Raw genomic sequence first — 72,089 nt, 5'->3', positions numbered from 1 at the left:
GGTATGTGCCTTTCCTTTGCCACGACGTAACTCTGTAGGGTCCTTCCCAATTGGGGCCGAGTTTCCCTTGGGTAGGGTCCCTAGCGGCGCCCATGACCTTTCTAAGAACAAGGTCTCCAACCTGGAAGTCCCTGTGTCGAACCCGAGAGTTGTAGTGTTTAGCCATACGGTCCTGGTACCGAGTGAGCCTTTGTTCTGCTATTGCCCTGATTTCGTCTATTAGGTCCAACTGTAGCTGCATAGCCTCGTCATTTTTGTTTTCATCGTGGTTGTGCACCCTGTAGCTTGTGAGCCCAACTTCTGCTGGAATGACCGCTTCGCCTCCATACGTTAGTCGGAATGGTGTTTCTCCTGTGGGTGTCCTTGCTGTCGTCCTGTAAGCCCATAATATGCTTGGCAATTCATCGGGCCATATACCTTTTGCCCCCTCGAGCCGAGTCTTGATAATCTTGAGCAAGGATTGGTTCGTTACTTCAACTTGGCCATTAGCTTGAGGGTGGGCGGGGGAGGAATAGTGGTTCTTTATTCCTAGTTGCGAGCAGAAATCTCTAAAGGGGTCGTTGTCGAATTGCCGTCCGTTGTCCGAGACGAAGACTCTAGGAATTCCAAATCTGCATATGATGCATCTCCAAACAAAGCTTCGTACGTTTTTCTCCGTGATTGTGGCCAAAGCTTCAGCTTCTACCCATTTTGTGAAATAGTCGATGCCTACCACCAGGAACTTTAGCTGTCGTGCTGCTGTAGGGAAGGGTCCCATAATATCTAAGCCCCATTGTGCGAACGGCCATGGGGCCGTCATTGGGGTCAGCTCTTCGGTTGGTTGCCTAATAATGTTGCTGAACCTTTGGCACTTGTCGCAGGCCCTGACGTAGGCTTCGGCGTCCTTCTGCATGGTGGGCCAATAGTACCCTGCCCGCACAAGCTTGTGTATCAATGATCTGGACCCTGAGTGATTTCCGCAGATTCCTTCATGTACCTCTCTCATGACGTAGTCAGCTTCTTCCATATCCAAGCATCTTAAATATGGTCGGGAGAAACCTCTTTTGTAAAGGACGTCTTTTATCAGGACGAACCTTGCTGCCTGGACCTTGAGTCTCCTTGCGGCTTCTTTCCCGTCTGGTAAGACCTCGTTTTTCAAGTATGAAATTAACGGCGTCGCCCAGCTTCTGTCGGAGCATATTTCCTGCATGTTGCTGAGGTTTATTAGCGGAGAAAGCTGTATGAAGGAGAGTACATTACCAGGGATGACCATTTGTTCTGCTGAGGCGGCTTTCGCGAGGCGGTCGGCTCGCTCGTTTTCTTCTCTTGGAATTTGGACAACTTTAGCTTCTAGGTCATCCACTCTCGCCTTTACTTCACCAAGGTACTTCTTCATCTTTTCGCCCTTGCACTCATAGTCTCCATTTATTTGGTTAGTGATGACCTGTGAATCACAATAGATGACTACCCTCGCGGCTCCTGCCGCTTTGGCAAGGTCGAGCCCTGCTATCAGAGCCTCATACTCTGATTCATTGTTAGTGGCAGGGAAATCAAGACGGACCATACATTCAATGGTGTCTCCTTCGGGTGATAATAGCACAATGCCGGCCCCTGCGGCTTGTCTGTTAGATGACCCGTCCGTATATATGCTCCATTGAGGGGACTCTGCTGCCCTCTTGTCTTCATCATGAGTGAACTCAGCTATAAAGTCGGCGACGACCTGTCCTTTGATGGCGGTCCGTGGGCGGTATTGAATATCAAATTCGCTCAGTTCTATGGCCCATAATGCCAATCGTCCCGCGGCCTCGGGACTGCTCATTGCTCGCCTTAAAGGCTTGTCAGTCAGAACGTTCACCGTATGGGCCTGGAAGTACGGCTTGAGTTTGCGGGCTGCCGTAACCAATGCAAAGGCAAGTTTTTCCATGGGCGGGTATCTTTCTTCGGCCCCATGAAGCGCTCGGCTTGCGTAGTACACGGGCTTTTGCACTTTCTCTTCTTCTCTGATCAAGGCTGCGCTAACCGCCGCGGGGGAGACGGCTAGATAGAGAAAAAGCTCCTCTCCTGGCTGCGACGGGCTTAGTAATGGTGGGGAGGAAAGGTAAGCCTTCAGTTCTTCGAACGCTTGCTGGCATTCGTCAGTCCACTCGAAGGATTTCTTCAATGTTCGGAAGAAGGGTAAACACTTGTCCGTAGCCCTTGACACGAACCTGTTTAGTGCCGCTATCTTTCCGTTGAGGCTTTGTACCTCCTTCACGTTTCTTGGTGGTGCCATATCCAGGATGGCCTGGATCTTGTCCGGATTTGCTTCAATGCCCCTCTGAGACACCATGAATCCTAAGAATTTTCCTGCCGTTACTCCAAAGGCACACTTTCCTGGATTGAGCTTCATATTGTAGGAGCGAAGTGTGTCGAACGTTTCTTTGAGATCTCCTAGATGATCTTCCTCCCTTCGGCTTTTCACCAACATGTCGTCCACATAGACTTGGACATTCCTCCCAATCTGCTGCGCGAACATTTTGTTCATGAGTCTCTGGTACGTTGCGCCTGCGTTTTTTAGGCCGAAGGGCATCACCTTGTAACAGAAGAGGCCTTGGCTGGTTACGAACGACGTTTTCTCTTGGTCGGCTTCATGCATTCGGATTTGGTTGTACCCCGAGAAGGCGTCCATAAAGCTCAGCAGCTGGTGTTGAGCCGTGGAGTCTACTAGGATATCGACCCTCGGGAGGGGGTAGCTATCCTTGGGGCAGGCCTTATTGAGATCGGTGAAGTCCACGCACATCCGCCATTTCCCGCTTGCCTTCTTGACCATCACCACATTTGCTAACCAGTCGGGATAGTATACTTCTCTAATAAAACTTGCTTCCCGTAACTTTCTGACTTCTTCTGCTATGGCTCGGTCTCGCTCGGGGGCAAACACTCTCTTCTTCTGTCTGATAGGTGGAAAGGCGGGCGATACGTTCAACCTATGCACCATGACTGAAGGATCTATTCCCGGCATATCTTCATGATCCCACGCGAATACGTCCTGATTGCGTCTGAGGAAGGTTATGAGCTCCTGACGGATCGTGGTGTTAGCGAGCGTTCCAATTTTGGTCGTTCGACTAGGATCGGAATTGTCAAGGGGTATCTCTTCCAACTTCTCGACCGGCTCTGTTACCGTCCGGCGCTCTTCTATGCTTAAAGCCTGAACCTGATCCTCCATTTCCATCATGGCTATGTAGCATTCGCGTGCGGCCATCTGACTCCCGCGCAGCTCGCCTACTCCGTAATCAGTCGGGAACTTGATCATTAGGTGATAGGTGGAAGTTACTGCCTTCCATGAGTTGAGCGTGGGTCGCCCGAGGATAGCGTTGTAGGCTGATGAGCAATCGACCACCAAGAATGTCACGTCCCTGGCTATTTGCTGAGGGTAATCGCCTACAATGACGGATAATGTGACTGCGCCTAATGGGAATACCCGGCTCCCGCCGAAGCCAACAAGCGGGGCGTTGGTTGGGATCAACCGCTCTCTGTCGATCCTCATCTGCTGGAACGCTGTATAGTATAGAATATCCGCTGAACTGCCATTGTCGACCAGCACCCGGTGCATGTTGTAGTCCCCCACACGCAGGCTGACGACGAGCGCATCGTCATGTGGATGGTGAAGGCGTCGCGCGTCTTCCTCTGAGAATCCGATTATGGGACCTTCTCTCCGTGCTATCTTCGGCACGACTCCCGTCAGCTGAACATTTTGTACCATCCGAAGATAGGTCTTGCGGGCTTTCTTGGATGACCCGGCGGCAGCCGTTCCTCCTACGATCATCCTGATATCCCCGATCGGAGGCCTCGGTCGCTCATTGTCCCGTCGGGGGTGCTGGTCTTGTGCGGGGGGATCCGCTCTCTCCTTGCTAACGAATCTCTGTGCTTTCCTTGTCTGATGAGGGCCTCAATCTGCTGCTTGAGGTCATAGCAATCAGCCGTGTCGTGGCCGTGGTCGCGGTGGAAACGGCAATACTTATCCCTGGAACGTTTGTTGGGGTCGCTCTTCAGTTTTCCTGGGAACGTCAGAGCCTCTTCGTCCTTGATTTGCATAAGGACTTGATCCACCGGGGCTGTTAGCGGAGTGAAGCTCGTGAATCTTCCCCCCATTGGTCTAGGGCGTCTTTCTTCCCTCCGGTCTCCTGTTCTTGTCTTCTTGCGGCCTTGGTCCTGCCGATTGTCTTCCTGTCGTTCTCTTTTCCTGGGCTTCTCTTCCCGAGCTAGTAGGGCATCTTCAGCGTTCATATACTTCGTGGCGCGGTAAAGAACTTCCGACATGGTCTTAGGGTCGTTTTTGTATAGGGAAAACAAAAACTTTCCCTTCTTCAAGCCATTCGTGAATGCCGCAACAAGGATCTTATCGTCGGCTTCGTCGACTGAGAGTGCCTCTTTGTTGAAGCGGGAGATGTAAGCCCTTAAAGTTTCATCTTCTCGCTGTTTCATGCTCATCAAGCACGCTGTAGACTTCTTGTATCGATGGCCTCCAATGAAGTGTGCGGTAAACTGAGCGCTGAGCTCTTTGAAGGTGCCGATGGAGTTTGGTGCCAGTCGGCTGAACCAAATTCTCGCTGCGCCCTTCAATGTTGTGGGGAAGGCCCTACACATGATGGCGTCCGCTACTCCTTGAAGGTGCATTAGGGTCTTGAAGGTCTCCAGGTGGTCCAGCGGGTCCTTGACCCCGTCATAACTGTCTATTTGTGGCATGCGGAATTTGCTTGGTAAAGGGTAGGAGTTGACGGTGGCGGTGAACGGCGAGTCAGTTCGGTTGACAAGGTCGTCCAGGTCGCTTGATACTTGTCCCTTGAGAGCATTCATCATAACCTCCATTTGTTCCTTCATGGCCTGCATCTCCGCGATAACAAGTGGCGGAGCAATCTCTGCGAGGGAGGGGATGCTCGTGTTCTGCCGTTCTGGTTTGCTCGGGGCGTTGCTGGCCTGGGGGCCTTCCTGATTTCTCCTGTCGGCGCTAGTTCCCTCTTGCTCTGCTCCTTGGTTGTTGGGGGCTGCATTCTTCTGTCTCAGTTGCTCTTCTAGGTCGTGATTTTGTTTGGTGAGGCGCTCTACGGCAGCGGCGAGTGTCCTCACCTGTCTTTCAAGAGCAGTCGTAGGGGCTTCTTCTTCTGGAGCGTCGTTGGTTGTCACCATTGAGCGAGTGAGTACCATGTAACTCTTTTGTCTAGGAAGCGAGAACGTGCTACGTTTCCCACAGACGGCGCCAACTGATGAAGCCGAAAATAGTATCACCAGTGAGTCACACGTTCCTCGTACGATCAAAATGCACCTGCACAACGAAAAGGAAGAACCTAGCAGAGAGTACCGGTGTGGTACCGGCCAAACACCCTCCGAAGGTCAAGTTAGAACTATTCTCACTGCTCTAGAGTGCTAGAGAGGGTAAATTATGCGTCCCTCAGTTTGTGAGGATGCTTGGGCTTTTATACTAGTAGAAGGTTGACCTCTTTACCTTGGAGCAGAAGTCCTTTCCTTATAGGAGTCATTTTGAGCGTATTTTACGGGATCTTTTCCTTATGGGGATCCTTTAAATATTATCTAGCGTGGGAAGCAAGTAAACTCGTGCCCGGTCCGTCAGCCTCAATTTTCCTCCGTCACCTTTGCTATACCGTCAGAATTTGAGCTGTCAACCACGGAGTCAGCTGATCCTATGACCTTCAGCATAAGCACTGTCTACTACGCCTAAAGAAAAAGTATTAATCCGTCGGCTTTTATGTCCGTGTGGCTTAAGCTCTCCTTTTATCCTCATCAGATTACTTGAATCAGGCGTAGAAACAAGATCTATTGCCATTGTGAATTGTCTTTTTAATCTGCACATCAAACAGAACAATATCATACACAGGGGCAACTCTACCTTTTGTTCAGGGGTTCAAATGAACCCCCTGACTTCCCAAAAAAATTTATATATATACATATATATATATATATTTATAATTTTTTTTTGTAAGTTTAATATTTTAATTTATTCTTAAAAATATTTTTGCACATCCTAACTTAAATTTTATACACCCTTACTACTAGTATTTCTAACTTTAAGAGTACGTGTAAGTGTTTGTGAACTGTAAGTGTCACTCTTTATTATAAATTTATATTATATATGTGTGAGTGTATCTAATATTAATTGTGTGCATTACTTTTTATTATAATGTTATTTATGTGAATAATGATGTGTGTGGATATTTGTGTGTATAGTATAAATATAATATAACTCTATGTAATTTAATAATTAGGAAATATAGAGGGTTTATTACATGTGTGTGCATTGTTATCATGTTATAATAACTTTTTGTTATAAAGTTAGAAATATTCAAGAAGAAAAATTGTAAAGTTAGTGATTGTTCAAACATTTAATTGGTTAAGTAGACGCATAGTATGAATGAGTGTGGTTGTGTGCGTCAATAATTAATACAGAGCCAATGAGTTAAGTTTATTCATTTAGTTTAAAATATTTTTATAAAAACAATGACAAGTTAGTAGATAATAACAACTGCATAAAAATTAAAAATGTTAGACAGATTTAACAAAATAAAATGGTCATAACTATCCACATTGGCAATTGTGGGGGTCGGCTAATCAATAAATTATTAAAGTCGTGTAAATTGGGCCTATGGCCCATTCGAGGACGTAAAACTGTCCGAGGAGACCCAAATCAGGTTGTAAGGGTAACCAAACGAAAGGAAGAGTAGATATCACGTAAAGTGAGTTCAGTATTCGTCCGAGGAAAAAATCCTTCTCTGCAATATGAGTCCGAGGACGACCTGAACGCCACCTTTTTATAAACATACTTCGGAGTTACGTTACCACTAAAAGTGGGATATGGGACCAAGAGTAAGAAAGAAAAGGGAACAAATATCTATGACAGCAGCTGCCTCCGCATTAATTACCTCTCAACCAACTCTCTGGCCTTACAGATGCTGGTTGGAGGTTCCAGAAGATGTTAGATGGGACAGAAAAAAATCCCCCGAACCTAACCTACACGTGTGTAGTGAAGATGATATCAAAAGGGCAGTATATAACATGAAAGAAAGTATTGAGTAAAGGGAGATCGGAACATCAAAAAAAGCAAAGGGTACTCAGAAGAAAACCTTAGAAACCAAAGAACTGAACTTGTTTCAAAGAAAAATTGATCGTTATATCAGTGCTAATCTATCTATAAACGTGAGGTTTAATTGTTTTTCTTTTAAAGTTAACTTAGTTCTTGGACACCCACTCTTTACAAATTTTATTATTTGAGCCTTTAACGTTCGAACCCAACATACCAATTTGAGATTGTTATAAATTAAGTCCTTACAGCAATAAATACTTATAATAAACTATCATATAACAATTCAAAATTTGAAAATTTGTAAAAGGAAATTGTAAAATTTCATTTTTTTTTTTGTCGATAATTTGATATATTCAAGTTCTCTTTTTATTAAATTTTTTTTAATTTAAGTTTCTTAATGATCCCCCTAAACAAAATTCTTAGAGCCGTCACTGATTATAAAAAAAAAAAAAATGAAACAACAAAAAAATACCCAACAAGAAGAAGATAAAAGAATATCCCCAAAATTAGAAAACTTGACAACTAAATTATTAGCAGTAAATGGTAATGGCCTGTGGTATAAAAGTTTTGTCCGCCATTATAGGCTAGCTATGCCCCAATCATCAAAATGGACTAGCGATACAACTACTCTAAACTCTACTATTACATTCCAAATCGCTTTCTTTGAAGTAATTGGACTTAGTGTCACCTAAAAAAAACAGAATATATGGATGCATTACATTATATACAATTTAGTACTGACAAATGCCATTAGCCTAGCTGAAAAATTAGCCTTCAACAGGAAATATAAAATTAAATAATGAGAAACAAATAAACAAAGAAAAGAAATAAGGAGGAGAAGTATGTGTGAATTTGTATTTATGGAAGCGTACACTTGGATGGTGACATAACCGACTCAACACATTTTGTTCTCTAAGACAACAATTTTAAGTGAGATGAAGAGTTATTAGTTTTTTCCAATATCTCAATATTGGTATTTGTTGAACACTCGGTGGCAAAAAAAAAAAAGAAAAAAAAAAGAAAAAGAAAAGAAAAGCATCAATTTGATATATATGTTTATATATATTTTTAAAACAACTTTAGCCTCAATTGAATTGGTTTCTTTGTGCTAATACAACTAAAATCATGCCAAAATAAAAAAATAATAACTATGTTATTGGCATGATAAATGTCTTCATGCAAATTATAACAACATTTCTATGAAGATTTTTCATATGCGTAGAGTATTTTAAATATAATTTTTTTAAAAAGAAAACTTATAAATTCAAAACGGTGTTGTTTCTATTGAATATCTCAACTTAGTTTCAAATCTCGCCCAGATTCATAGTCCACAAAATTAAGGCCCAGTCTAGGGCTGACTCAACACATTTTTGGACCAAAAGCAAATGTAAAATGCATTATTACTTAATATTTTATAAGCGATATATAAATTAGAAAAAAAAATCTAACATTCTCATATAAATACATTAATTGGACTATTTTCAAAAATTTATTAAACGTACTATAAAGCTTTTGATTCTAAAAATATCGAAACAATCAGTACTAGAATAAGTACTATATTTTAGATGGCCATTGTTTCTCTTGGCAATGTTAAGCTTCAATTATTGAATAATGGATTTCAGTAATGAATTTGTCTAAAAAACTAATAATTATACTTTTAACTCCTTGTTTTTTACATTGAATTAACTCACTTGACTCAAAAATTAAAAAAACTTACATTAAGGCTGCGTTTGAATCGGGTGAAAACCAATTTCAGAAATCAATTTCCGAAAAATGCATGCGTTTGGCTGTCACGGAAAACATTATTTTCCGGAAAATGATTTCCGGTTGACCACAAATTTCCCCTTTGACCCGGAAATGAATTTCTCCCTTCATTTTCACTTCAAAGGATTCCGGAAAAAGAGAGAGAGAGAGAGAGAGTGCGCACGCGCGAGAGGAGAAGACCAGTCCGACGACCGCGATCGACGCTTCACGAGATTGCGCCGTCGATCGCGATCTCACGAAGCGTCGATCGCAATCTCGCCTTCGCGAGATCGCGCCGGATCGAGATCACGATCGACGGCGCGATCTCGCGAAGCGTCGATCGCGATCTTGCGAAGCGTCGATCGCGATCTTGCGAACGCGAGATCGCAACGTTGATCGCGATCGTGTTTTCTGGATTCATGTTTTCTGGGTTGTGGCTTGTGTTTTTCTGGATTTGTGTTTTCGTTCTTCTTTTCCGAACACCAGAAAATATTTTCCGGAAAATTTTTTGAAATGCAACCAAACACAGAAATATTTTCCTTTTCCGGAAATTAGCATTTCCGGAAAATATGTATTTTCCGGAAAATGTTTTACGGCAACCAAACACAGCCTAAATGAAACATGTGGCACAAAATTAAACTCTAATTGAATTCCAATTTATACACTAAATTAAGTAACTTGGCACAGAAATTTACAAACTTAAATTAAGTGGGACACATGGCACAAAATTAGACTTTAATTGAATTCTAATTTAAAATCTAATTGAATTTTCTCACTATTTTACCTATTAATATATATATATATATATATATTAGTTTGATTATTTGGCAAATGAAATCGTTTGCTTAGTGGTGATGAAAGCATTAGTAACAAGTCTATTTAAACTATGAAGAAATAATTATAAAAAAATATTAAAAATGATTCAAATATAGAAGATTAAGCACCGCGCACTTTTGGTGTAGTACTCATTCTACAAGTATAAGTATTTGTGCGGTGTGGGAGGTAAGGGTCAAGATTCAAATCTCTAGGAGGGAGTTCTACACACATATACATTTATATTAGGTTAGAGTAGAATTTATATCTTATATAAAAAAAATATATAGAGAAGAATAATTAAATGATGATAAATTAGGATTACGCGCATGGATAACTTATAAAAAAAAAAACCTGAGGAACAAGAAGTATTTGGGTTACTTGTAGAGAAGTGACCAAAGGGCCCAATTGGCCATAAACTGAGCAATTAAGTCCAAACTAAAAGCAATTAAAGAAAGAGGCCAACCCGTTGATAAACACAGTAAATGTAGCTGTTAAATTGGAATTAAATGACAGGCCATAGTCCATAACCCTCTTCGGCTCTTCTCTCCCTTTTCCTTTTCTTGGTTAGTTTCTCTCTTTCTTCTTTCTTTCTTTCTTTCTTTTTTTCTTCTTCTTCTTTTTGGTTAGAATTGGTTAGTTTCTCTTATAAACACTTTATGTAGTTGGTTCAACTTGTAAAACTTCTTATTGTCTCCCAAATAATCCTAGATTGATTTCTGCCTACACATATCTCTTTTGTTGATGAGAATTTTAAATTACAAAAATTATAATTCTTGAGAGTTGACATTTATGTTATTTAGATATATTTAAGATTTGAATTTTATATAAATTCAATCGGTATTTTGGAGTTTGTGATAGCTTTTAGGAGTTTTAATGGAAAAACTTCTTTTGTGTAGCTTGATTCAATTCAAAGATTAAGACCAAAATTTGATGAGAAATATACACACATATTTGGAGCTTTAGTTTACTCCCACTCTATTTTTGTATGCCACAGCTAGACAACTAAGCAAAGAGAAATTCCTTTACCTTGTTGTGTGCTAGTATTAATTGTGAGAGATTTTTTTTTTTTTTTTTTTTTAGAGATAAGAGATAATTACAATATGCTGTTAACCCCACAGGTCGAACCCTTTCCCCCCTAGACCCCCAAACACTTTGTACATGGGGAGGTGCCAATTCAGCTACAAGGCCTTTGGCAATTGTGAGAGAATTTTTTGAGTGTATTTACTTTTAGCTTTCTTAAGTGAGTTATTGTGTCATTATTGTAATCTGCTAATTTTCTTTGTAAAATTTTCTTTTCATTCTTGTCCGTGGATGTAGGTAATTTTTAAAATCATGTACATTCTTTTATCTTCTCTTACATTTATATATATGGTTTAGGTTCACGTTACATATGGCGTAACTTTAAGTAATGTTACACTACCTAATAATTTTTTATTAGATTAATATTTCAAAAATCATACTGTTGAATTATACGTTCTTTATGTTTTTAATAGCAAAAGTGATAAGGTGGGTAATCAGTTGCATAACAAAGTCAACTTCAAATAGGTAAACTAACACTTTTCCAACCACAAATCGAGCATAATTATAGGTAGAAAAACTATAATTAACCCTTTCTTTCTTTTTTATTTATTTATTTATTATTTTTGTTGGCAAAGCAACTCTGAAGTAGGCTAAACTCAGAATTAATGAAAGTGCTTGCTGACGACCTATATATACACACTTAAAAATTAAATTACAAGTTTCTCAAAAAAAAAAAAAAAAAAAAAAAATACAAGCCTAAGCATTTTATTTAAGCCCAAATCTTTACCTCTTATGATAGGCAATGATGGATATGTACCCTTCATGATATACTTTGATGGCTAGTAGGCCGGTAGGCCCAACAAGTTCAAAAAAGGCCCTAACTGTATAATTTACTTGCCGCCACGTCTAGTTTAGTTGCTAAATTGTTTGTATTTAGATTATCGGGTTAATCTTTGTGTTTAGTTTGACAGGAAATATTTTCCATAAAATATTTTCAGGTGAAGAATATTTTTTGGAAAATAAATTATTTTCAAATATTTGAATGTGTTCTTGAAAATATTTTGGAAAATATTTTTTACTGTTTGGTTGTATTTTTGAAAATGCTATGGAAAACATATTTTCTATTATTTTATCATATTTTCTTATCTCCCAAGCATGCACATACATAAGTAAAAAAAAAAAGGAGAAAATTTTATATAAACAAATCGTAATCGGAGATTGGCGGTGGGTGGCAGTAGTTTGCCACCAAAGACGGAAGACATTAGTAGAGGGTGATGCATGGTTGGGTGGCAGGTAGTGGCGAAATGAGGGTGGAGGTTCATTTGATAAGTTTTGGGTGAGGCCGAAAATGGTTTGTTTCGAAATAAAATATTTTACTAAAAATGTTTTCATTTTATAGTGTTTGGTTGCATACATGAAAATACTCAAGAACTCATTTTTAAGTTTTTGGAACAATGTAAAATGAAACAAACAAAGTGGTACATGTATAAAATATTTCATTTCAAAACAAACGGAGTAATGTTAAGCCAACAATCAAGTCATTGGTTTTGAATTTTTTTTCCCTGTATTCTTGAGAAATGCCTAATCCAACACATACTGCACTACTAAGTTTGCAACAAGAGCTATAATAAATTTCATATTGCACGGCAACTCATGAAGCAGAACATAACTGAAATGGCTTTCACCGACAACATCTCTGCAAGCAAAATTGAACCATATAAGATAATAACAAACAAATCCAATTTTTCATGACAAAAACAAATTATGACTAAAACAAATTATACCTGTAAAATATAATCCTGTTGGGTAAACCCCTGTTTAATTCAGAGAAGGTTCGAAGTAATTTCCAAAGAAAGAGTGATATAAAATTAAATGAGAGAAAAAAAAATGATATAATATAAATTTTCTTTCACTAAGGTAACAAAGCATCATGCATGACTTTACAAGAATGATCATGCCTCCAGTTGCAACTTGCGACAGTGCCACCCTCTCTCTCTCTCTCTCTCTCTCTCATTTTGGGGTTTGGTTGTTTAAGTGGATTTGGGTTTAGATTTGGTTGCTTGTGGGCCGTAGGGGATCAATGATGGCTATGATCATTATGGAATCCGAATCTGTGGTGTTGGGTGGTTGTGATTCTGATTTAGGATTTGAGAAAATCAACAGTTTTTTTTTTTAAACAATGTTTGTTCTTGATTTTTACAAAATCCTAACGTTTTGATCTTTATTTATTTATTTTAAATGTTTTATTTATTTATTTATTTTTTATGTTTTGAAACAAGAGAGACATAAAAGTACAGCAAAAAGACATATTTTCCCCAATTTTTTAACGGTGAGAAGTGAAGTAGGTTACAGAAACTTGATGGAAAGTACCTCAAAAAACTAGATAAGTTATTCTCAAAATCACCCAAGAAATAAACCTAAGTTATAAATTTTCTTCGGCCAAACTTAATATAACAAAATTCTTAAGCTAAAAGAAAAATTCCATGACCATTTTTTCCCCATAAATTAACTTTTATAATGCTAAGAAATTACTATTTATTTTTTTAGGGTCATATCTTTGATTCTTTACAAGATTTATTGTTTAAACTTTAAAGTTTCAAAATTTGAAACAGAGAGTGTTTCCCATAATATACTGACACATTTTAAAACTTTAATACGGAATTTATAAATTAGTTATACAATCTTTTGCCAAAAGACTAATGTGGTTGACTATGAATAATTGAGATAAAGTTATGATCCATGTGAAAATGATTGTCGATTAGCCAGAATCAATTACTTCAACAAATTATAGTAAAAAATTGTAGGAGTAGAATATGTGCATATAAGTATCAAATAAAGAAAACAAGAAACATAACTTTTGATAATTATATCCATTAATTATCAAAACTAATTAATGGATATAAAATAAAATAAGAAACATTAAATTATAAAGATGTAAGTTGGCAAACCTCATATCATATACAAAAGTGAATAGAAAACAGTAACACACCCCATCAAAAAAGAAAAAGAAAAAAAATAAGAAGACAGTAACACACTAGTTAAAACTTTAAAAATGCAAGTTGTTCGGCACCATATATATATATATATATATATATATATATAGTACATGTTTAGCAAAACACTATACTTATGACACGCGTTTTACATGTGCAATAATGCTATTTTTTATTTATTTGATTTATAATTTTTAAAAGTGACATATACATAACTATTTGTAATAATTTTATTTTTTATTTTTTTTAAGAAAAAGGTAAGATAATGTGGAATAATGTTTAAAAATGAGATAGAGATAAAGTCGTAAGTTTTAGGTTAAATGGAGAAAATAAAGGAAAAAGCCTAAAACTTAGGAATAATAAATTACTCTTTTAACCGGTTTGTATTTTAATTTGTGTGAGGGTATTTTAGTACACAAAATATTAAAACCCAAATGAAAATTCCTGTTATTAATAATATAGATAGATTACATAGTTTTACTCCTTTACTCTCTTTTTTAGTTTGAGTTTCGCATATAAATATAAGTCAGCTTTATTTTTTTTATTTTATAATAAATAGAAACTTCAATAATTGGAAAAAGTCATAGATACATCATGGAGAAGAGTTTGTTCAATAAAACAAGAATTTTCTTCAATTCAAGTACAGTAATCAACAATGCCTAAAACAAGTTTAGTTAACAAATGAGCAGGAATATTTCCATTGCGACAGACATGGGAGAAATTCACAAATAAGTCAGCTTTAGTTATTCAAAAAAAGAAGTGTTATGTCTATAATATTTTCACAATATTTTTATAACAAATTATAGGTGATTAGTTATTATTCGTTCTAATTTAAACCTACTACTAAAATTACTTTTCTATCCTACAAATAACAACCTATAACAATTTGTCATATAGAATTTATTATAAAAATATTATAAAAATATTGTGAATAAATTATTTTTCAAAAAAGAAACTTGCACTCAGAATACATTAAAGTGATTTTGTTTTTCTAATGAGATTTGGGTTTATTTTACTAAAAGGCCGGATCTGTTATTTTTATTTCGAGGGGTTATGAGCTAGCGAATGGGCTATAGATGTTTTGTTTTGTATGGGCTATATATTACTAAAAGGCCAGATCTTTTTTTGTCTTATATGGTCTATAGCGAATGGGCTATAGGAAAAAGGCGAGTATATATTATGTCTTTTCCGAACGACAACAAAGGTAATTCCTGGCCAATATTCTGGCTGTATTTCTTCACTGACCTAAAAGAAACAGTATAGCAAATTAGATAATTGCACCAAACTGATCTGTGTCAACATAAAGAAACAACAACAAATTAATATTCACCACCATAAAAAAAAAAACATGACCGGTTGCTTTTATATTTGCAAAGTTTACATGTAATGTTAAGCCATGGCCAACAATCAAGTCATTGGTTTGAATCTTTTTTTCCCAGTATTCCTGACAAATGCATAATCTAACACATAAGGGCACTGCTGAGTTTGCAACCAGAGCCATAATACCTTTCTTATTGCATGCACAGAACTTGACCGAACTGGGTTTCACTGACACCAGGGATGGAGTCAAGCAGGGGCGGAGCCAGAGGGGGGCGAGGGGGGGGGGGGGCACCTGCCCCCTCTGACTCCTAAAACATCCTTGCATATGTAGTCTACTCTAGTTAGTCCCTGAGACATTGAGAAAAAAAAAGAAAAAGAAAAAAAAGGACACCCACTTGAAAGTGACCCAGGAAAAAGAAAAGAAGGAAAAGTTATTCTCAAAGACCAAACCATGTAACCTTTTCACCATTTCACTATTCTCATAAGCAGTTTTTGTCTGTCTTGCACCTATTTCACTACTTTTTCTTTTTTATTTAATATCTTTATTTTCACCATTTTCACTGTGATACATTTCACAGCATTTTATTATTAAGTGATACTAGAGATATTACAAATTTTACTACTTATGTCTTACAAATTAGCATCTCACCAATCACAAAAAATAATTTCAAACATATATTCATTATATTGTTTAAGTAACACTACTCACATTTTTACCACATCAATTTGTAAAATTTGTTGTAGCTATGACTATGAATTGGTTATTTTTGTTTATTTATTTTAATACTATGAAATATATTCATATTTTCTTACCATTGTTTTGTTATTATTATTGATTAATATTTTTTAGATTAATTTTACTTTTAATATTGTTTTTTTAATTTTGCCCCCTCTAGACTAAAATCCTAGCTCCGCTACTGGAGTCAAGACTTAGAGTTAGGGGGCGATTATGTTGCTCGTTGTGAGGCGGCTCCGGCCTTTAACTCTAATGCTTCACAATTGAGGGATTTTTATTTTTATTTTTTTATTTATGCATTTATTTTTTTTTGTCTTTGTTGCGTGCTTATTGGATAAGGAAAAAATTATTTTTTTTAAAACTTTTTAAAGGGGTAGATTGTTTGTTTTGGGTAAAATAGGTTGATTAAGCCTAATTCTTTTTAGTTTTATTATTGGTAATTTTTTTTTTTGTTGGGCTTCTATATTTTGTTTTAGATTTAAATCTATTAATTTTTTTTATGGCCTTTAAAATGAGGAAAATGCTAAAACTACAAAAATTAACAAGAATTTGTTATCTGAACAGTTTGTAAAAATATTGTAAAAAAGTTTTTGGCTATTACATTACTCTTAAAAAAATCGATGAAATTATTAAGGGGGACAAAGTGTAATTTTATTGAACAAATTTGCTACCTATTAATATACTAATATTTAAAAAAAAAAATTTGGGGGGGGGGGGTGGGGGGCGTTGCTCTCAGGTCCACATCTATATCTGTCCCTGATTGACACTATCTCTACGAGCAAAATTGAACCATATAAGATAATAACAAACAAATCAAATTTTGCATGACAAATTAAAAACAAATTATACTTGTAGAATATAATCCTTTTGGGTAAATCCTCGGTGGTGTTTTTTTTTTTTTTTTTTTTTTTTTTTTTTTTTTTTTTTTTTCCAGAAGGCTTGGAGTAGTTCCATGAAAAAAGAGTGCATACAATGAAAGGAAAAACAATAGAAAAAACAATATCATATAATAGTTTATAGAGATCTTGGATAATTTCTTTACGTTGCTCTTGTGTAGAGACTGTGCATGCGTACTTAGTTACCTTTGGACAATCCATGAAAGTTACTGTGTCAATCATACAAGTATGTGTGATATACAAGTAAACAAGCCTATTACATGTGGCAATGATGACAACTAGGGCTGAGATGGAAATTACATTAGCAAGGATGATGTCACAAATGACATCAGTAAGCAGAACATGGTGCATGGACGACAAGCCAAAAACTTCTAGTGGCGCTTGAGGTTGTGTGGAAGCTCTGATGACATCAATTCTTCTTCCAAGATGTAGATCGGAGGAAGACGAATCTAATGGTACTAGAGGTGACAAGATCATAGAAGAATTGATGGCGGCAACAGAAGGCAATGGTTGATGATGACGGCGGAGGCAATGGAAGACACCAAGGAAGACAAGACTACAAAGAGCACACCAAAAAGTTAGAGCAGTGGCTAAAGCCCACAAGTAAAGTAAAGTAAAGTAAAGTATAGGAGGCAAAATGTGTATAGTACAAGTATATGTGATGTACAAGTAAAGTAAAGTAAGGTGGGCCTAAAGCCCACAAGCCTACTACATGATAACAAACATGATTAACTCATAAAGGTTAAAAAACTAGATAACATACCGCAACTATTGAAAGGCTTGGGTCATCTCCCGGCGGTGGATGACTCACATCTGTACCAAATACAATTGTACGATTATTAGATAAAAGAGGAAGAGTTTTTTTAATAGCATCATTTAACACAGTGTTACGTTCCCCAACCTATAAAAGTGTTCAATCATCAGATTAAAAATTCAAATCCATCAATGACTTCAACATGAATAGTCAATCTGAAATCAAATAGAACAAATTTTCACATTGATCTTGAGAACGAAATTTTCAAGATACACCACATTAAACCCCACTGCACTCTTAGGCTTACTGCGCGGAGAAACACTTTCTATTACTTTTTTGGGCTAATAGCATTGAGAAACAATTACCAGCTCTGTGTAACACATTCGTTTAATCTTCCTTGAAAGCAGCAAAAATTCTTTTAAACAAAAAAAATCCAACTCTAAAAGGACAAAATGGGCTTTTGCCCTTTTTGGGCAAATTAATTAGCTTTTTACCCTTCTTCCCAAAATCGAGTTTCTCAAAATCGAGTTAAAAAAAAAAAAAATTCTGGAGCTCTATAGTGACGTTTTTAAGGACCTATAGTGGCATTTTAAAAACCTATAGTGACGTTTTATAACTTGATATCCATAAAATCGAGTTATAGGCAATAAAATTGCCTATAACTCGATTTTATGGATATCAAGTTATAAAACGTCACTATAGGTCTTTATAAACATCACTATAGGTCATTGAAAACGTCACTATAGGACTTAAATTGATTTTGAAAAACTCGATTTTCAAAAGAGGGGTATTTCCCTATTTAGTTTGGGAAGAAGAGCAAAAGGCTAATTAATTTGCCCGAAAAGGGCAAAAGCCCATTTTGTCCTAAAATTTGAAAATCGATAGAATTGCTCACCATATGACCTAGTGACATCAGGCAAAATAATTATCAACAATTGAAGCTGCTTTCCTAAAAACTTATCGTGAATATCCTTGAGAGCTCAATCAAATTGATTAGGCTCAGTCGAATGTATTGGTATCAAAGTGTCTCTAGCAACACTCTGGTGAGAAATGCAAATAAGTCCACATAATCAATTATCCAAATTTAATACACAGTCTCTACATTGCATAATAGATAGTGATCGAACACCAAGTCATACCACCCCTTTGTTGGTCATTCTACCATTGTTGACCATTTTCTACAAAATTAATATTAAAAATAAGGATAATAAACTAAAAATAACTTTACGAATAATACAAACACTATTCGCAATATACAGGGACACAACCTTTAATACTTGGAAAACACCCATTTTAACCATCAATACTTAAACCCCAAAATTTATGGACTTGTCAAGCAAACTAATGTCAGCCCTATTATCAATGCACATGCAAACAATCCCAGCAATAACCCCACCTCCCTTTTAATTTTCTTTTTCCCTCACACTGCAATATTTTGCATGAACTTTCTGTACATTTGTTAGTTATTAAAGTAGCTCAAATGATGTAGCAAGTACTATTCTTGTAACATTCATAATGCTATTTGATAGTAATCACTAGATACATGAAATAGAACAACAAATCTTGGAAGATTGCTAGAGTGACCATTCATATACCCAGAAAATCATAGTTGCATTACATGCATTAATTCATTCATTGCATATTATAAAAATGATATTGACATTCTAACGGTCGCGACGGTATACCCGATTCCTAAATCGGACCGTTGGATTGAAAGAAATCACATGATCAAGTTTTCACGGTTTGCATGCATTTTGTTTGGGTGGAACCGACCACGCATGATTAATTCTTCTTTAATTTCAAAAATCTGCAATAAAAAAGGTCTGTATTTTCATTAAATACGGATCTGAAAATTTTTTTGGTTAAAAATAGATCTGTATTTTCATTAAATTTTGATCTGAAAATTTTTCAGGTAAAAAAAAGACCTGTATTTTCATTAAATATAGATCTGAAAATTTCCCTGAAATAGTTTTCTTCTTAAATAAAAACTGCAGATTTTGAATTTTAAAGAATGAATTAATCACTAGGTTAAAGTTTGTTTTACATGTCATTCCATAAATATGTGATGCATGCATAATAGATTTGAATTATGAATATGAATCTTCTTCTAAAATCCCTTTTTTATTAATTTTTTTTTTTTATCCTTTACAAAACAGATCTGATTTTTATCAAAACAGATTTGATTTTTATTAACCAAATCCTTTTTTATTTATTTATTATTAATTATTTTTTATCCTTGACAAAACAAATCTGATTTTTATTAACCAAATCCCCTTTTTTTTCATCCTTTACAAAACAGATCTAATTTTTTTGTTAATCAAATTTCATTTTTCTCAACCTTACAAAACAGATCTGATTTTTCTTTGGGAAGAGGGCATATTCATAAGACGAATTTGTTTAAATTAATTTTGTCAAGTAAAATGTTTGTTACATGTATTACAACATATCATTCAATGTCATACAAAAGGGTATATAATGGTTATTAGAGTCTAGAAGACCAGACTCTGTCTCAGTAGAATGGGTGCCTAAAACCTTCCCATTCCGTAACCTAGTCCTCGAACTTAGGTTTTTTGGATAAGTAGACTAGTGTTTTGTCTTTTGTTTTTAGTAGATTGTAACTAGGATCAAAACTTTGTAATTTTTACATAGATTGTATTAGGACCAAAACCTTGTAAAGTTATTCTACCATGATGTAATTGTATTTCCATAATCCATTAATAACATTCGAGGAATTTTTGGACATGTAATTGTATTTTATTTTTTCTTATTTTTTTGTATAAAAAATAAGTGGCGGCTCCACATAATTACCCCAAAAGAGAGGTGCCCTAAGCACTCGAATCTCTTTTTTGAGAGCACTGCTTAAGGAGTGCTATCTCTCACAATGGCGACTCCGCTGGGGATGTTAAGGGCTAAGCTTCGTGCTAGACTTTAAGCGACCAATTGTATACCCTTGTTTTTCGTATGATGTTTTTGTTTGTTTGGCTGTCTATGTCTTGAGATGTTTGTATAATATTTTTTTGTTTGTGTTGCCATGTTAATTGTTAAAAGCTTTCTCTAACTGTCATAGTGTGTGCCATCAAAAAAACAAACATTGCATGTACCCATCTCAACATATGGTGGTAGTAACCATGGATCACCGGTTTTAATTAGATTCAGGTACCCAGTGGTAAACTCACCAACTCATAGCCCAAAGTCACTAGATCATTTCTTGTTGACTAAAAAGGATAGACCATGTCGTTTGGACTAATGTAATGTTCACCACATTACAAGTTGGGAGGTGTAACGTCCTAGCTATGGGAAATAATAAAACAACAAACCCACCCTATAATGTAATGACTTAGAACCTGTCCTTAGGCCAGTCCATGTTAAAATTGCATTGCGTATTGTGTGTGTTTGACCATTGTTTGAGCCATGGTGAGCCCAAGTTCAACATTTGGGCCCATCATAATTGTTTGAATGTTGTGTGCTTTATAGACCTGATTTTGTTTTCCTAGAAAGAAAGGTATGTTGTGTGTATATGCAGTTTAAGCCCAATCTTGCTAAGCTCAAAGTCCATCAAGCTCATCAAGCTCAATGAGGATTCAAGCCCAATTCCATCAAGATCAAGCCATCTTCCTCAAGGTTTAGGTCTACCAAGGTCCAATTTTCAAAATTTCAACTCAAACATCCACAATGGACCAAGAAGAAACAAGCAGCCTGACTTTGCCTCATTTCACAAGCAGTCAAGCCATATTTGGGTTATCAAGATCATTATTTTATCTTAAAGTTTGTTGTTTACTACGTGTTTCTAATGAGAATATTTGTTGAGGTTTATTGTATTTTTGTTGATTATCATGTTTCTTGCATTTTGTTTTAAAAAAAAAATCCAAAAAAAAATTCAAAAAAGATTTAAAAAAAAAATTCGAAAAAAAAAAGAGAGAAAAAATTTTCAAAAAAAAAAAAAGAGAAGAGATTTTGAATTTTTTTTTTTCAAAAAAGATAAAAAACAAAAAAAAGAGAAAAAAAAATTTCAAAGAAAAAAAAAAGAAAATTTTTTTTTTCAAAAAAAGAAAATCTTTGGGACTAGGGGCATTAGGCCTTCAAGCCATTTCAATTCATTTTCAAAAAAAAAAAAAAAAAAAAAAAATCACTGGACTAGGGGCATTGGGTCTTTCTAGTAATCTTTTTCTAAAAACTTTTTTGTTCTTTCAAAGACTCCAAGATTTTCCCAAAGCCTTCTTTTCAAGTGAATACAGGATGATCCATTTGACAAAGCTTCTTCCAAATCCTGATGATTGATTGCTCTACCAATCAATTTGTTCCAAAGAGGGATTTAACTTCATTCAATCTATGTAAGGACTTTTGCTAAACATTCAAAATATGATAAGAAAAGGTCCTAAAAGGCAATCAAAGAAATTCATCAATTCATCCAAACTTCTCAAACCACATACACACAATCCATATTTGAAAAAAAAATTGTCACATCATTGGAGCATTTATACTTCTATTCCAAGAATAATTTATTAAAAGAATCACTGTGCTTACAAGAAAGCATCACTAGGGATAAGAGGCCGCCTTTGGTAACCCACATTATTCCTTGATACCTATTACAATAATTATCCATTGCTAGCCAACTTGAGCCTATAAATAGTTAGCCTGTTTTTCAATGAATCAACTAAAAACTTAAACCTTGGGTGGGAAAATTAAGTATGCATGCTTAAATCTCAAGATGAGGAAGTGTTGACCTTATGGATTCAGCACCACTCGGTAAGGTCCTTAATGAAGACAATGAGACCGATGAAGAGTTCATCAAGTTCAGAAAAGAGAGTTCGTCAAAGAAAGGGATAGTTCACTCCATCAAGCTAGAAAGGAAGAAAACCCATCAAGGAGAGATAAGATTTTGAGAAAGCATCAAACTGTGAGAAAAAAAAGGCCATCAAGATAGAAAAGACTTCAACAAAAAAGGAGAGAGAGAAATGAATGCAAGAATTTTCATTAAGTTGTGAGAGAATACTACTTCATCAAAAGACACGAGAGACATGAGATTCCATGAAAGATCATTCAAGTTGAGAAGGATGAGCAAAAATGAAGATTCATCAAGAGAAGAAATTTAATCAAATTGAGGAAGATGAGGAAAAGAAAAAGTAAGATACATTTCATAAAAAAAAAAAGTGTCTTCAGTCAAATCAAGAAAAATGAAAGTGCATTAGAAAGGATAAGAGGGTATCAAGGAGAAATGCAAATTCATCCAAGAAAGATGAAAGTTTGTCAAATTGAAAGAACAAAAAAATGTAGTTGAGTGAAAGCTAATAAAATTCCAAAAAAAAAAATTCAAAAAAAAAAAAAGGCTTACTAGGCTGAAAAATTGAAAGGGCGGTCTAGGGAAAAATTAGATCAAAAAAAGAAAAGAAGAAGAAGAAAAGCTCGCTAGGCTGAAAATCCGAAAGGGCGGTCTAGGCAAAAATTAAAGCAAAAAAGAAAAAAAAGAAAAAGAGAGCCTACTAAGTTGAAAACCCGAAATGGCGGTCTAGGTAAAAATTAGGGAAAAAACAAAACCAAAAAAAAAAAAAAAATTAAAAAAAAAATCTTTCAAAAAAATGAGAAAAAAAAGAAGAAAAAAAATAAGAGAGTGAGTGATCTGACCATAAGATAAGATGCTAAGAAGTCCAAAAAGAGGAAGTTGTCAAGCTATAAAGATCAAGATCAAATGAAAGGAATCAATGAAGACCAATGAGAAGATGATGAACATGACACGGATTTTAGCACAAGAGTCAATGATGGAAGATGTGGAAAAATCTTTCAATGCTTGAATTTAAAGTATTGCATACTTGGGAAATATCATAAGGGTTTTGAGCCTTTTATATCATTCCTGTCAATAACCTGAACTCGACCTACATTACAACCTTTGAATAAAACCCTCCTTGAAGTCCTGCTGATTGAAAGCACACATTTAGTTCTGATAATATTTTCTCTTGGATTAAGAAGGAAAACTGCTCAAGATTATCAAGCCCTACTGGCTGATATCTTCCAAAGACAAAATTTCACAAATTCTTAAGTGACTGATTTTTTTTTTCTAAGCTACAAACACTCACTTTGTTTGCTTCCAACAAAAAATAACTCTCAAGAGAACAAATTTCTAAATTCTCAAAAATTTTCAAATCTTCAAACTTGAGATTTTTCCCTTTCTTGCTTGTTCCCAACATGTGTGATTCCCAAGCATTTCATTTCTTTGATTGTCTTTGAAGACTTAATCTAAAAATTTTCAAAATGAAGAAGCAAATTTGATTACATGTTTTTAATGATTTTAGATCTTTTCTAGCCAATGAGATTGAGCTAACAATTGAGCATTATGATTGGTCAAAGAGGTTGTTCAAAGGATCACCTTTTATTCATCTGAAAAAGATAAAATTTCAAAAAATCTCATTCTAAGTAAATTGCTTTTTTTTTTTTCAAAAAAAGAAAAAAAAAGAGACTCATTTCAAAAATAATTTTTTGAACTACGTTTGGACCTGATCCTCTATGAGAGAGGTATGTAGGCAACCTTTTCAAAGGCCTGGTCCCAGTTACCAAAAAAAAAAAAAATCTTCATTTCAAAATTTTCAAAAAAAAAAAAAAAAATCATTTTTCATTAAGACTTTTTTTGAACTATGTTTGGACTTGATCCTTTATAAGAGATGTACGTAGGCAACCTTTTCAAAGGCCCGGTCCCAGTTACCAAAAAAAAAAAAAAAACTTCATTTCAAAATTTTCAAAAAAAAAAAAAAATCATTTTTCAAAAAAACTTTCTTCGAACTATGTTTGGACTTGATCTTCTATGAGAGAGGAACATAGGCAACCTTTCCAAAGCCCGGTCACAATCACTCAAAAAACATTTTTTCAAAGGCTCAAAATCAAGACATTTCTTTATGTAAATTTAGGCTAGGGGCATATGTTTTGCATCAAACATATCATCAATTTTCTGTGCAAGCATGTCTAAACTAGGGGTATTGGCCCAAAACATTTTTATAATAACTGATTACTAACAAGCTCATGGAAAGAATCTTTTGCAGGAGGTGGACATGGATCTTTCATCTACTCAACAATCACCATCAATCTTCAGTTTAGATGCTATCATCATTCCAGCAGTCCTTGTTATGCCTAGTTTTGTGATTTTGATATTGTTTTACTCAAATTTTCTTTATTGAAGGTCCCTACACAATAAGATTTTTCAAAATTCACATATATTGTTAAACTAAGGGCATTCGGCCATGCCTCATCCATTTTGAAGAAAAAAAATCATCTTTTCCTCAAGTATCAAGGTTTTCAAAAAGTTATGCATCAATATGAAAACTAGGGGCATTTGGCCATGCCTCATTCATTTTCAAAAAAAGATCATCATCATCATCATTTCAAAAAAAAAAAAAAAAATCAAGATTTCCAAAAATCATGCACCCATTTCTAAACTAAGGGCATTCGGCCATGCCTCATCCATTTTGAAAAAAGATGAAATCATCTTTTCCTCAAATATCAAGGTTTTCAAAAGTCATGCATCAATTCGCAAACTAGGGGCATTTGGCCATGCCTCATTCATTTTCAAAAAGAAGATCATCATCATCATCTTTCCAAAAAAATAAATAATCAAGATTTCCAAAAATCCTGCACCATTTCTAAACTAGGGGTATTTGGCCATGCCTCATCCATTTTGAAAATAAAAAGAAATCATATTTTCCTCAAAAGTCAAGGTTTTCAAAATCATGCTTCAATTTGTAGACTAGGGTCATTTAGCTATGCCTCATTCAATTAGTAAGATCACCCATGTCAAAACCTATTAGGTAAGTTCAAACCTTTGCACTACAAAACTTCATCAGGTAAACTCTAAACTTTTTTGCATCAAGCTCTTATAAGAAGAAGTCCATACATATCAAAGCCATGGAAATGCAAAGATGAAGGTTTGAAAATGGGTTTAAAAAAATGGGTTTTACAAAGATGATCAAAAAACTCATAGGATCGACAATAGTTCTCCTATACACTGTAGGATCGACAATAGCTCTCCTACTTTCAAGGGATTGACCTTAGTTCTACTAAAACTCATAGGATCGACAATAGTTCTCCTATACATTGTAGAATCGACAATAGCTCTCCTACCTTCAAGGGATCGACCTTAGTTCTCCTAAAACTCATAGGATCGACAATAGTTCTCCTATATATTGTAGGATCGACAATAGCCCTCTTACCTTCAAGGGATCGACCTTAGTTCTCCTAAAACTCATAGGATCGACAATAGCTCTCCTACCTTCAAGGAATTGGCCTTAGTTTGCTTATACACTAGGATCAACAGTAGCTCTCCTACCTTCAAGGGATCGACCTTAGTTCTCCTAAAACTCATAGGATTGACAATAGCTCTCCTACCTTCAAGGAATTGACCTTAGTTCTCTTAAAACTCATAGGATCGATAGTAGCTCTCCTACCTTCAAAAGATTGACTTTAGTTTTTCCAAAATCAACAGGATTGATAGTAGTACTCCTACTCTCCTAGGATCGACATTAAATCTCTTACTTTCAATGAATTGACTTTAGTACTCCTATACCTTTGAAAAAATCAACCTTAATTCTCCAGATCCCTTGATTGATAAATTCCAAATTTGAATAATCTGAGTTCTTAATTCTCATAATTCTAATATAAATTTTCTCGGTTATGGCAGGAAAATTTCAAACTTCAAAACATAGATTGGGTGAATAGAGTTCTTAATCATTCTAAGTCAAAAATGGGGAAATAGAGAAGCTTCCCAATCGCCCCAGATTTAGACTGAGATAGAGAAGCCTCTCAGTCGCCCCAGATTCGGATTGAGATAGAGAAACCTTTCAATCGCCTCAGATTCAGATTGAGATAAAGAAGCCTCTCAATCATCCCAGATTCAGACCAAGATAGAGAAGCCTCTTGGTCACCCCAAACACAGATTGAGATACAGAAGCCTCTCAATCATCCCAGATTCAGACTGAGATAGAGAAGCCTCTTGGTCACCCCAAACACAGATTGAGGTAGAGAAGCCTCTCAATCATCCCAAATTTCAGACTGAGATAAGAGAAGCCTCTTGGTTACCCTAGACACAGATTGAGATAGAAAAGCCTCTCAATCATCCCAGATTCAGACCAAGATAGAGAAGCCTCTTGGTCACCCCAGACACAGATTGAGATAGAGAAGCCTTTCAATCATCCCAGATTCAAATTGAGATAGAGAATCCTCCTGGTCACCCCAGACACAGATTGAGATAAAGAAGCTTCTCAATTATCCCAGATTCAGATTAAGATAGAGAAGCGTCTTGGTCACCTCAGACACAGATTGAGATAGAGAGGCCTCTCGGTCACCCAGACATAGATTGAGATAGAGAATCCTATTAATCATCCCAGATTCAGATCGAGATGTAGAAGCCTCTTAGTCACCCCAGACACAGATTGAGATAGAGAAGCCTTTCAATCGCCCCAAATTCAGACTGAGATAGAGAAGCCTCTCAGTCACCTCAGATTTCAAGATTTAATTCAGGTTCATCAATTATCAAGTAGATCAAGTATTCATAGCTCTCATTTTTCAGAATAATAAAACACTAGTTCTGTGTCCTAAGCTTTTAGGTTTTAGGGCTAGGTAATCGTTGAAAAGTCAACCTTGATAATACCATGGCTACTAAAATCAGTGTCTTTGTTTTTACATTGACATTTGCTTTTCTAGCTTTGTCAATGAGGGGCATTCTGTAGACACTCAATTTTGCGCCCATAATTTAATCTTGGAAGATGGCTAGAATGACCATTTATATACTCGAAAAATCATAGTTGCATTACATGCATTAATTCATTCATTGCATATCATAAAAATGATCTTGAGATTCTAATGATTGCAATGGTATGTCCGATTCCCAAATCGAATTGTAGGATTGAAAGATATTACGAGATCAAGTTTTCATGGTCTATATGCATTGTATGGGGTGAAACCGATCACGTGTGATTAATTGAAATTAATTTTGATTGGTTAATAATTAAAATTAATTAAATGAATTTTTGTGATTGGTTAAATATTTTTCTTAAAGTGAGATTTGTTGCATGAAATTAAAATAAATAAGCTGATAATATTTAAAGGCTGTAGATAATTAGGCTTTTGGGATAATTATATTCAAAATAATTATTTTAAAATTCCTAATTATCACTTTGGAATGAGGTTTATCATGAAAATAACTCTTAAATTCGTACAAATACAGTTTTAGAGTTGGAAAACACTTCGGAAAACACTTCAAAAACGTGCTAATCAAGTAGCATATTTCAGATTCACGTTCCAAGGCACTTTTGGTATAGTAGAACTCAAAATTAGGACTAGGCTATTTCTGGAAAAGTTGTAGAGAATTGAATTTCCCTTCAGCTGTAAAACTTTCAGCTTAATCAGAAATTTGAACAAAACGATATGATCAAAATACTGAAGATTATTCCGATCTAAAAAATCAGCTTACTCTTATTCAAATCTCCTTTTTTTAAGGATTTTCCCCATACGTTTTTTGCTTATTTTTTAAGCTGATTGGACTTAATTTTTAAGTAAACCTAGCTTATTTTCTAAGCAAATAACACCTCTATAAATAGGGGAGGCCTCCCAACATTCAAGGGCCTTCTTTTATACCCTTTTTTCTGACCCCTCTTTCGGGGCCTTTCTTTCTGAATTCTCTGCTCCTTTTACGTTAAAGACGTTCCAGGAGCCTTGACTTTAAGAATTTCTTTTTTGTAAGTAAATTATTTTAGGTCTCAAAGAAGTGAAAATTTCATTGATTTCTAAAATATTCTTCCATTGGAGGGTACACTCATGCAAGTAGGTATTTGATGTTGTTCTTGTGTTTGTTTTTCTTTTATCTTAATATGTTGTGTTGTTTATTCCATGAATTTTGTTAATATGTGTTTGATTTAATCATGATCTTGTTCATAATTCATATATGCCATGTTTATATACTTAATTGGAATTGTCTTTAACATGTGTGCGATTTAATTCTTCTTTAATTTCAAAAATCTGCAATTAAAAAAGATTTGAAAATTTTTCTGCTAAAAAACAGATCTGAAAATTTTTCTGGTAAAAAATAGATTTATTTTCATTAAATACAGACCTGAAAATTTTTTTGGTAAAAAAACAGATCTGTATTTTCAGATCTGAAAATTTTCCTGAAATAGTTTTCTTCTTAAATAAAAAACTACAGATTTTGAGTTTTAAAGAATGAATTAATAGCTAGGTTAAAGTTTGTTTTATATGTCATTCCATAAATATGTGATGCATGCATAATAAATTTGAATTATGAGTATGAATCCTCTTCTAAAATCCCTTTTTTTTTATTTTTTATTTTTTTTATCATTTGCAAAACATATTTGATTTTTATTAACCAAATCTCTTTTTTTTTTTTTCTCTTGCAAAACATATCTGATTTTTAATCAACCAAATCCCATTTTTTTTTCCTTTACAAAACAGATCTGATTTTTATTGATCAAATCCCATTTTTTTTATCCCTTACAAAATAGATCTGATTTTTATTAATCAAATCCCATTTTTTTTTTATCCCTTACAAAACAGATCTGATTTTTACTAACCAAATCCCTACTAACCAAATCCCTTTTTTTTTTTTTTTTTTTTTTTTTTTATCCTTTATAAAACAGATCTGATTTTTATTAATCAAATCTCATTTTTTTTTTCCTTATAAAACATACCTAATTTTGAATCAATCAAATCCCATTTTTTTGTCCTTTACAAAATAGATCTGATTTTACTAACCAAATCCCATTTTTTTTATCCTTTACAAAATAGATTTGATTTTTGTTAATCAAATTTCATTTTTCTCAACCTTACAAAACAGATCTGATTTTTCTTTGAGAAGGGGCATATTCATAAGATGAATTTGTTTAAATTAATTTTGTCAAGTAAAGTGTTTGTTACATGTATTACAACATATCATTCAATGTCATACAAAATGGTATATAATGGTCATTAGAGTCTAGAAAACTAGACTTTGTTCTATAACCTAGCCCCCAAACTTAGGTTTGTTGGATAAGTAGACTAGTGTTTTGTCTTTTGTTTTTGGTAGGTTGTAACTAGGATCAAAGCTTTGTAATTTTTACTTAGATTGTATTAGGACCAAAGCCTTGTAAAATTATTCTACCATGATGTAATTGTATTTCCATAATCAATTAATAACATTTGAGGAATTTTTGGACATGTAATTGCATTTTATTTTTTCTTATTTTTTTGTATAAAAAATAAGTGGCGACTCCACATTATTACCCCAAAAGAGAGGTGCCCTAAGTACTCGAATCTCTTTTTTGAGAGCACCCCTCAAGGAGTGCTGTCTCTCACATAGACCAAGAGTTCCATTTTAAACACTTTAGAAGATTACAATAAGAATATAGCTGTTGTGTGGTGATTATTGATTAGAACAAATAACAAATAAAAAAAAAAAGTTCTAAGCAAAAGCATAAATCAAATAGAAAGATGTACTATGAATAACCAAGTCTTAAGTCTTAATGCTATACTTTTTTTTTTCTTAATTTTAGTTTGATTTTTTGGCAATAGTAACAAGACTATTTAAACTATTAAGAAATAATTAGGAATATATATATATATATATATATATATTTATATATATATAAAAATTAAGAAAAGATTCAAATATAGAAGAATAATTAAGTGATGATGATAAAGATTAGGATTAGTGTATAGATAACTGAAAAAAAAAAAAAAAAGCCTGAGGAATAACCGAATAAGGATGTGGTTTAGAGTGGGGAAAGGATTTGGGTTCCTTCTAGAGAAGTGACCAAAGGGCCCAATTGGCCATAAAGGCATAAACTGAACAATAAAGTCCAAACTAAAGTGATTAAGGAAAGAGGCCAGCCCATTTATAAGCATAGTAAGCGTAGCTGCTAAATTGGAAATAAATGACAGGCCATAGTCCATAAATCTATTCCTCTCCCTTTTCCTTTTCATGGTAAGTTTCTCTTATAAATACGTCATATATGTAGGTGGTTCAATTTGTAAAACTTCTTATCGTCTCACTAAAAATCTCGGATTAATTTCTGCCTACACATATCTGTTTGGTTGATGAGAATTTTAAATTGCAAGAATTATAATTCTTGAGAGTTAACATTTACGTAGGGGTGGCCATTTGTGTTCGCGTGTTGAGTTTGTGTCGTGTCGACTTATGAGTATTCAACTATATGGGTCAACCCTGACTTGATATATTTATTAGACAGGTTAGGATTCCTCAACCCTAATACAATCCATTTTTTAAACGGATTAGTTGTGTCGACCTGTTTATCAAATTTTATTAAAACGAAAAGAAAAAAAAAACTAATTTTAGTATTAACCAAATTGATATGAATTAGGAAAAACCAAACAAATTAATATTTTTAATATAAAATTCAGAACTAATGAATAACTGCATCATAAATAATCATTCAAAATTAAAGCATATCTCAATATCACAAATAATCAATCATAATATGTCAAAAAAAAAAATCATAACAACTAATAAGTTTATATACCTAAGGTTTGAAGAGTATATTGGTAAAATATCATTTAATTAAATGGGTCAGACATGTTAAACGGGTTCAATGTGATGGACACTAACCCAATCCGTATATTAAACGGGTTAATCGTGTCAACCCAAATATGACACAAACCCATTACTAATTTCATGTCGTGTGATGTCGGGTTTACGGGTTGTGTCCAATTTTGCCACCTCTACATTTATGTTATTTAGATATATTAGTTTATATATAAATTAAATTGGTGTTTGGACTTTGGAGTTTGTGATAGCCTTTAAGGGTTTTAATGGAGGAGTGACCATCGTGCCATGGTATGTGGTTTCTTTTGTGTAGCTTGATTCAATTTAAATTAAGACAAAAATTTGATTATTCAATTTAAATTAAGACAAAAATTTGGTTATATACACAAACATAGCTGGAGCTTTAGTTTACCCCCACTCTATTTTTGTATGCCACGGCTAAACAACATGGCAAAGTGAAATTCCCTTACCTTGTCATGTGCTAGTATTAGAGTTTTTTGGGGGTGTATTTACTTTTGGCTTTCTTAAGTGAATCATTGTGTCATTATTGTAATTTGCTAATTTTCTTAGTAAAACTTTCTTCTTATTTCCGTCCATGAATGTAGGTAGTTTTCTGAATCACCTACAGCTTTCATTTTGTGTTTGTTCATATTGATTTTTCTTTATTCTCATTGGCTTTAATCATGGAACACCCTAGGGTCTACATATAATTCAATCACAAAATCATATCAATCGTAGAACAAACCCATGTAGACATCCCATTATTGACTTCAATATAAAACTGCTATGGTAATGTCAATATTATCAAGTTGTCATTATCAGTATAATTCAATCATAATCAAATTGTATAATTAGTAACTTGGAAATATGTTCCCATCTTTTGATAGCAAGAACTATGGCAATATGTGTTTTCATATTGATTTGATACATGATACCGAAACTTTCAACTCAATTTGAAGTTGTGGTTTTTAATTTCAAACTAGGAAAAAGATAGCTCCAAATTATTTTGAAGCTTTCTTCTTCTAATTCACTATGTAACGATTAAAGAAACTATTCGTGTGTAGTTTTAATCAAATGACTTTTTTAATGACTCATATAACTTATTTAAGGAAAATTATTGTGTACTCCCGGAGTACCATAAATGCGTACTCCCTCCTCTCACATGAATGATGGGTCCTACTAATTAAATTCATGGTGGGACCCATCATTCATGTGAGAGGAGGGAGTACGCATTTATGATACTCCGAAAGTACTTAATAATTTTCCCTTATTTAAATAATACATATGAATAGTATGTAGTGGGTTGAATGAAATTAGCTCAAAAGGGTTTGAAAATTGATATCTTAATCCTTAATCTTCAAAGTATAATTTATTAAAATCAAAACCTCAAAAAATTATAGAGGATTAGTGAGACAAGTACCAGAACAACCCTGGGATTGCATCCGAATTTCAAGAATGATGCTTGAATTAGCACGCACGTTTGACGTCACTAAAGTCGTCACACAAATAGTTCCTCTCTAAAATAGTAAAATGCGACAATGAAGGATTTTCTATATCTGTACAACAACTTTGCAACAAAAATTGCTACTTTATAATATTATGTCTTCTAGTTCTAGCTTCTGTTTCATTTTCCAATAAAGACCATATATATAGGCTCTATGAATTTAGTTAACAAGACAGAATAGACGAACAGTGTGACCTTTTGAGTGATATTCATACGCCATGAGGGCAAATGTGCATGTTAATTTTCCCGTGGCTTCTTGATGCTCCAAATTTCTAGTCTGCATGTGAAAATTTAATTTAATTTATATATATATATATATATATTTTTTTTTTTGGCTCTGAAAGCATGGGGTCCATTGCCAAGTGTGTTTCCATTTCTTTAAGAGATTTTACACGAAAGTTGGCTATTTCAAGATCCCATTCTCACATGTATACATTCCAATTTCCGCCAATGTATGTCCATGTCAATGAAATTATTGGATTTTTAAGAAAGCAAACAATTGATAGTTAGTTATATCAATGTTTTGAAATTGCCTTTCCAATGTAAATATCTTTTTCTTTGGTTTACCGTTAGAGTTCTTCCCTTCCTCATTGCTTTCAACCATTTTAGTCTTGCATTTTGAAGAAAACTTATCTTTCAGATGGTATCATATAGGTTGCTGTTCTTTCATCCCAAGGGTAAATAATTAGTCTCATACTAGTACTCTAGGTCGAAATGTACCCGTGCATAAACAAATTTGAAAAAAGTAATTGATAAACAATCTTATCTTTCATTTACCTTTTGGAGAGGATGATTCTTATACTTGAAAAAAAAGTTAAGGTAAAATTACCTACCAACTCTAGGCAAATTAGCAAATGGTGTCTACGCGAGTGCCCTCAAGTGGGTGGTACGGATTACTTGCTGTTGACTTCATTTACCATAGGATTGACTTCATTTTTTACTCTTTAATTGGAAGTTTCTTTCTCTTTCATCTTTTCTTTTTTCCCTAGTGTTTTCGTTTAAGATAATGCTATTGCATTTGAAGAAGCTACAAAAACATCAGCAAACATATGGCCCTTACAAGATTGAGAGTCACCATCCCTTTGCACGGACACGAGAGCGAACAACTTACAATTCATTTGTGGAGCTTATATCCTTTTGAGTATGAAGTGACACCTTTCACACACTCGCGTGTGTGTGAGAGTATGCGTGTGTATGAGATAGAAAAAGAATAGAGAGAGGGGTCAATAGCTCTCTAAGTCTTGCAAATCAAGCAAGCGAGACGTAATGCATATGTCAACATGGTTAAATTCAATAGGCAGCCAACTATATCACTCATTTTTATCAAAATAGTCTAAATTCGAAGAGGGGGGAAAAGTGAAAATATTGTTATAAAGGTGAATAAGATTCTGTCCTTTGGAGACAGTGATAGACAACCATTTGAATCTTAAGCTTGAAAAAGAATTCATGTTAAAGGATTTATCCAATTTTTCAATTGTCTATGGTGGGGTTTAGGGGGGAGGAGGAGCCATTGTCTAACAAAGAGATTTGACACTATGCCATTGGTTTTTCCCATTGAATTAAGAGTGATTTAGATATTGTACAGAATTGATAAAAGGAGAAACGGAAAGATTCCCATGGTTGAGTAACAGAAATTTTTCCAAATTTTTCACCAGATAGAACCGCAACATTATAGACCATATGCAATAAGGCAAAGAAGAGTAAAAGACACCAGTACAAGCCTTATTTTGCAATTCTACCCCACACAAGAAGAAGGACAAAAGTAATAAAAAAAAATATAGCAAAAACCAGAGGCTGAGAAATGTTTTTGTATCATCTGACCTATATACAAGAGAAGAATTTATGTGGCACACACACCTGTATTAAGAAATCAGCTAGCAATTGTTGAAGCCTCTTGTAACTGAAAATTCTGCAGTGTTTTTTGTTTTGTTTTTGTTTTCCTTCCTCTGACATGTTAATTCAAGCTAAGTATGTTCAAAGGCTGCAGTAAGTCTTTGGATATCCTTACCACAAATATCAGAAGTTTGTAGAGTTCCTTGCTGCTTGCTATGAGGCCACATAGCACTTGAACTCTCAGTTACCAATTGAGTTTCTGATTTTATCTCATTGTATATAGACTGTGGAGTTTGATTTTGTAAAGCAGCCGCCACCAATAATGGGTTATTAAAATAGTCAGTCCACTTGATATCTTCTGGTTGGCTTTCCAATCCCCAAGAAAACATGCTAGTCTCCAACAAGGAACTGTTGTGCTGTAGCTCAGCACTGCTACTGCTTCCACTGCTACTATTGCTATTGTTTGTGGTTGTGGAGGCACTGGTTGTTTCCCAGTAACGGGATCCATTAACATTGAAAGAGCCAATGGATATGTTATCTGTGGGAAAAGTAAGTGAAGGCTTGTAACCAATAGAGGGAGGTAGAAATGAGCTGGTTGAAGGTGGGAGAATTGTGGATATTGCATTGGAGGTGTATTCAGAATTCATATCAAATGTTTTCCCAGTTTGGGTGAACCACTGATTGGAGTTGGAGTTTGAGTTTGTTTGGAGCCTGGCATTGGATGCATAATTCAATTGCTGAAGTGGGTAATGCCCCACCAAATCATTGGTGGTGGAACTTTCTTGGTGGGAGGTCACAAACCTTTCTTGAAAGAAGTCCTTGTTAGCTCTGGGTGTCATTGAATTGTTGTTGTTGTTCGTTATTTTGGAGATGGAAGAGCCTTGCACTTCCAAAGGGTAGCCTTGGGAAGCAATTGAAGATGGTCTTTGCTCAAGTAAAGTAGCTTCTTGGTTTGAATTCTCTGCCTTGAGGAGATTCAGTTCATTGGACAACACCGACATTTTGTCTCGGCTTTTGGCTGATGTATCTATGTCATCAACATTCTCAACCTCAGAAATTGGTTTGTGAGTGACTGGGTCAATGCCTCTCTGCCTGAGCTTCTTTTTTAGGCAAGAGTTCCAAAGATTTTTAATTTCATTGTCTGTTCTCCCAGGCAATTGTGCTGCAATTTGAGACCACCTAAGGAAGCCACATAATTCCAAGAATATTAACAAACTTAAATGAATGCCCAAAAACCAAATGAGAAACAGTTAATAAGACAAGAAGAGGAATTTTTACCTATTCCCCAGAACTGCATGAAGTTCAATTATAAGGTTCTCTTCCTCCTGTGAAAATGTGCCTCTCTTCAAATCAGGCCTCAAGTAATTGATCCACCTCAACCTGCAGCTCTTACCACACCTTTGCAGACCTGCCAATTCATCACATACAAATAAGCCATTAAAAAAGTTCTCTTTTTTCATGACTAAACATTGCCGAAAGGCTTATTAGAATGAGAGATAAAAAGCAAATACCAGCTTGCTTGGGCACAGAGCTCCAACATCCATGACCATACTTAGTAATATGCCTCAGAAGCTTCTCATCCTCCTCAGGTGACCATAGGCCTTTCCTCAGCTTCTGCTTGTAACAGCAAGAGTGCCTACCCATTTTGGAGCAAGACCCACCTGCTATGATAGGATAAATTATCCTTAAACAGCAAGTTTTGTTGAATCCTAGGTGAACTGTCAGCAACGGGTAGAAGGTGGCTCTGAATAGAATTTCTATAGGAGCTAGCTGTGGTAGAAAAGATGGAGAGAGGTGATAGGGAGGTTGAGAAAATGAAGTAGCAGCTGAGAGAGGGAGTTGAATTAAATATATAAGGGAATACCCCAAGAGAGAAAAGTCACACTCAATTAATAACCCATTCTTGTCTCCTATTTGAGTTGGTGTTTTTTTTTATTCTTTTATTTTTCACTGCCGTAACAAGTAACATTTTTCACAAATGTTAACGTGGGGTTTATTGTGATTGGAATAACATTATTTTATTTTGATTAAAACTGTAAAAATATTTAAACTATGGTAGCTTTTTTTTTCCCAACAGATAGAGAGAGAGTCCCGGGGGAGTTGTCTGTATAAAGAGATGAGGAACTGGGTTAACAAGTCAAGTTGCATGTGTCTTATCAAAGGTTTGGGGATTAATGTCTCTTGCAAGAATGGTGGGGTATTTTTTCACTGATGACTGCGAGCTGAAAACAACCCATGCTTGCAAATGAAGTCAGGAAAAAACTAAACAGGACTTCATAACATGAACTCATTACACAGTACACTACACAACACAACACTACGCTACACACACATACTTGGAATGCGTGTACAACTATTTATTATTTTCATTGTGATTTCAAAAAACACAAATTTTGAATATAAAATATATAATAAAGAAGTGAAAATGATATAGGAGAAAGATGCGTCTGAAAACAAAATTACCATAATTTGATTAACAAACGGCATGGAATCTATGGTTGTGATGTGTCAAAAAGTGAATTTTTTTATAAAAATAATCCATTACTTGAGCTGGAAAACTTGTCTCCAAGAGAAAACAGGATGGTCTCTCTTCTTTACTTTACGCTTTCAGCTTTATATGCAGAATTCTTGCCAATAATAATACACTTTCGAAAAGTCTTATCATTACGTGGAAAGACAGTATGTATTGGTCATTTTCAAAAATAGAGTATGTATAGCAAAACTTTTTTCTTGATCCTATCCACTCAATTTAGGAGATTACTTCTACCAACATGGTTTCCAATTGGATTCTTAACTCTCTCTGATTTTTCTTTCCTTGCTCTTGGATTTGTGCAAATTCATGAAAAAGAGACTTTCCCTTCCTGGCTACGACCAAAGGGCAAAGGTGATTACATTTATATAACTATAGTGACGTGACCAAATATATACGAGCACTGAAGGTGACTAAGGCAATTGTATTCAGTGAAATTGGGAAACAAGTGCTATGAAGAGATTGTCCTCTGTCATGAAGTAAAAACCATGTTTGGATATACATTTTGGAGTATTCATAATTAATACGAATGCCTGTTTATATAACCTACTACTCTGGCAAATCCCTTTCATTATCAATATCTATGAACATAACTAATTAGTGGGCGCAAAGGTAGATTCATTACAACCTAACACCGAGTACGCTTTAAACTAGTAATTAAGTTAGCTCAGGAGGCCAGAAGAAGAGAAGAATCTAAGGTCTGGAAAGGGACTTATCCTTCCATGAATCATGATCTCTCACTACCTGATCCAAAACGATTGTATTTAGATGTAATCCCTACTGGTTGTACTCACTGTTGTTTTTCAATTTCATGATGAATGAAAGTTGACGTTTTCATATAAAAAAAAAAACTAGTAATTAAGTTTAATAATAAAAACCTCATTAAAATCACCACCGTCCCACCGTCGTTACAATCACACAGCTGTCATGAGCACCTTATCTCCACCACTTAAACCATTCTTCACATGAAAATTTGTACGAATGAAAATAATTTTTTTTTTTTTTTTTACTTATATATATGTATGTATTCTTTAAGACAGTATTTGCCAATTAAAGATTATGGTGAAAAGCAAAGCTTTTGCTTAGGCCACGAGGTGTAAAATATTTTTTCCAAAATGATTTCATTATTTTCAAATGTTTGGTACAATGTAAAATCTTGATTAAACCAAAAATATCACACATTTGATGGCCTCATTTCGGTTTTTGAGTTTTTAAATTTGGTGACTATGTACGATGGATTTGGGACATGGTAGTGATGATTTCGATGGTGTTTTTAGAGTAATTTCACTCCAAATAAACACACAAAAATGTTTTCCAAATACGCAACAAAATACCAAAAAATAATTAGTTTTCCTTGTTGAATTATTTTTTGTTGAAAAATGTTGTACATCAAAAGAAATGAAGCCTAAAAAAACAGTTACTAGAAGGTTGTTAGTGTTGGTAAAAACAATTATAAAGTATTTTCTTTGATAGAGTTTTCGAGACTTTAAAGTTCTTTGACAAGAGAAGGTATCTCATGCATTTGATATATGAATCGTATTTTTCATAATGTGTGAGTCTCACACGACTATGGAGCCCACACATTGTAAGAGAGATCATACATTTAGTGCATGAGATAATAACCGCTTTGACAGTCCGTAACGAATCTTTGACGCACGCGTTCTCTTAAAAGCACTAAATAAAACTAAAAGTTATAATTTTTTTTTCCATGGAAAGGATGAGTGCTCATGATATTAAACTCACATAATATACTTTCTCCTTCAATCAATTTATCAGTAAAAAGTACAGGAGAGAATTACAGTTTCCTTTTGAATCATGAATAGCTTCCTTTGAAATATGGATGACATGCATTATGTAAATTGCTGAAATGGCATGGATAACCATACTCCCACTATGTCTTATTTTATTTTATAGAAACCCACTAATATTATATAAGAAAGATATGAAATTAATATCACTTATTTTTTCCTTTTTTTGTTAACTCCTCAAATAATAAATACTTTATTTCCTCCCTTATGTAAGACTGCACTTTTAAATAAATGAAAAAGAGATTCATCAATTTGAGTCATGGAGTACTCTCCCAAGATATAGCTGACTTATACGAACCAACTAGCAAATAACAACATGGATGAATCATGAATGAAAACTTTACAATGCGATTCTGTCATCTTAGGCACAGGTTATATCACATTGTAATGTCAATGTGCTCAGATATTTAAGCTAAAATAGCAAATATGAAATTAGAAAAAAAAAATTAGAGATTACTCTAAAATGATTGCTAAACAAATGTATCTGAAAATTCAAATGGAAAAATTCACGATATTCAACTTCTGGCTAGAAAACTAATATTGCATAATGCTTTTAAATTCTGAACATTCCAATCATTTTTCTCCCATGTATACTCCATGTGCGTGGTATTCAATGAGGGACGATGAATTGAACCCTAAATTTAGGTTCTTATATATCTCGCATTGTCCACCAATAGACATTACTTATAATTAAGTAACCACAAAGTCTAGTCAACTAAAACTTAAGAAATTTAATCTCACCCATATTTAGGTTAATCTAAATAAGGAATTCATTTGATCAGCAATCAACTGTCTTGGTTTGGAGAAAGAGTCCAAGTACTTTTGTTTTTTTGTTTTTGTTTTTTTTTTTTTTTTTTCTGAGAGAAAAGATTCTAAGTACTTAATTGCATGTTCTCATTCAATCCAATAAAAAGGGGCTCTACAATCTATATTACACAAAAACATATAAACTCAAAAAAAAATATATTTATATGATATGAAACATGTGTCAAATCTTTTGTTGGCTTAGGCATCAAAGACTTCCCATTGGGGCTCAACCCTATAATTTCTTTAATTTCCTTTCTTCTCTTTTGCAGTTGTTTGAAGTCAAGATCAGAGCATTCATATCAATTTGTGCAAAAATTTCTATCTATTTTAATATAAGAATTTACATTATTTTCTTTTATTTTATACAACCATTTATCAAAACCCTCACGGTTAGATTTTCTATTCTACATTCTATTTTATTTAAATAATCATTCTTTGTTTAGTATTATCTTCACAGAGAGAGAGAGAGAGAGAGAGAGAGAGAGAGAGAGAGAGAGAGAGAGAGAGAGAGAAGAGAGAGAGAGAGAGAGAGAGAGAGAGAGAGAGAGAGAGAGAGAGAGAGAGAGAGAGAGAGTTTTTATTTTTTTTAAATGATATACAAAGCTACAGCTTAATATTTTATATTTACACAATTACTATAGTAACATTGTAAATTTACACATCTTTAACTTGATTGATGTGAGTGACTTTGGAGCTTGAATGTGTAAATTTAACACATTTTTTTATTATACACATATTAATGCAAATGCTCTTACCTCTGCAAATTCTTGCATCATCAATTACAATTGAAAGAAAGATATATATATATATATATATATATATATATATATTGCTTAGAACAAGTTGGGGGATTCGTATTTAGATTCTTGTAGTTGGGGAGACCGAACAATATCCATTGAACCACAAAAATTCAAATTTAGCGTTCACTTTTATGTGCTTTTAAATATGCACCTAAACTCACCTCGTTTTCTTAACATTCTTCTTATGAAAAAATAATAGTAAATACGGGGAAATTAGTAAAATTTTAAAGTTTTTGAAAAAAAAGTATTTGCACTTCTCTGAAATCTTAAACATATCCTTTAAATAGAGTTTAAATTTTTTTACTCCACAAATAGGAACTAAAAGCCACATAATGGGGTTATAATAGTCCAAATAAAACAAAATCGAAACCCTTAAATTTAGCCATATTTTCTGTTCTATACTTCTATGCTTCTTTTCATACATCTTAATAAGAACAATTGTAAAAAAATTAATTTTAATCCCTAAAAGTAGATCAATTTAATAATTTATTATTTTAGTCTAAATAAATAGTGCAACATAGCAATTCACCTGCAGTTGTAGCAGTTAAGAGTCTTATAGCTTAACTAATTGACATATTTTGGTGTTTCCAAAACATATAAGGTTTAAATGCTTCCTCCCCCATTATAATTGTCATATCATCACAAAAAATACCTACAGTTATAGCATAACAAATCTAAAGCAATAAACAACACATTAATTCTGTAATGAAAATGAAAAGTAATAAAAAACCTCTTAATGGAAGGAACAAAATTGAAGTTAATAGTTTAAAATATCAAGATTGTTACGCACCCTTACCCCACATTTTGATGATATATATATTTTTTTTGAGAATCATTTTTGATGATATTTATTTTGATGATATTTAAACTTCAAAATAATCAACTTTAAGACCTTAAATTAAAATAAAAAGAAAGGATTAAAGTTACCGAATAGGCGCAAAACACGGTGAAGAGAAGCTTAAGTTTGTTTGTTTCAGTAAACTTCCACATGTCGACAGTGGGAATAAAATAAACGAATATAAGATATGCTGTTTTGGGATTAATTTTTTTTTTTTTCAATCATTTGAAGTACAGCGGTATGATGGTTCGAATTATTCTCTTAAGAATGTTTATTCAATTCCAAATAAATGTATATAAAAAATACTTAATTTTGTTTAATTATATAAAGTTAAAGAGTCATGCCAAGTTCTGTTTCATTTTTTTTTCTTATAATAATTTTTTAATCCTCTAATCCTCGCTGTTTCCATTTTTCACTGGGGCCTAGATAAAATCATTTATCCAAAAAACTTAAAGGTATATTAGCAAGTCACGCTAATTTGACAACCAGCGTGAAAGAGGGGACGTGAAACAATTTATAAAGCAAATAAATAATTGATAATTGCACTAATACAAAGCCATACAACGTATTTATTTACCTATTAAACAGATTTTAATTATTAAAAAAAAAGAACTTCTTTTTTATTATTATTATGCACTATTTTATTGCAAATCATTAGCTGTCTAGGCTGTGGCCCGCATTGAGTTGTGAAACCTTTTGGAATCTGAATAAAAGATTCGAAAATATCGAGTTTAGAAACTTCATATGAATTGTCAATCATTTTGACATAAAGAAATAACAAATTATATATATTTTTTGTATGATGGGCTTGTCAAGATAAATTTTTTTTTTTTTTAAAAGTATATTTTTCACAAGGAACTAGTAAGCAACTTAATATAAATTAAATTAAATTAAAATGTATATCATGAAGTGTAATTTTCTGCATTTAAAAGAAATTATATGGAGCTTTTTGAGTGGACCCAATAGATACCAGTCACTACACAACATTTCCATGTGCTACGCAGTGCAGATATTAAATCTATACGCCATCTTTCTGGGCCCAGAACTGTCTCAAATTATGGAATGGATACAATTTTTATGAGGGTGATGATGATTGAAGGCCAATTGACCTTTAATTTTAATTAACATGGATTGTTTTCCTCTGCCTAAACATGTTTCAACGTAAAAATGGAAGTAGCAAAGGATTGTATATATATACTTGAATTAGGGAGACTAAAATGGCTTAAATTCATATGCACCATATATTATATATCATCCAAAGATTATATATGAAATTTACAACCTTTACCAGTTCATTGATTTTACTTGTATTGAGCTATTTTCTGAGTGTCCAAAAATTCTTCTTCATTTCCTTTTGATTTGACAAGCATGTGTTCATAACCAATCATATGGCTGTTTATAAATATCTAAAATAAAGTGGTTTTGTGACTAAAACGACCTATAGTCCTATAACTTTCATCAACGTATACACTATTTATTTTAGGGTGGGTCCTTAATTTGAAGACTATGGCACCGATGTGAATGGGGATATACATACATACATATACATATATATATATATATATACATACACATTTTGGATTGTATATCTCCACCGACAGATATAATTTGGTTTTGTGAAACGACTCTTGAAACTATACACCCCATGAATTTGATAATTGTGATAAGAATTTTCTTTTCTTACCCTTCGCTTTCTTTTGAAATGGACTAGCTACTTTCATATTGTCATATATATATATGATATGTGGCTTTCACAATAATCATATTCAACACATTTGATTGAACCTTTTTCAACATCATACTAGAAGATTGTAAGCCCCAAAAATGAATTTATAAGATGCGTCTACACAAACTATCACGTGATGTTTTACATGCAAAGTAGGTGTTATCTTCCTCAAGTAAGCTTAAGGATATATGTTAATACAAGACTCCATTTTTTCATATAAATATAGAGAAGATCAATTTTCCATATTGACTTAATTAATAAGGTGGAATATAGCTCATCTTATAAGTTCAAGGCATGTGAGGCCACCGATGTTTCCTCTTTTCTTGGACTTTTTTTATATGTATTTGCCACTTGAAAATATTGTCAAGCTGCTTTATTTCTCTCCCTTAACACTTTTTTTGGTTACCACTTACCAATCTTATAAAATGGCATAATTATCATTTATGGAGTGGCGACTTATAATTACAAGCACATAGGAAAACCTTTTTCTTTGCTGGTAATTAACACAACGTTGACCTCCACACACACATACAAATTATATGTATATATATTATCTTTAAGAGGATGCAGCATGAACATTCTAGGCTTGCCAGTTTGTATTATATATGTGCAAACATTCAATCTTCAATATATGTTGGTGACTCCATAAAAATCATCAAGGTTGTCCGTTAAGCATCATTAGTAGGTCATCAAAAAAAGATGAATAATTGCTCAGACATATTCAATAACGACCATCAAAAGGTCTTAAATTCTCATCAAGACAATTATGGTAATAATCACTCCCAATTAAGTTGCCTATAAAAGGAATAATTTGCCTCACTTGCTAAGGTACTTAAAAAAAGACTACAAAACACCATCTATATACAATATATATGGGCTGATACTAACTCAAGTATCGGAAGCTCCTCCATCAGGCATAATTCAGTAGTCTTTCGATCAATTTTGTTTATTCTTGCAAATCTTAAAAGCCCATCAAAAATACTGAATTGGACGAGTGACCCGACTAATGATTTTTGGCATCATCATATGTTATTATTATTACATTACTTGTTTTAATTAGAATTTCATCATAGAAAAATTCCATTTTTTTGGGCTTAGATTACTATCAAAACTTTAATTTCTTTAAATTAAAAAACACTGTTCACGTCTAGAACTGTACATATATACTTCATCAAAAAAAAAAAAAAAAAAAAAAATCATAAAAAAAAGAACTGTACGTATATACAGACAACCAGAGCCACCAAGGAGCATCTTCAACTCTTTCTGTTTCCTCTTTCCTCTTTCCTCTTTCAAGCTTTTTAATAAAAAAAAAAAAAAAAAAAAAATCATAAAAAAAAGAACTGTACGTATATACAGACAACCAGAGCCACCAAGGAGCATCTTCAACTCTTTCTGTTTCCTCTTTCCTCTTTCCTCTTTCAAGCTTTTTAATTAGGAAAAAAAAATTATTACTAATAGGATTTTAGCAACTCTGAGCGCTTTCTAGGAAAACCCCCAAAGAGAAAGGTAGAGAAGTCTTTGTTTCGTTTTCGTATTATTGTTTGTCTGCTTGTAAACACCATTATGAGGTTTTTTTGATCTTAGCAATGTCCCAGTTCACACATCCAATAAGAATCAAATTATAAAATTAATTAATAAAAACCCAAAAAAGAGATACTACTTGTTAATCTCCACACCTCATCATATACTCCCGTGAGCTTATCATATTCAAGCACATGATGAGCTGTTTCCTTTAGTCAACCATGCTTAGATTTTAAACAATTCCTATTTTCTAACGGTACCCAAATTAAAAATTTTCTCCACCAAGTTGGCAATGATTTATAATTTTGGTTCAAATTCATTTACTACACATTTTCTGGCTTCTAACTCACAATAAATTAAAATAAATAACTGATGTTTTTTCATTTTATTATTGGCTTAATTAGTTGCCATTAAAAGAACTTTAATGGCATTCTTTTTTCTTTTTCTTTTTTCCTCATAAAATTAAGAAGTTAAGATAATTGTGAAACAAAAAATGTGATAAAAAGCGTGTTCTTAGAATTAGTCATTTCCAAATACCACAATTATTTGAGGTTGTGTCATACGGACATCCAAAGTATAGTGACATGCACTTTATTAACAGTGCCAACTACCAAGTCCATGACTATTTGAGTTTTGAGCTATCAAAAAAATATGAAACAAACAGCCTGAATTCCTTAAGAGACCAAAATGTGCAAAGCTCAAGTGAGAATTTGAGCTATTCACCCAAAAGGATATTAGCAAATAGTGACAATTTGAGCAGTGGGGACAGTTTTGACTGAATAGAATAGACAATGGCCTACCAGAGGGTGTCAATTGAATGACATGAAGACTCAACCATAAATGTGGCTGTGAACTTTCAGTTGTCTAGGTTCACTGCCTGCACGGGGTGTGCTAATGATCGGATCTGGTCTCAATCAAATATTGGTGTGTTTGGTACGTTATACGTGTCCCTTCAGGTGGCTGAGCTGGGCTACATGGAGATCACAAAAGATATAAGATCACCGCCATTTGCTCTAACTTTGTCACAATTGTGATGTAATTGGCTTAGAATGATGAAAGAAAGAGTAACGAGAACAGACAGTCAATCACGATCTATTAGTTGCCATTAAATCTTTGAATTACTCTATATACAGATTAAGCATCCTGAAATCAAAGAGCTATATATGCCAATTTTATGCTTATCCCCACAAGATTTTAAAAAAGAAGAAGATTAAACGCGGAGATAGATAAGGTATGGTACGGGGTGGACTCTATGAATATGTGTGGTGAGTCCAATTAGACCCCACCATAGGGCCAGTCCCCTAATCATTCTGCCCCTATGTAAGGATCAGATGCAAATGCCAAAAAAGGGAAGTACGTACCAAAGAGGTTTTTCATTTTTCTTGGAACTCTTCCCATCGCCTTTGTTAGCATCTCTCAAAATGGTAATCCACATCATAAAGTGGGTCTAAAAGTATGAGTCTATGACTCAACTGTATATGTATAATGGGAATTTTTATTTATTTATTGATATATATTTTTTGAGGTCCTTCTCCTCCCATCAATTTTTCACTAAATGGACTACTGTTAAGTTCCTTAAAACCATGTAACTTCATTTTTATTTTCCAATTTACCTTTTTTTTTTTTTTTCGCCTCCTCTGCCACTGCCTCTTGTTTTTGCATATCTTATACTCAATTTCCTCTCTCTCTCTCTCTCTCTCTCTCTCTCTCTCTCTCTTTTGTGGTGGGATTTGAAATTAGAAAAGCAAATTGGGTCTTTTGCAAGCAATGTGGAATTGATGTTTTGTATATTCTCAAATTTAAATGAATGAGTTTTCTGGTTAGGACAATGGATCTCTAAATGGGTGGTCAGTTTGGGTGTTTCGGAAGTTGTTAGTTGTGTCATACTAGAGCCATAATTTCTCAATTTTCTTTATATGTATACATATGTATGTGTGGCACCTCTTTCAAAATTTTGAACCATCACTTGCTTAGGATAGATGTATATGCTAGACACATGCCACTAGGATAAACTCTAGAAGTAGGAACACCCACCCTGATTTATAATATTTAGCCCTAGTGTGACGATCTAAATATTTTACTTAAAGATATGATGCCTGCTTTGGAGAGATCCCTTTTAGGAGAACCTTATTTTAACATGGCTAGGAGGTACAAGTGAAAGGCTAATCCAATGGATTAAATAGATTAGGATGCTTAACATCATCTCAAACATATACCATAATTCTAGACTTACAATTCTGTTATGTACTTAAGTTAGACTTCTGTGTAGTGGTCAAAGAAGTGATTCTCGGACTTATAACCAAGTGGTAACACTTAATTTCTATTAGCACTTTTAAATTAGTTATGTATTCTTGAACTCGTGTTACCAACTAAGCAAGTTGTTCACGTGGCAGTCGTGTTGGAATTCATGGGCCATGCTTGGGGTGCTCATAGTGTTGTTGTGGAAATATGAATGGAAGAGTAATTGGTTGGGTAGATAATGAAGAGAGAGGAAACAAGAGAATTAGGGTTTATAGTTTATATCGTGTGGGGGAGAAAAATAGAAATTACGACCTTATTGAGTATGAAAATTATTGACTTTGTAATTAAGGATTTTTTTGGATCATTTCCCAAATAATCACTTCATAAAAAAATTTAACATAGTTATGTTTGTGTGTGTGTATATATATATATATATATATATATATATGTTTTAAAGAAGTTATGTTTGTACTTAAATGGCCTTAATCAATCATTTCAATGTGCACAAGGGCCCTAATTCCAATTACCATGAATACCCAATATTAATATAATTATTATTGAACATATATATTTAATTATTATATAATTCATCCCTAATAATAACAATAATCAAATAATTGTAATCTCCAACAAAATTAAGAACTGAGGTGTTACAATATTGGTGTTTTTGTGGAATTTACGTGGCGTAGGGATTGGGATGTGATCACATCAAGATTGTGTTTGGGTTTGGAGTGACGGTTGGAGATTTGACTGCGTGATTGTGGGTGTGGTGATAATGAGCTGGTGAAAAGTTGTAAAGGGAGGCAGTGGGGAAGAGAGGAGGAATTCAGGGCGGTTTATATATATAAAATAAAAAAGGCATTTAGAAAAAAATGGAAAATAAATTACGAAACTATGTCATTTTGTAAGGTTAAAGGCAATCAAGGACTATATTGAAAAAAAAAAATTAGGAAATTTAAAGATGAAAATTTAAATAAATAAAAAAAACATAAACTTTATGGATTAAATTAAAAACATACCAAATTAATTAAGGGGTATAATATGTAATTAAGCCTAACAAATTCATATACAAAAAAGCCCTAAAAATAATAAGCTTTTTTTTTTTTTTTTTTTTTTTTTTTTCTAATTTTTTATATATAATAAAGGTAAATAGTGGTAAAGGCCCAGGGATAGTTGTGTGTTTGAATCACATACATAAGGGATCTCAGAACATACTAATACCACGGAGTTATCAATCATACCCCAAAATTTTAGTTTATATATGGTTCCATTAAATATAACATTCTTTTCTAATTGTCCAGAAGGCTTGTGAACTATTATGTTTGTAAATGTACTTTGCTTTTGAGTCTGGTTTGTACTTTGTAATGGTTTGATCATAATTTTCAAACTATGCAATAAAATGTTATTGTTTTGAAACTATTTAGTAAAATGCCCATATTTTTTAAACTCGATTAGTGTAAAACTTAATATCCTCAAAATCGAGTTCTTTGTATATTTTTAAGTGCAATGTCGAGTTCTACCTATAACTTGCTTTTGTTGAAATCAAGTTTTAAAAACAGAAATATTTTGCTAAATAATTTCAAAATAAAAACATTTTGCTATATAATTTATAAATTAAGGACAAATGCCTATTTTACCCCTCTTGTATGTCCTATGTATCTGTGGTGGCATTGGTTCTATGAAATACTTCTCGAAGTTCTTGATTCTAAAAAAATAATAAGGGCCTGTTTGGTAGGCAAACTTAAACTCACATTTTCACATTTTAAATAACTTTACGTACATTTTAACACATTTTATCACCAACACATATATCAAAAACACCCAAATAATATTATTTAAACTCCTCTGTCAAACCGTCCTAAATCATCTCATCAAATATGCCAATTTTTAATCTTAAAAAATTGAAAAGGTGTGCAACATAAAATATTTGAATACTATTTTTTCTTTTTACTTTTTAATCATGTCTATACGTCACATTTACGTCTAAGCCGGTCCTTATAGAGAGAGAGACGTAGAGGAAATGTAGCAGAGCCATAGAATTTGAATCTGAACCATTCATTCACCTTTCATATTAGGCAGCTCCTGTTATTGTAGGACCCAACCGACCCAATACACACACATACACACAACAATTTCAAGAACATTGCTCCAATTTCACGTGGGCCTAATAAAGATCAATCAGTCCAAGCGTGGGACCCTCTGATTAATTTTTAGGTGCCGACGTTATCAATTGCGCGTTGATATATAGACAGTATACGTACAATAATTCTCTATATATTATATCATATAAATAATAATTAATAAATTATCAACACCATGCAATGCACTCATGTTTAAGATGAAACCACGACTATATATTATGGACAAGATCAAGTGGCACTTTTTTCCTTTGCCCTCTAAAGTTCAAGATTCTCAAGCTAATTAGCTATAGCTAGTAGTACTATAGGTTTTATCTGAGACCTTCACATCGAATTACTGCAATTGTTTCACAAAATTGTATAGTTTATAGGGGGGGACAGTTAATATTTTAGCTTAATTTATTTGAAGTTTTTCAAAAGGTAGTAGGGTTACTATAGAATTAAAGTTGATGCCACTGTTAACCATATATTATTTCAACAGTGAATGTCGGCAAACCCCAATTTTAACTAATGCTATACTCAGTGTTAATCACTATTTGCTCCATTATTTAATTTATTCTCCCAGTGATTAAACTGAACTTTGTCTGTAATTATTGTAATAATGACTATGCAAAATTCACCTATGGCACTACATACTGCCTCTTTATCTACTGACATGAAATATTTTATTAAAATGCCTTTTTTTAGTTTCAACTTTCTAGCTCTAGACTTGTCTATTATGAAGATAGGGTCGGTAAATTAACTTGTCAGCTGTTGATTGACAAATCTACGTAGCATTGGAGATCTCTTTGACTCTAAACTAAATAAATAATAAAGAATGATCTTTTTAACTGGCTTGCATTGTACTTTCACTCTTTCAGTGCATTATAGACTTGAGTAGAACTTATATCCTATTTATTAGGTGTCATATTTTTAGGTCCCTCAATTAAATTTAATCATGACCACCACACGCACACTTCACAAGTATAAGTGTTTGTATGGTGTAGGGGGTAAGGGTTTAAGTTGAAATCTCTAGGAGGGAGTTTCATACATATATATACTTAAATTAAGTTAGAGTAGAAATTTTATCTTGTATAAAAAAAAAAAAAAATTAACTATGGTATTGATCAAGTACAAATTAAATTGGATTTGTCTTTGAAAGAAGATATACCATTTTTACTGCATTGGTAAATTCAATCATGTGGTTGAATTCAATTGAAAACCTATATGGCCTGTTTGAATGGAGGGGAAAAGGAGAGGGGAGTGGAGGAGAGTAGAGTGATATTGGCTAAAAATAAGCTAATTTTGTACTAAATTTACTCTACTCCCCCTCCATTCTCTCAATTCAAACAGACCAATAGTGTAATACATAAATCTTACTATATAAAATTTTATTTAAGTAGAAAAGGTTTTACTAATACTTTTCAGTATTGAAATGTATGTCAATTTTCAATTCATAACTTCAAACAAATTTAACAATAGCATTTCTTGTTTTGTTGGATTTAAACCTTTTGATCATCATAATCAAGAGCTTTGTGATTGAAACTCAATAGAGATATTTAATATTTAAATTCCCCTTACCTCAGATAAGTAAGAATGAAAACAAGAGTCAAACCTATCCTGACCTCTTTTTTCTTCTTCTTCTTCTTTTTCAGTTATCATTTTTTACTACTCTGAACGGGTTATCTAGGTAATGGCTTTATTAGTTTAGAGGTTTTTTTTTTTTTTTTTTTTTTTTTTTGAGGATAATTTTAGAGAGTGATACATACTTAAAGATCACATATTTAATTTATAACATTTTTGATTCATTTTCGAAATGTTTCAAGGAAAAAAAAAAAAAAAAAAATCAAATATCCTAACAAAAAGCTAAGACATCATTTTCTTATATAAAACAAAATAGTAATAATAAAAATTCATCATTCACTATCACTATTTGTTGCATAGTTGCATTGCATGCATGCATGTGTTCAAAAGTGTAGAACCAAATTGGTTATTTCCAAACACATTTAATGTTGAAAAAAAAGGTAGGATTAGGACTAATGGTTTGGACCCATTTAAGTACCTAAAAGAGCTAAGGCCTAGAGCCTAAAGACAATTACAGCTCCCTCCATAACAATAGACTCATCTTGACATACTTGCTTGTGTCTCGCTTGATAATTGTTGCATGTGCATCAGCCAACTGCATGTCACGTTCACGTCCATCGAAGGTGTACGTAATTAATTTGCTGTTAAAACACAAGATTTAATGGAACATTGATGTGTTATTCTTATACATGCATCATCATTATCAACCATTTAAGTACCTAAAAGAGCTAAGGCCTAGAGCCTTTGGCCAAGACAATCACAAAGGAAGCTACCTTTTCAGCTTTTTTTACCCTCCATAACAATAGACTCATCAAAGATTGACTGCGATACGAGCGACCCTTTTTCCCCCACCCTGCTGGCGCGCTCTCCAACACAAGTGTCTCGCTTGATAATTGAAAAATGAAACTGATAGATACGTGTATGTGTGTGTGTGACTGTGTGGGGCCGGGCCTACCCAACAACCTCAGCCAACTGCAGAATCCCACGTCACGTCTAGACCGTACGTCCATCGATATAGGTCTTTCAACTCTCAACTCATGTACGTAAACGACCCCATTAACCCAATTTGCTGTCGAACCCCGCTTGGTCGTTGTGTCTTGTGAGTCCTTTTGTTTTGGCGCTCTTCTTCTGCATGGAATTGCAGTAGTACTTTTAAGATTTAATTAGGAACATTTCTACTCTTATTGTGTTATTCTATACATGCATCATCATTATCAACATCATCCCAAGGTTCAATGAATGAGAAGATTGTGCCCCACATGCTTGTAATATATGGAGAACTGCTAATGGAGATTTGAAGGATATATTAGTCACCATTTGCCACGTATGTGGCCATAACTTTCTTTATGCCTCCTCGAGAGACCCATTGTACATGAGAGTTTTATAGAACAAATAATAGTTGGAGGTGAGATAATTTGAATTTTAGACATTTTTTTAGATGTAACAAAAGGTGCCCATGGAGCTACAAATTAGCAACAAATTTAATACTTCAATGTTTGAAGCAACTAAGATATATTTGTGTAATAACAGATTGATGCGAGATCCAAATAAATGTTTATATCTTGCAGTTTCAAGTTATGAAATAGTTTCTCCAAAATCAACGTGTCATTTTTGAATATAACATATTGATGTGAGATCCCAATAAATCTGTAATGTACATTTTTAAAAAAATGATTGATATAGTTAGTATATACTTAGATAAGGTTAGTTTTTTTTTTTTTTTTTAGTTTTTTTTTTTGGAGAATGGATATGTTGACTAATTAGGCTGTGCCCAATGAGAAGATTGAGCTTTGTGTCGAAGTGGCCGACATAAATTCCAACTGAAGAGCTAGATAATAGGTCTCTTTCCTTAGTGGGTTGAAGAGAGAGAGATTGTTGAGGTTCATATACCTTAATTAGATGTAACCCACGCCAAAGTTAGCCAAGCTAGGTCTCCTTATTCGATTTGAAACAAGAGAATAAAAACATCTTGCATATAGAATAAATAAATGTATATATACATACACCAATGGTTGGAAAAATATCTGTCGATGTTGTGCTAACAAGATTAATTTTTTCTCTGCTTACTAACACCGATATAGGTGGTAGCCGCTATAGGCTATCAGTTCAGCGTGGTGTCGTCAATCTTGGTCGATGTTGGTTGGTATGTGCACAACCCTAATGTGTGCATTATGTGTATTCAACAAATTGGGAGAAATTAGGTAAGTTGTACATTGTTAGTGAGAGAAAGAAAAAAGAGTTTTCTTTCTTTTGTTGAGTCATACTTATATAAAGAGATGAATTGAGGGATTTTAATTTATAAAAGTTTTAGGTGCTACAAACGCTTTAAACACCAAAGAGATCAACCTGTTGCGTTGGTTTGCTAAGGTTCTTGTTTCTTTTCTTCTTCTTCTTCTACATTTTTTTTTTATATGGTAAGACTGTATTTATTCCTAGAAAGATAATATTTTGTAATTTCCTGTTATAGTGAACTCAAATTTTGGGGCATAAATTTGAGTGTTGTAGTGAATTTGTTAGATTTATCCCCTTATATTTTACAAATACCCTACAATACACCTTTCTTATTATTTTCCTTCATTTACATAAGACCTCATTAATAATAATAACAACAACAACAACAACAACAACAACAAAACATATGCTTATTTAATAAAAAGAAAGGTACCACTGCACATCCTTGGCGCGATAGTCACTCCATAAATATAAATGCTTGTAAGGTATGGAGAGCAATGATCAGGGTTTAAGTTTTCAGGAGGGAACTTTACACATATATACACTTAGATTGAGTTAGAGTAAAATTTCTATCTTATATAAAAATAATAATAAAAATAAAAAGAAGGGTCAAATTGTAATGTTATTATAAAATTATTTCTTTACATTCCTTTTCATAGTACTCCCAAATAAAATTACTTAGAATTTGTGTTGTGCTTTTATGTTAGAAGTTAGAACCATATTTCCTCTCTCTTATATGTGTATTTGTTTAAAAAAAAAAGATTATTTATATTTCATTTCTTTTAAAACATTCAAATAAGGCAATTTAGTTCCATTTCATTTTTTCTCCCCCCCCTACCCCAAAAAAAAAAAAAAAAATTCCAATTCATTTTATAATTTCAACTAATTTATTTCCCTCTCTCGTACACATTGTATTCGTTTCAATAACTTCAATCCTTGATGACATCTTTTACCAAAAAAAAAAAAAAATCCTTGATGACATCTCAATTATCATCTTTACGTTCAGTTTCTAGGAAAGTGGGATTCTATGTAATCACTTTCTTTATGGTCTTAATTCATTGTATTGTGGCGAATTATGATCTGTAACTATCGCAATATAGCGTAGTACCAATTATTAGTTTTTATAAGAAGCGTTGTACACTAATCAAGGGCCTTTGTAAAAGACTGCAACTCTTCTGAACTTTAAGCGTTGCAAAGGTGCATCGAATGGACTGCACACGCGTCCTGTCTTCAATGTGCCAAATTTATATTCCTTTTTTTAAATTAAAAAAAAATTAGTGGCGTGGAAAATCTAAGGTGGATTACAAAAATTATATATATATATATATATATATATAAATTATATGTTCGTATTATAAATTCGATACAGAGGGAGAGTATCACCCAACTTACAATTAAGTTCTAATGTTTTTTTTTTTTTTTTTGGTATATATGGTTTAGACTTGAGGATGGAAAAATAAAGGGCTGAAAAATATAGGGAGGATAGGAGGGAAAAAAAAATTGATTTTTCTAATAAGAGGGGTGAAAGAGTAGAAGGAGAAAATTTAAATTATTACTATGTTTTTATTGCTTTTTGAAACAATGGAAATGGTAATTCGTATAACAGTTACATGCAACATTCTTCTCACATGGAAGTGGGTTTTACACTTTTGAGGAGAGAAGAATGTTGTATGCAATGGTTATACATAATAATAAATTCAAAAAAATATTGTATTATGTGTAACTATTGCATGCCAACATCCATTTTAGATAGAAGTGAGTTTCACGTAACAAGATCCACCCATTGTAAGAGATCCACCTATTGTAAGAGGGAAGTTGCATGTAGAAGCCCACCGCCCACCCCATAAGGATAATTTTGTAATTTCATTACTTATGGTCCTTTTCTCCCCAATTTGAAAGGAACCAAATTAGTAAGCTTAGGTGGGAAATCCCCATCCTCACCATTTTCTTTACTCTACCTTATTTTTTAAGGCCAAATAGTGGAAAATCTTATTGCGTTTTACCTTTCTACCACACACTTCCTTTACACCATAACCAAATGTGTTGAGAGAGAGAGAGAGAGAGAGAGAGAGAGAGATAATAGTATAATACAGATCGGTGCATTCTTGATGCACTTTGAGTTTAGAATACACAGGCCCACCTAGTATGCTTTTCAAGTAGCTAGACTCGTCAGCTAGCTAGTGTGATTTGATACCTTAATGAGCCTATTTAAGGTACTACTACAAGTAGAATATATAGGCTGTCCCTCAATTGTGTATAAATAGACATACTGATATTTAGCATTCTATTCCCTTAATTTCAAGTTCTGAATCATTGTATACCATGTTTGCACTTCCAATATAGAAGACTAAAAGAAAAAGGCATATATGGGGTTGGAGACCTAATAAAATCCGCAAAAAGAAAACTAGATTAACAAAAACGATTTAGGACCGAATGGCTGCTATCGGAGTTAGTGATGGGATAGCAGTGAACCAAATTCACGAAGATAACGATTTTTTTTTTGAAGATCCTAATCAACGAGTTGTTTGAAATCTCAAGTGGCATCATCGATATGTCCTTGAACAACAAGAGGTGCTTTCCTCAATTCATTATCTTTATTAATCCATCTCTTTCCATAAAGTATGACAACCAACTGACAAGAAAGATCAACTATCACTTTGGGATAATGGGATTAGACATTGTGCTAAGCTCTCATTAAATTTGCTAATAATTTCGTGGATGCGATTGGACAAGTGTTCGAGGCTGATGGCTTTGATGTTTACGGCCTACGATTATACAATCCCCATGGCCATGACCCACATTTTATTTATTTATAGGAAGCACACCACGTTGCTCTTGGAGTACTTATAGGACTAGCACTATAAGATGGGTCTATTCGAGATGACCCTTAATGTATCCCACTTAAATAAGGCTCAACTACACTGGAGGTAACATTAGCACATGCATGTGACATATATGTTTTTGTTTAAAGCCTGTAACCAATACAATTATAGCCTTAAATTTGCGATTGAGAAAGAAAAAAATGTTGCTGTTTTTTTTGGTTTTTTTATTTATTTATTCATTGAAGTGACAGAGATTACCACATATGAAATGCCTGCAAACTCAATTACCATCATAATTAGTGAAACAACTAGCTAGCATTTTGCTTTTCGTCATTGTGACAAGCCTTCAAATCTTTGAGTTAGTCACCATTCTAGACTGTGATTAAACCCAAGTGTAAAATGTCAAAAAGAGAAATGAACATCAAAAGAGGGATTTAGCTTTTGATTATTATATATTATTTAAAAAAAAAGTTTAAACAATTTGAGGGAGACCGAAATTATTATGGGCAATTTGACTTTATCAATGAGAAACACGGCATTACATGAGGGTTAAGTACCTTTAACCCCCCCTATCAATTATCAAAAGCTTTGTCAAAGTTTATGAAAGCCTTGTCGAGTTAAAATGCTCATCTTGTCCCCCTAGAGTCTCTGAATAATTACATCCTCCCCTTTTTCTTTCTAGTGGGAAATGATAGTCAACTTTCATCACACATTACATCATTGACCTCGAATTTGGGAGGTAATTTGACCCTTAATTCACCATGATTATAGTTTCTTTCACTTACCATTGAGATTCGGTTATGATCTCAACTTGTCTTATCAGCTAATGATTCTACCAAATTATGTGTCAATATCCAATTGGGGCGTGCTTAACCGATTTTTATCAATGCTGTCTCACCAAATATGTAATATGGAGGGAAAGGAGAATCCCACATAACATGGAGTCCGTTGAAATTCCAATTAATTCACTTTTAACTCTAATATTTTTTTTCTCAAAAAAAAAAAAAAAAAAACTAATATTTTATATATTTTCATCTATTCATATCTTCATTTAATTTAAGATCTACAAGAGCGGTTTAGAAAGATTATTTCGTTTCTAAATTCCTACCTAACTATTTAAAAATGGGTGGCTATAAGTCTATTATGTCATCAACATTTAAATAAAGATGGTCCATCATCATTTTAGTATCAATTTATATTAATCAGCAGCACTTGAGTGTGTTTAGTTGACCTTATTTTCATTGGTTGACTTTTGTAAAAAAAATTTATGCAAGGTTTTAAATTGTAGGCTAAATTTTATTGTCAAAATGAAGTTTTGTAAGGGTTGTAATTTAGTTAAATTTGAGTTGTATCTATAGAGTCGTCTTAGAGTTGAGATGCATTCAAAAGCTGCTAAAAAACAAAGAGGTTATGATCTACTAAAAGATGGTAAGTTATGATTATTTACTAATCTCCGACATACCCTTAGGTAGTTTTGAATGAAACTTGTTTGATTGGAAAGTTTTCAAAATGGACACAATTTGTTGAGAAATAATTATAACATACTACTAACCCCACAACTCGAACATTTTCTCCCTTAGACCCCCAAGCACTTTGTGTATGGAGAGGTGTCAATTCAGCTACAAGGTCATTGGCAAAATGGACACAATTTTGATCCAATTTTGATCTTCCATAAATTGTCTCCAAAAGTTTGCTCGACACTTGCTGGAGTGAAATTGCGGCAAACAGTAAATTGACATTGAAGGCTGAACGAATTATGAGGCTACCATATCAGTATTACACTAAGAGTAAACCTTCTTAAGCCTAAATATTTCTAAATTTCTCTACATAGTGTGTTACTCATTGTTGTGAGAATTTATCCTTGAACCTAAATCATTGATTCCTTGTTTTCATAGAGATAGTTCCTAAATAGTGGGCTGCTATCTAGTGTTCTGAGTTGCTGATGAGGTTCACTCATAGAGGAAGTTCGCGTAGAAGGATTCTAAAGGTTTTGCGGCCACTGATCAACAACAATCACCACATATCTAGATGGTTTTTCATTTATCGTCAGCATTCACCACATATTGTGCTGGTTTTCCAATTCGGTGGTTTGTCTGAGTGGCAGTGATAAAGGCAAAGGGAGGATTAGCTGAAAATGGGGAAAGTTGGAATAGATTGGAGAGAAAAAAAAAATATATATATATATATATATATATATAAAAGTAGAGTAAGAGATTTGATGATTGTATAAGAGATCTGGGTTCAAACCCCGCCTACACCAAAAACTGATTGGTGTCTTGATCTGATAATAAAGAGCTATCATTAGGAGCGGACGCTATAGATTGAAACTCTCTTAAAAAATAAAAAGTAGAGTAAATTATTAAATATTGAGTATGATATAGGAGTATTTATAAATGAATTAGTTAAAATAAATTTTTAGAACAAATTGAATGCCGTTCTCAAAACAAGGTCAAATTGAATGCTCTAAGATATCTTTTTGCATTATCTAGGTTGAATAAATGGTTAAGTTAATTAAATTAATCAGTTGCATAAATGATTGGGGCCCAAATAATAGTTTCTTCAAAATATAATTTGTAAAAGTATAACTGTACATAGAAAAAGAAGTTTCAAGATATTATTTATAATTCAGTGGTAAAAAAAGAAATTGGCACTTTTTTTTATCATTATAAAATATGATAATTTTATTGATAATTGGAAAAAAATAAATTACAAAGCGTTTAGATCTGCTAAACCTAGGATGCATAAAGAAGGATACTCCTCCATTCAAATACAAAGAGACACTACTATTGTTTGGCTACCTGGTTTAACTATGAAATGCATTTCTGTAAATTAATTGGTGATTTTCTAGAAATGACCATTCAGCAAATTGGCCTGGCATTTGGTAAAGAGATTTTTCTGTATTGCCTTATAATTTTAGGGGCTGATCCATTTTCCTTTGCATTTCTTAATTACGCCCCATCCTGCCAGCATCAATATATATATGCCAACATATTTCATGGGGGAAGCCAGAAATCTGTTTGATCTGCTGGTGTCCTTATCCTTTATAAAATAAAATTTAGTTTTTTATTCTTTTTCTTTGTATCTCAAGAATAAAAAAAAAAGAGTGGATGATTATTGTTGTATGTGAAGAGAAAGAAATAGTTATAAAAAAAAAATTTAATATTTTAATGAAATAGAGTTTAAAATATATAATTTGATATGGATATTTTTGAAAAATGATTGTGTAAAAAAAAAAAAATCTTTTACTAAAATAGACAAAATTTTTTGCACGATTTGCTAAAAACGCTATAATTCTTTTGCTGAATTTAAAGGAAAAACATGAGGTAGCCATGTATACCATATAATTTACCAAGCCTTTGTTGAGTCAAATAGTTAGTCTTAGAACAAAAAAAGAATATTTCTTTGCCATAGCTCATTCAGTTTCAGATTTTACTGGTTGGAGCAACATGGAGAGTTTAATTTGGCCAGACCATTAATGCAAACCCCTCAGAAGCTCTTTAGCTAGTTATTAAAGGACAAAATCACCTTATTCTTTGTCACATATTCCGAAACCATTGACACCATCACCATGTCAATACCTCTTGCAATAACAAATCCACTGGTGCGGAATATAAAGAATGTGCATTGCTTGTGGCTTGCACACTAGGAGAAAAAGAAATTGATATTAGGACGTGAAAACTTGACACTCAAATAATAGGAAATTTGGAGGTGAAAATATCTTCCCCAATAGAAAAAAGAAACGAGGTACAATGCGTAAATTTAGCACAATTATCTTACTGGGTTTTAATGTTGCAGAGGAATACTTAGCTAGATTGAAGTGTTCACTAGATAGAGGCACAAATCATTGCATACGACAGTCTCTTACTGGATTTTGACCAATATCCTTCTTGATTGATCCTCAATCAAAGATGCATTGGTGTTGTATGGGGATTTAAATTAATAGTGTTAATGAGGTTTAAGTAATAGCTAAATGATATATAATAATATTTTTTGTGGTGCCTTAGCAGAAAGCAATTTCAAAAGTGAGATATTCAAACAAAGAAGAAAAGTGATATTCAATACGTGGACCTTTCGGTGAAGGAATGAAACTTTTCTAGTGATAGCTTTATTTTGTATTCTACTCCTCCTTCATGTATTTTGTTACTGTTTATTGCTGATACTTGGAGCGTTCTACACTCTAGACTTTGTAATCCTAATCTCCTTCAATGCATTTCCATTTCACGAAAAAATACAAAACAAAACAAAACAAAGAAGAAAAGTGTTGAGGTGGCCCGTGGTTTGAAAACAGCCACACAAAACCACAGCTATTGAAGTCGGTAGCAACTTTTTTGACTTGTACTAGGTTTAACAAATTATGCTCGATCTAATCGAATTCAAGAAGTATTATAGTAATACCGCTTCGCTGCCAAAATGTTATTCGTAATACAGCTTTTGCCAACCCTTTTTGTGGCCTAGCTAGCTAAAAAAAAAGAAATAAGTTGTTGTTGGATAGAAGAAAAAAAATATGGATGTCGTATTAAACTATTAATGGTCTCGAATTACAAAATTATTTTACCAAAAAAAGAAATACAAAATTCAGCCAATCACTTGGCAAGTCTCAAATTTATTGGATGTCTCATCCCATTGTCCATATCACAGCGGAATCAAGAATTTGGTTTTGGGAATCAATATATGAAGAAACAAATTTGATCACTCAAAAATAAGAAATTTACTAAAGGACAAAGTTTAGTTACAAAATTAGTTGTAACCTTAGATTACAAACTTACTTAATATCTTTTTATTGGATGTGAATTTTGACAAATTCACCATTAGATTACATCTTTTTCTTATATCTTCCATACTTGCAAAATTTTAAGAAAATTAAAGATCAATAGCTATGTAATCAATAAATTTTTTAAATTGCAAGTTTTTGTAATTTAAAATTATGCACAAAATATAAGTTTATAGATTATATAGTAAATGATATCCGATTGACACAAAATTTAACATGTGTATTAAGGGCGTAAAGAACATGCAATTCAACGGTTAGATTTTCAAAATATGTTGTAGTATATATTTTATTGAGTGAGTTTGTAGCCTGAAGCTACAACCAATTTTGTAGCTAAACTTTGTCTTTTACTAAAATTCAAATTATTAAATTAATACAATAAAAAAATATAATTAGTACCTATTTGGTATTAATAAAATATAATATAAACACAATAAAAGACACAAATAATTAATTTTTTTATACATTTTATCTAAATCATTTATGATATATCAAAAAGTTCTTTTAAATTTTGAAAATCATTTATAATTAATTTTAATTGAATTTTGGAAAAATTTCTCTTTTAATATACAAAATTATATGTCCTTTAGAATATCATCTTTCATTTTGTTGCAAAATCTAATTTTGATAATATTCATAATTGAAAATATTCGGTACAACCACATTATAAACAAATTTTAAAATTTTTAAAGTCCAAATGTCCAACCATATTAGGCTAAAAATGGTGAAGTTCCATTTTCAATAGTAATTTTTCATTATATGTGAATTTTTGCAAGTAAAAATTTGGTTACTAACAAAAATATATTATTAATAGAAAAAAATTCATGTGTCTTTTGAAGATATAGAGCATAGTTAAGAATAAGAAACTCTATTATATATTTACTAAATTGATGAATTTTCTTTTAATGAACACAAAACTGATTATTTAGTTATTGTAATTGAGAATTTATTATAGCATTAAAAAATATATAAGCAATAATGATGATCAATTGTAAAGACATATAGTTAATAAAAAATTTAAATTAAAAAAAAAAAAAAACATCAAAACAATCCTTTAAGTGGAGCTAGATAGCATGACAACACCAAATCTCAAAATCTCAAAATCCCAAACTTTTAATTTTTGATTCCAACAAAACTAACAACCAAAATATAACATGAAACATAATTATAATGCGTCATTTGCGTTTTTTGGTGAGTGAAGGTTTATGTATCTTTATAACAAATTTGTATTTGTTTCCTTAGTAAAAAGAGATTGTGTTTTTGTTTTGGAAGGGGATCACCAAACACATATTTGGAATAGGTGACCACTTTAATTTTTAATTCTTTAGGAGACTAAATTTTAATTTGAGGGGTCAAGTATAAGTTTTTAAACTAAAAATTTAGGGATAATTACAGATTATCTACCTGTGATTTAGCCCGAATTTAACTTACCCACCCGTGATTTCATTTTTGACACTTTACCCACCTGAAGTTACTTCCGTTTAGTCTCTGTTACCCACCTTAGTTAAAAAAGAAAGGTAAATAAGTCTTTTTACACCCATTTTATGTCTCTCTCCTCCCAAAACAAGGAAAAAAAAGAAGAAAAGAAAAACAAGATTAAAATATGGTATTAGTTTCTCACAATTCACAAACATGAAGAACATACGCAAACATGAAGAACATACATCTAGAAAACTAATACAAATCAAATCAAGTAATACCATCAAAGTACAAATCACAGATCTATCAAAATACAACCCTAAAACCCAAGTCAAAATACAAACATCAAAACACCCACAAACATCCAAACCCACGGATCCATAAGTAACCATGCCTCAAATCCCATTTTTCAAACCCCAACAACCAAAAGAAACCCAATACCTAAATCAAATAAACAAATAAGAAGAAAACTATAGCACAACATTTGATCCCATGTTTTATACTAGATTGGCTTCAATATTATGCCCACCACTTTTTTAAGGTTGCCTATTTCTTGGACATGGTGGTATTCTTGAATTACGAAGCTTTTTCATGTGCTCGTGGGCCCATGGTGACATTAAAAGGAGAGAGATCTACTTGGCAGTTGGAATTTGGGTTCATCTCCTAAGTACCCAGCAAATGCCTCACTTACAATTTCTGCAGCTAGAGATGAATTTGAACATGCTTTGCTTGGTTTTTTTTTTTTTTTTTTTTGGTTGTGATTTTGGTATGGGTTTCACGGTGGTTTGTGTGTTTGGATTTGAGTTTTTGACTGGGTTTAGATCTTGTTGTTGCTAGGGTTGGGTATGTTGTGGTGGATCTGCTTGGTTTGTGTTTAAACACGCAAGACATCAATTGAAAAAGAAAAAACATATTCATTGAGTGAAGAATAAATCAAATCAAACTCCACACAGAATTTTCACTCAACACAAAACCCACTTTGATTATGCCCCCCAAAAAAAAGCAATCACATTCACAGTTCCAAACACACCCATTTGCCAAAAAAAAAAAAAAAAGGTACAACAATTAAACAAAACCCAGATGAGAAGATTAAAGTGGGTTTGTAAAACAGAGAGAGAGAGAGAGAGAGAGAGAGAGAGAGAGAGATCTCTTCTTGGAATGATTGATCTGTTTGATTTTTAGCTTGTAACAAGCTTAAAATGCTGAAAATTTATATGCGTGGATGGGAGTGTGTTTTGGGAGAGAGAGGAGTATTTGATTTGTTTTGGGTTTTGTTTTAGATAAAAAATGTGTTAAAGTAACGTCTGAAAGGAAGGTGGGTTCCAGAGTAGTAACGAAGGGAAGTACAAGTGGGTAAAGTGTCAAAAATGAAATCACGGGTAAGTAAGTTAAATTCGGGTTAAACCACAAGTGGGTAATACAGTATCTAGACTTATATATATATATATATATATATATATATATAAAAGGTTTTGATATGTCATTCGCACAAACAGAATTTAAAATACAGCTGGTGCAAAATTGGCCTTCTGCTCACTAGCTTGATGTTCTTACGCTCTATTTTATACAATCCAACGAGCATTAATTAGTTATTAACGAACTTATAGTTTCATTTCATTTGTTTCATGGGTCGTCAAAATTAAAATTGTTGGGCCAAAGTTTATAGAGACTTGCTATCAGATCGGATATATGAAATTGTTGGGCCCATCTTAATTTTCCTCAAAAAATAAAAAATAATCTTATTCACTTCATTTTGGACCATGTTTGAAATGTAGGCCCACTTGGTGATCCATAGAATGAATTGGGCTATGCCTTGACCTATAAAACAATTTAGATCATGTTGGATCTGCTAGTTATCTTGACCTGTTGGTCCCAGACTTGTCGTTGGTCTCAGAGTAACTCTAAAACAGTAAGGCAACATTTTAATGGCTTATGGACTTTGGCATATCAGGCAAATCACCAGACGGACAAAGTTTAGTTCCAATCCAGTTTGAAAATATCTCTTTCAACCAACTATATGACAATTTATATGTATTATTTAAACAAGTTATATGACTCATTAAACATATTATGTAATTAAAATTACACATAAACGATATCTTCATTTGTCATATAATAGGTTGGAGGAAGATAACTTCAAATTAGTTTAAAGCTAAACTTTTTCCTATACCCACCACAGGATTCTGGTTCACTAAATGCTTATGGAAAAATTATGCATGCAAAAATCTCACTTATTACAAATGGTACTAAAGAAATAGCAGTCTCGTTAAGGTGAAAATCATATTAGGATCCGCCCAAGGTCCAAGCTTAAGGCCCATTAGCAACTGGTCTCATTCCCTATTATAAAAATTCCAAAAATTTTATAATAATTTTATCGCCTTAACTCTTAAAATATATGGAACTGGCTTTAAAGCATATATATTCAGTTTTTCTTCAAATGAGAGATGACAAAGATGAATTAGCTTGAAGACCTGGGGTCTATTTATGAACACTCTTATGCCATTCCATGAAGATACCTTTCTTGAAGGAACCGATGTTACATGGAACTATTACACACTTTTGATGCTCAGACCCATGTGAATGTGGTTACACAAGTAAATATTACATAAAATAAAAATTCCTTGAAAAGTTGTAACTTTAGGAACAAACACAATTGTCTGAGTCATATCCATTTGCTAAAGAAACTAACTACATGTAAAGTTATCATGACTGCTTTAGGAGTCGAGGTATGAAATCTAGTGTGAGGGAATGCACAATTGTTATGGTTCTGATCATCTCTACAATACCAATAGTTTGAGCCTAATTGTAGTTTGACTCCTAATAGGTCTAACACAATAGATGATTAAAATTTCTAAGTAGAAGTGAACTAAATGCCAACTAGGTGTAGTAGACAAAAATTCATGTGATTAAAAGTATGCATTGATTACCATTTTGAATTGACACATAATGGATTGAAAGAAATATTCTTACAATTTGTCTGGAAGGAGTGAAAGAAATGAAATGGAAATGAATGAAAAGAATAATACTAAAATATTTCTCCCTTCTCTTGTTTGAGAGTTTTAATAGAGGGTATGGAAAGTTCATTATCTTGTTTGAGAATTTAAGTGAGAGGGAATATAATAGGTAGAAGGGAACACTTATTACTCTTTATTTCCTCAAAACCTCAAAATTTTCATTCCCAAAAAAATTAAGAGGATTTAGAGGGAATGAAATTAGATTTAATGAATTTTTTACTGAAACTCTCAAATATCCTCATATATTTAGCCCTTTATTTTAAAATAGGGGTTTAACAGTAATATTGTCATAAAATAATTTCATTCATTTCCTTTATGTTAGGAAAAGGTATTTAGTTCCAAATGATACCATGTCAGCAGTGTCAAAATCCAATAAATATGAGACAAGTTAACAAAAAATAATTACCTTATTAACAAATAAAAGACATGTGTTAGAGGGTAGTTATTTTTGTACATATGTCTCTCATTTATTGGATTTTGATATGGATGACATTGTATCATTTGTAACTAACTAACTAACTAAATCTCAATACAACAATTATTATCCATATGCTTATAGCATTCCTAACATTTCCCTCCCCTTGAAAACACCTTGCCCACAAGGTGTTGTTGTGAAATAGCATCTTCATCAAAGGAGATCTTCCAATGGACCAATACCGTAGTGACATTTTGATCACCACATTCATGCATTTCTCTTTGACAAGCGGTCCGGTGCACATGAAGGTTTCTTCTTCGTAGATCTTCAAACTTTGCTCAAATTCTTGAGCCTTCAATGGTTCTTCAATCTTCAAGGTCTCATTGGTTCTTTGAACCTTGAAATGTTCTAGTATCCTCAAGACCTCATTTGATTCTAGAACCATTAGAATTCTTGGAGCTTGTATCTTGGATTCTTGGATCACCGACACTTGGATTGCCAATTCTTGAATCATACACTCTTGAATGGAAGCCTCCATTGGTGCATCAAGAATGGGTTCTTGGAAGATCATCATCACCTTCTTTGTTGATTCTTTCGACTGAACTTCAAGGGCAGCATGTACATGTATATCATCATCCACTTTGATACAAAAATCAACATCTCGGCTTGCAACAACAGTAGTAGATTCTTGGAACTTGATTTGTTCTTCGAGTTTCATTGAATCAAGAGATTGTAACTCCTCTTCCATCATGTTCTCGAGACCCTCTTGCAATCTTGAGAGCTCCTCCTTCATGGCCATGTTAGATTCATCCAAGGCCTTCATCTTCTTTGAAATATCCTTAGCTTCTTCTAAGGCTTTGTTCAACATTCCTTGTAATTCTTTCAAAAGTTTTCTTTCATCACAATTGTTCGTCTCTGGATCAACGGCTCTGATACCATTTGTTAGGAACCCGGTGGTTCCTAATGGAGATTGATGGGAATTATAGGGGAATAGATGGGAATTGTAGGGAAATTGACTTAATTCGAGGTAGTCACCCTCCATAGAGAAAGAGAGAGATTAAGAGAGAGAAATGCACTAACAAATTGGTTTATTCTTCATTCATTCCTCATATTGGATTACAATCATGTATTTATAGGAGACTAGCTCTAATCTCATTGGTCCACATGGCCTCATCCTATTGGTTCTGTTATTCCCCATGTGCATTAGTAATTCCAACATGTGCTAAATGTGATTAACATGCTTGAAATTGTAACTAACTAACTAACTAGGTTCTATTATTCCCCATGTGCTTTAATAATTCCAACATGTGCTAAATGTGATTAATATGCTTGGAATTGTAACTAACTAACTAACTAAATCTCAATACAACAATTATTATCCATATGCTTATAGCATTCCTAACATTTCCCTCCCCTTGAAAACACCTTGCCCACAAGGTGTTGTTGTGAAATAGCATCTTCATCAAAGGAGATCTTCCAATGGACCAATACCGTAGTGACATTTTGATCACCACATTCATGCATTTCTCTTTGACAAGCGGTCCGGTGCACATGAAGGTTTCTTCTTCGTAGATCTTCAAACTTTGCTCAAATTCTTGAGCCTTCAATGGTTCTTCAATCTTCAAGGTCTCATTGGTTCTTTGAAGCTTGAAATGTTCTAGTATCCTCAAGACCTCATTTGATTCTAGAACCATTAGAATTCTTGGAGCTTGTATCTTGGATTCTTGGATCACCGACACTTGGATTGCCAATTCTTGAATCATACACTCTTGAATGGAAGCCTCCATTGGTGCATCAAGAATGGGTTCTTGGAAGATCATCATCACCTTCTTTGTTGATTCTTTCGACTGAACTTCAAGGGCAGCATGTACATGTATATCATCATCCACTTTGACACAAAAATCAACATCTCGGCTTGCAACAACAGTAGTAGATTCTTGGAACTTGATTTGTTCTTCGAGTTTCATTGAATCAAGAGATTGTAACTCCTCTTCCATCATGTTCTCGAGACCCTCTTGCAATCTTGAGAGCTCCTCCTTCATGGCCATGTTAGATTCATCCAAGGCCTTCATCTTCTTTGAAATATCCTTAGCTTCTTCTAAGGCTTTGTTCAACATTCCTTGTAATTCTTTCAAAAGTTTTCTTTCATCACAATTGTTCGTCTCTGGATCAACGGCTCTGATACCATTTGTTAGGAACCCGGTGGTTCCTAATGGAGATTGATGGGAATTATAGGGGAATAGATGGGAATTGTAGGGAAATTGACTTAATTCGAGGTAGTCACCCTCCATAGAGAAAGAGAGAGATTAAGAGAGAGAAATGCACTAACAAATTGGTTTATTCTTCATTGATTCCTCATATTGGATTACAATCATATATTTATAGGAGACTAGCTCTAATCTCATTGGTCCACATGGCCTCATCCTATTGGTTCTGTTATTCCCCATGTGCATTAGTAATTCCAACATGTGCTAAATGTGATTAACATGCTTGAAATTGTAACTAACTAACTAACTAGGTTCTATTATTCCCCATGTGCTTTAATAATTCCAACATGTGCTAATAATTAATTTCATTTTATTAATTTCTTTTCCATTTATTTCCCTTACTTGAATACATTTTATTTTTGCATTCCATTTTATTTCATTCTCTTACGAACTCTCAAACAAGCCTTAGAGAAGAATTACAAGTGCAATAGTTTTACAATTATGGGGAGGGCCATGTTGTGGCTGCAAAGTGATAATCTCCACTCTGGGGAAAGGCATAAAGAAAACCTTTGACAAATCAAAGCAATCACTGATTTCGCTTCCAACATCGCAAAATTCTAACCAATGCAAGTTCTTGGACCTAGGGAGAAAGTAAGTAGAGCATTAGGTTGTTTTGCAGCTTTGGAAATTCCATTTATGAATCTTATTGGGTTGAACTTGTTTGCATCTTCACCCCAGTATTCCTTTCTTATGTGAATCTTCACTAATAGAATTGATATACATGTACCCTTTGGGATCATGACATCGCCAAGCTGTTGGGAAAAAATCCTAATCCCCTCTATGTCTATATGTGAATTAAAATATATAACTACCAAGTAATAGCAATACTATGGAAACAAAAAAAATTCTAGCAAGCACCACATAAACATAACCACACAAGAACACTAAATTTTACGTGGAAAACCCTCAAGTATAGAGGGAAAAACCATGGGGCAACTCCGAAAAATATCCACTATGAAATAGAGATTACAATTATCAAGTTTACACTAAACTCGATTTCACAATAAATTGGATATACAACAAATAAATCTCAAGGAGTAAATACAATCTCACCACAAAGCCAATAGCAAAATCTTCCTTTGAATACTCCAACTCTCCATGGTTGTAGCACTCAAAAACTCCATGAGAACTCCACCAATTTATCTTCCTTATGTGTAACTTGAGTAAAGAAAAATGTCTCATTTTTCTTTTTCACTCTCTCACAGTCTCACTCTCTATCTCTTCATTCGAACTGCACCACTCAAGCTGAAGCATTCTCTTTCTTTGTGTCTTGTTCTCTCTGAAACTTACACACAAAATGGTCGAATATGGCTCTCTGTTTAAGCTCTTCTCACTCAAGGCCGAATGGCCTTTGCTTCTTTCTTTTCTTTTTCTTCAGCGTGTCCCACACGCCTAACATCACTTCTCATTAAGAGAAGTCAGACCTCTCACATGCTTTGGTCATTTCTCAATAAATGAAAGAGCAAGCCTTTGAAGACTTTTGGAACAAGCTCATAAATGAGCTTTGACAAAGGTGTGTGCCAGAATCCAAGGGTGTCACATGCACCCAACAATCTCCCCCTCTAGCACACTACGGAGGAGATCTTCTACCCAAGTCTTCAATCAGAATTCATGTCGGCCAACCCGACACAATGCTTTAGCTTCTCTCTAGACACAACCTTGGTTAACATGTCAGCTGGATTTTCATTTGTGTGAATCTTCTCTAATTCAAATGACTGTTAGTCTCAACCAATGGTATCTCACCTTAATGTGCTTCAAGCGTGAATGGTACATAGAATTCTTGCTCAAGTCTATATAAAATTCTTGCTCAAGTCTATAGCACTCTGACTATGACAATTAACTACATACCCATCTTACTTCAAACCCAATTCTTGGAGAAACCATTTTAACCAAAGCATCTCTTTACCTGCTTCATTAGCTGCAATGTACTCAGCTTCAGTTGTAGATAAGGCAACACAATTCTGCAATCTTGACTGCCATGATACAGCTCTCCCTGCAAACATAAATAAATACCCCGATGTAGATTTCCTACCATCAAGGTCACCTGCCCAATCTGCATCTACATAACTCTCCAAAAATGGTTTGGAATCACCAAAAGTCAAGCACAATTTAGAGCTACCCCTAAAATACCTAAAAATCCACTTTACTGCTTCCTAGTGATCTTTACCAGGATTAACCATGAACCTGTTGACAACACCAACTGCATGAGCAATATCTAGTCATGTGTAAACCATAGCATACATCAAACTCCCAACTGCTGAGGAATAAATAGTTAATGCTATGTCTGTTTTCTCTTTCTTGGATGAAGAACAAGATTTCTTTCTTAGCTTGAAATGAGCACCAAGAGATGTACTGACTGGCTTGGCATGCTTCATATTGAACCTTTTAAGAACCCGCTCAATATACTTCTCTTGTGATAGCCATAGCTTCTTGGCTTTTCTATCACGCAGAATATGCATACCCAAAATTTGTCTTGCTGGACCCAAGTCTTTCATATCAAATGACTTGAACAAGTCCTTCAAATTTCCAACCACACCTACATCTTGTCCTACTATCAACATATAGCAGAAGAATAGCAAATTTACCATTGGGAAATTTTCTGACATACATACAATGATCTACATTTGTCCTAATGTACTCGTGACCCACCATGAATAAGTCAAACTTCTTGTACCACTGTCTTGGAGCTTGCTTCAAGCCATACAAACTCTTTTTTAACTTGCAAACCATGTGTTCTTTCCCTTTCACTTTGAATCCCTCTGGCTAATCCATGTAGATTTCTTCTTTCAAATCACCATGAAGAAAAGCAGCCTTCACATCAAGTTGCTCAAGCTCAAGATCCAAGCTAGCTACTAATCCTAGAACTATCCAAATGGAACTCATCTTGACTACTAGAGAGAATATCTCATCAAAGTCAATCCCTTGTTTCTAACTGAACCCCTTGACCACCAATCGAGCTTTATACTTCACTAACTTGTCACCATCTTTCTTTAGCTTAAACACCCATTTGTTTTTCAATACCTTCTTGCCTTTAGGAGGTTCCACCAAGTCATAAGTTTTATTCTTATTCAAAGAATTCATCTCTTCATGCATAGCCTTCAACCAGCTTTGCTTATCCTTATGAGACTATACTTCCTGAAAACTTTCTAGCTCCCCCTCTTCAGTAATTATAGTATAATTAGAAGTGGGGTATCTAGTCGATGGACGACGCACTCTAGTAGACCTTCTCACCTGAGGTTCTACCATCTCTAGTGGAGGAGGCTGCTCCCCCTGCTCAACACCATCTGTATCTGTCACATCATCTCCATCAACACCTGCTGGCTCATCAGCATCAAATTCAGTTGGTTCATCACCATAATTCTCATCTTGTACCTCTTCCCTTTTTGTGGCTTTATCTAAGGAAGAAGAGGTAGGTGTAAGATCAGGAACACCTTCAACTGTAGCTTTAGGCTTCTCAGTTTTCTCAAAGTTTGCCAAGTTTTCATTCTCATGAAAAACTACATCTCGACTTTTGATCATCTTCTTTTCTTTTGGATCCTACAGCTTATAGTCAAATTCTGCATCTCTATATCCAACAAATATACAAGGAGTGGATTTGCTATCAAACTTTGATCTTTGTTCCTTAGGCACATGAACAAATGCCTCACACCCAAATACCTTCAAGTAAGAGTAAGAAACATCTTTCCCTATCCATACTCTTTCTGGAATATCAAAATCCAAAAGAACTGATGAAGATCTATTAATTAGGTAGCATTCAGTCACAACAGCTTCACCCCATAATGACTTAGGCAGATTAGCCATTCTCAACATACATTTGATCGTCTCAACAATAGTGCGATTCATCCTTTTTGCCACACCATTTTGTTGTGGGGTACTAGGAACTGTCTTCTCATGTCTAATGCCTTTCTCGAAACAGTAACTCTTGAATTCATTAGATGTGTATTCATCTCCGTTATCACTATGGAGACACTTCAAAGGCTTTCCTTTCTCTCTTTCCACCATGGCATGAAATTTCTTGAAGTGCTTAAAAACCTAGTCTTTAGTTTTCAAAACATAAACCCACACCTTTCGTGAAGCATCATCAATAAGTGTAACAAAATATTTATTGCCACCTCAAGTCTCAATATCAATGGGACCACATACATCAGAATAAACAAGATCTAATATATTATGTTTTCTAGTAGAGGGTATATTAAATGAAACTCTATGTTGTTTACCAAATAAACAAAAGTCACAAGGATTTAGTGACGTACCTTTGGCAAAGGGAATGGGAGACTTCTTTGCCAAAATCTGCAACCCTTTTTCACTCATGTGAACTAGCCGCCTATGCCACAAGTTAGGCGAAGAATCCTCCTGAGCTGCACTAACAACATCCTTGCATAACTTTACTTGTGTCTTGTAAAGTGTACAACAAATTTTCCCTCTTGCAAACACCAATGATCCATTGCTAAGCCTCCATTTTCCATCACGGAAATAATTACCATAACCTTCTTTATCAAGAACATGAGTGGAAATCATTTAGGCGAATATTCGGAACATGTCTCACATCCTTCAAAATCAGGGTGTATTCAGTGTTAGCTCTAACACATATATCTCCAATTCCCACAATGTCCGCATAACTATCATTGCCCATCTTCACTCTCCCAAAGTTTTCCGTTTTGTATGAAGTGAATAACTCCTTTCTTAGAGTGAAATGGCAGGAAGCAGCTGAATCAATCACCCATTCAACATAAGGATCTGAAACTGAACAACAATCATCTTGTCCTATGACTAGGACCTCATCTTCCAACACTATAACAGCAGTAGTGTTCTCATCATCCACCCTTTTCTGATTTTTATCCTCTTTCTGTTTTTTCTTCCAAGCCTTGCAACTCCTTTTTATGTGACCTTTATCACAGTAAAAGCATTTGAATTTTCCTTTTGATTCTGATCGACTTTTGGATTTACCTTGCCCTTTAGAACTTCTACTCTTACTTCTCCCTT

General features: G+C 33.8%; 1 protein-coding gene across 1 annotated transcript; it reads right to left on the bottom strand.

Moving 5' to 3' along the window:
* Window positions 1-33,955: 33,955 nt before the first annotated feature.
* LOC115972543 (transcription factor MYB61-like) lies at window positions 33,956-36,051 on the bottom strand. Its single transcript, XM_031092866.1, has 3 exons — window positions 35,709-36,051; window positions 35,476-35,605; window positions 33,956-35,376 (listed from the first exon to the last, which is right to left on the bottom strand). Exons 1-3 carry the CDS (start codon window positions 35,839-35,841, stop codon window positions 34,329-34,331), a joined length of 1,311 nt encoding a protein of 436 aa, XP_030948726.1. The 5' UTR covers window positions 35,842-36,051; the 3' UTR covers window positions 33,956-34,328.
* Between the last annotated feature and the right edge of the window lie 36,038 nt (window positions 36,052-72,089).

This window comes from Quercus lobata, chromosome 12 (assembly GCF_001633185.2).
Source record: "Quercus lobata isolate SW786 chromosome 12, ValleyOak3.0 Primary Assembly, whole genome shotgun sequence".
Lineage (NCBI taxonomy): Eukaryota > Viridiplantae > Streptophyta > Magnoliopsida > Fagales > Fagaceae > Quercus > Quercus lobata.
Note: the sequence above shows the minus strand (reverse complement) of the source record. Positions and strands in the feature narration are given on the sequence as shown.

Bases quoted from the DNA above. Each gene is read 5' to 3' on its own strand.
- LOC115972543 (XM_031092866.1), bottom strand. From the start codon at position 35,841: ATGGGTAGGCACTCTTGCTGTTACAAGCAGAAGCTGAGGAAAGGCCTA. The intron at 35,606-35,708 runs GTATTTGCTTTT...ATGAATTGGCAG, and splicing joins CTCTGTGCCCAAGCAAGCTG to GTCTGCAAAGGTGTGGTAAG. The intron at 35,377-35,475 runs GTAAAAATTCCT...TGGCTTCCTTAG, and splicing joins CATGCAGTTCTGGGGAATAG to GTGGTCTCAAATTGCAGCAC.